Genomic DNA, 72,089 nt, shown 5'->3' with positions numbered 1-72,089 from the left:
CCACTGTTCAACATATTTAAAGTCACTGCTGTCAGGTTAGGTTCCCAGTGACTGGAAAAAGGGAAACGTCACTCTAATTTTTTAAGAAAGGCAGAAAGGAAGACCCGGGAGACTACAGACATCACATCTGTGCCCGGTAATCTTGTAGAGTATACACTCCTGGGAGACATATTACGGTACATATGACCCAAGGCAGCCAGCACAGCTTCACCAAGGGCAGATTGAGCCTGATCAATCTGGTGGTCTTCTGTAATAGAGCAACAGCATTGCTGGACAAAGGGAAGGCAAATTATGTAATCTACCTGGATTTCTGCAAGGTCTTTGACATGGCCCCAGCTTTATCTCTAATTTGGAGAGAGGTGGATTTGAAGGCTGGACTATCCAGTGGGTGAGCTATTGGTTGGACTGTCACAGCCAGCGGGTTGTGGCTAGACAATCAGGTGGAGGCTGGTCATGAGTGGTGTTCCCCAGGAGAGGTTTTTGGGACTGGTACTCTTCAACACTTCTATCTATTACATAGATAGTGGGATAGAGTGTACTCTAATGAAGTTTGCAGATTACACCAATCTGAGTGGTGCAGTTGGTACAACAGAAGAAAGGGATCTCAACCAGATGGACCTGGACAGGCTTGAAAAGTGGATGACATTAACCTAATGAGATTCAACAAGGCTAAGTGCAGGGTGCTGCACTTGTGTTGAGGCAATCCCATGTATGTATAGAGACTGGGAGAAGAACATAATGAGATCAGCGCTGCATAGAACAAGTGGAATTCATTCATCCTGATGATAAGCTAACACTGTGCTTGGAGCCTGAAAGGCCAGCTATAATCTGAAGAAGGGTGGCCAGCAGGGAGAAGAAGGTGCTTGTCCCCCTCTACTCTGCCCTTTTAAGGCCCCATCTGGAGTACTGTTACAGGCCTAGAGCTCCCAGCATGGGAAGTATGCAAAACTGTTAGAGCAGGTCCAGAGAAGAGCCACACATCAGAGGGAGGAAGCACCTCTCCTAGAAGTGAAGGATGAGGGAGCTGGGCTTGTTCAGCTTGGAGAAGATAAGGCAGAGGAGAAGGCTCTGGGGAGACCTCAATGAAGCCTTCCATTACTTGAGTGGAAGTTATAGGAAAGAGGACAACTGACTTTTTATGAGGTCTGAAAGTAGTAGTACAAGGAGGAATGGCTTTAAACTAAGAGATGGGAGATATAGTTTAGATGGTAGGAAGAAATTTACCTAGAGGGTGAAGCACTGGAAGAAGTTGTCCAGAGAAGCTATAGATGTAACATCCTGTGATGTATTGGGTGGCAACCCTGTCCATGGCAGGGGGTTAGAACTGGGATGATCCATAAGGTCCCCTCCAACCTAAGCCATTCTATGATTCTGTGATCATCATTTCAGCTGCCACTTTCTCTTTTTAACCAAGTAAGATTTATCTAGGTGCAGCAAGGGCAAAAGAGTAATGTGAAGTCCCCTGTTTTTTTCTCTAAATTGGTACTTACATTATAAGGCCTGCTATACAGGCAGCCCTTGTCTGTGCATGGCTCTGCTTCGGATGAGAGCTGGATCTGAGTATCTCTGCTCCTCCTTGCTTTTCCACCTCATCTGAATGCTGAGAGTAGAGAATCAAAGCTCTGTGTTTTTCTGAGATCAAATGCACATTTTTGTCTTTTAAAAACCTTTCATGTACACAGGGCTACAGCCGCAAGCATAGTGTATAAAGGTTTTTTTGTTATTTTTTATTTTTATACTACATGGGAAAAGCCCTTTGCAGCCAACAAGCAGTGAAAAAAGCCGCCTCAGGAGTGTGATTCAGCTTAAAAGAACCTGTGGCTAACCAAAGCCTTGCCTGTGCCGTGGTCTCTGCACAGATACATCTGAAGATGATTGCCTGGAGTCAGATCTAGTATGTCCCCAGTTTCACTGCAGAAAGGCTGGCTGCAGGAGCTCCAAGTCTCAGGCTGTGCTCCCTGCCCATACCCATGTCCTGCCCACAGGGCCTCTCCAGCCACAGCAAGCCTGACAGCAACTGATGAACAACAGCTTCTGTGTTATCTTCTTCCTCTGCACATTTGCAAGGGTTTTCAAGATAAAAAAAGTCACATTTAAGTGAAAATCCAAGGCGAAGATATTAGTGCTTTAAGATTTCACTTTCCCAAGTCCATAAGGTGAGAACAAATCTTCCCTACTTGTTTAGTTCAATAAATCACTGAGCACACTGGCTAGTTTCTGAGCAGATTTTCAAGGCCTAGCAAATAGTTTGGGCAGATGCATTTATTTTAGCTACACTAGTAGCTCAGGGCACCAGCAGCATGTCAGCTGCACCCCACAGGGCCCCAGGGCTCCATCTGCCCTGTAGGCCACAGAGGGCTGCGCTCCTGGCAGAGCACTGAGGGCTGCATTCCGTGCCTTCTGCTGCATTGAGGCCAGGCAGGATCCTGGCAGCGTGTGACAATGGCAGCTGTCAGGTGCCCTGTGAAGGGGCTGAACACTTATTCCCATTGTGCTGCTTCAGCCAGCCTCGCCACTCTGGGATAACAACTGAACGTTGGAGAAAACGCTGGAAGTTGGCTCAGCTTGCATGGGAGTAGGAAGGCATTACTTATGCCAGCACTGCTCCAGCATTTTCACAACCCCATCCTCACTGCAAGTGTGAGGGAAGATTGAAAATCTGCAGGGGATGTGACCTGTCTTCTGCTTGTGCCCAGAGGCAAGGCACAAACATGCCACTAAGGTCCCCACAAAGCTTCACATGCTGCCATAAGGCTCACTCCAGTGAGTTCACATCTCTTTATTTGATTTCCAAGGTGGTTTTTCAAAACAATAAGATGAATTTCTGTATTATACAATTATTGCTTATACATAGTCAAATTTAGCCTGTGTTCAACAATGACTTGTGAGAGGTTGAACCAAAGGTTTTCCTAGCTGCTCATGCAAAGTACAAGGCAGACGGCAAGAAAATAAAAGTGCTAAGGAAGAAGTGATTTCTTGGCAGCATAGTGGAGGTAATTTCTTTTTATTGTCTGTTTTATGATTATACAGAAGTTTGCAGACAGGATTTATATGCCACATTTAGCTGACCTGAAATTCAGAAGCAATAAATAATAGCATTTGCTCTATTTTTACAATGATAGGATATAGTGTTAATTAAAAATCTCAGAGTTCACAGTGCAAGACTCTGGTGACATGTTCAGTTGTCATTTTAATACTGAAAAGGCCCCAATTCCCTAAAGGTGATGATCCCTTGTGAAGTAAATGGGCCTGGAGAAATACAAAGGTGAATGCAGGAGTTATTTATGCCATTGGGAGACTAGGCAAATCAAGCTTGCTCTTTTTCTTTCAATTATTTGCCTTCACATCTGTGGGCAGTGGAGGAATCTGCTTATTGAACACTTTTTTGAAATCCATTAGCTCATCCCCCATATTTTAAACTTAAGCATACATAGAGACACAGTGGACTTTGTGAGTCATGATCTCAGCAAATGCAGAAGCTAGCTCAGTGCATTTAGCACTGGTATTGCTACACAGTCAGCGCTTTAGTAGCCTGAAGAAATAGCAGAAATACCCAATGCATCCACTAAGGGGATATTAGAAAGCAGAATGAGGCTTTCTTTGCTGAATGGGAGTGCTCTTTATAAACATCTTCCCATGCTGCTGAGCCTGGAAGTAGTTGGTGAAATGATGGTTGCAGAAATGCTTAAACCCTGCAAACACAGTATGTACCTTGTTTTGGGAGCAAGACAATGCAGAGTTTCACTGTCTATCTGAGAAGGTTATTTATACCTCTAGATAGTGGCAGCTGTTTTTCCTACCAAGAGAGACACAGCTGGCAGGTGTGGCCTTGGCGGTGCTCACTATCTCCCCTCCCAGGAGAGCAGCTGCCCCATCCAGCACATCTCACTCGCCTCTGCTAAAGGGAGGAAAAGGAATGGGGTGATGCCCATTTTCTTGCCTTCCAGTATAAAATGATGAGCAAGTCTTATTAAAAGACTGTCATGATATTGTGAATAAATTACTGGATTTAGGTTCTGCAACCTTCTTCCACAAGATAAGCTGAGGTTTTCATGGTCTCTGTGTTCATGAGAAAGTCAGGTCTGCAGAGTAATCTTAGGTTTATAAAACATGCTACAAACTCTTGCCCTTATATATACTACATCATCCATTCATCCCACATTCCTTACCCTGATATCAGAATGTTTAACTAACTGCCCTTAGGACAGTTTAGATAACAAAATGTTATTGTTCTGAGTGCCTGTACAAGCGATTGCAGATTGTTTGAATAATGACCTAGAGGGATACTCTGTACTTTGTGTATCTACTTGCTGTCTAAAATGTGGGTTTGCTGAGGTCAGAACTCAAGCCTTGCTTTGGTTTGATGCAAGGTTTAAAACTTATCCCAAAACATAGAACCTGCATAGGGTCTGTGGGCAAAACAAACCTGGAAGAATGTGTGTAGGTTGACACCACTGCCAACCACGTCACCTTTTCCTCTTACTGCCTGAAGGATAAAATAATCATGCTCTTCCTGTATTCCCGTTCTATCAGAAAGGATCTCTTTTGAGAATCTGATTTTACGTATGTAAGGTTCAGTGTAGATGAAGGAGAAAACATCTTCCTCTTGCTGCTCTCCTCTCTTTACCTGCTGTGCAAGCAGCAGCTTCTGCCGCACACATCACATTTGGAGGATGAAACTATGGACAGTTGATGCTGCTACCTATTTCTTGTACCAGGATAAGGATGTTAGCTGCACACTATTTTTTCTAAAGCCTGGCCAGCCGTGTGTCTGACGCCATCCTTCAGCAATGTCAATTAGACCATCTAGGAGCCATGGCTGGCTGAGAGCCAGTGTCTCTGTAGTAGCAGGCAAACCCTAGGCTGTTAGGCCCTTTCACAATGTGTACAAAAAAAACGTTCTGCTGCTCTCAGCTGTACAAATGTCCTGTTCTGTTTGGGGCAGGCAGAACTGTCCATTACTACATTATTTCTGTGAAACCATCACAGTTTATTGCATATTCGCTGTCCAGATCAAGCTTTCTCTGTCAAACCAAATTCTAAAACTAATAATTGAAAACATTGTTTGGACAAATCCAAGCCAAAATGATAAAAATTAGCAAAAATTCCAAATTTTCCTTGAAACCGATTTCAAGAACAGCGATGCTCAAGGTATAGGTAGAATTTATTCACTACAGAATGCAGTCCAGGTACCAGGGGAGCGCTCAGGAACATCTACAAGGAGCTGATTTAAAACAAAGAGAAGAAATGACTGTGTCACCCGACACATAATCAATGGGTGTGACTCACAGTCACTGAATACAACCGAAAGGGAAAATATGGAAGAAATTGCACAAACTGAGGAGATAAATCAAACTTTCCTGCTGCTATGTTGTCTTTAAAATTCTTTGAGTTCCTGGACAGAAGTAGGAGAGGTTATGAGGAAGGCTCAGTTCACATTGTATCCTGCTGTTCTCCTATGTGCCCATGTAATCAGCTTCTATAGAAGTAGGACAGGTACGTTGTACATACCCTTGCCATAGCTCATATATCCATGCTTGAAGAGTAGAATGGTTTCCTCTGCAGGACAAGTACAGCAAGCCATCCCCACAGCCCATGTGAAGACCCTGACGCATGAATGGCTTCCAGATTCCTGGGCCAATCCCCCTTTAATGCAGCTTTATTTCATATGGGCTATTTTAAATCAGTGAGAAAGGGTGGGGGGGTTTCAGTCTGACTACAGGCCAGGTACGTGAGCGAGAGAGCTGAAGGCCTCCATTATTTCCACAGAAGGGGTACTGAGGGCAATGACTGGAGTGTGGTGTGGGGAGAGATGGGGAATCAGGCAGGGGTGGGAGAATGTGGGGATGGAGAGTGGCTCTGAAGGGGGAGAGGGTGGCTCTGAAGGGGGAGATAACAGAGCTGTGTTTGTGCCAGGGCTGCCATCGGCTCTTTGCGGAGCAGACTGCGGAGCAGACACTCAGGATGAGAATTAATGGCCTTAAGTTGTGCCAGGGGAGATTCAGGTTGGATATTAGGAAAAATTTCTTCTCAGTAAGAGTGGTCAAGCATTGAAAGAGGGTGGCCAGGGAAGTGATGGAGTCATTGTCCCTGGAGGTGTTCAAGAAACATGTAGATATGGCACCAAAGGACATTGTACCCATGGGGATGGTTTGATGGTTGGTCTAGCTGATCTTAAAAGTATTTTCCAATCTTAATGATTCTATGATTCTATGACTTTTGTCAGCAGAGGCCACTAAACAACTCATAGCATGCAGTAAGTTCCTGCTACTGGCACATAAACTAAATTTAGAGGATACCCAGAAGTGACTATCCACATCTCAATTATGGGATCTGAACACATTGCATAGAAAACATTTGAATCAAATTTAGAGAGTGAGTGCATTAACAGCTTGTTTTGGCTTTTCCTCACTTGCTATGTTGTTCCATCACTTCAAACAGAGCACAGTAGCAGCAGCATCAGAATGGGGTGGGCTGTGGCAGGAGCTTTGGTGCATGCCAGGGACTGCCAGTGGGTAGATGTCACATGAGGTGGTGGCTGGGCTAAACAGTCCCAGGTCTCTCAGCCTTTCCTCTTAATGAAAATGCTCCATTTTTGCAGCCCTCTGCTGAACTCTCTCCAATAGTTTCCTGTCTTTCTAGAACTGAGGAGGATGAAATGCAGGGAAAAAGCACTTCCATCAAAAGGCATTTTTCCACCAGCAAATGCTTCACACTGAGGTCTATAAACAGTTCTATGCTACACGTCACAGGCAGGGCAATCACTTGTCTCCTTCTGCAAAGAAAAGTGAGGCTGACTTAGGCTATGTGGCACCATCACTTCCCACTTTCACTATTTGTATTTGCAGCAGCCAGAGATGGGCAGTGTGGTGGTGGAGAGCTGAACAACTCTGGCTGTGACTTTCCCTGGCAGCCTCTCATTCCACAAATCCCTTGTATCAGACCCAGTCTCCCCAGAGTTAGCCTATACCTGGAGGGGCAGAGTGTCCTGGACCCCATGGTTTACACACCCTTCTTTACAGCCCCTGTACTTGAAATCACCCATCAGCCAAATTAGGGTAGTGTCATATCTGTTCTAATTCCTGAATTTTCTGAACTTTCAGTTTTTACTGCAACTATTATCTCGTTCCCCGCTTGTTCTGTTGTGCCTGGATGCATGCATTTCCCATTAATGTTTACCATCTTTGGCAGAAACAAAGACTGCCCCCCCTCCCCCTCCCCCAGCTTTAATGGCAGATGCTCTTTAGTTAAGCAGGGATTAATAATGCTTCTAAAAGCATATTTAGAATAAATTCCATTGTAATCCATTCTTCCTTCCTGTTGGGCTTCATCCTTCTTCTCTGGGGTCTAAATGCAGAACATTAATGTAAAAAAAATCCCTCCTTGAAGAACACAGTCACACCAGACAAAGAGATTAAAAAAGCTGACTTTTTCTGGTGGAAAACTCATGCTGTTACTGGATTAGGTTTGGGGTTTTTAGCTTTCCTATTACAAAGGTGTATGTCCATATACAGTAGGGACATGCTGCTATCCCTCTGGCAGCAAAAGGCCTCAACTAGGCTCCCTAAGCCAAGGGTGAAAGGATAACACCCATCCCTTACTGACACTGCACCCTGGGATAAAATGGGGCAAGACATGGGCTTCTCAGAGCCCCATGGCCATCATGGTCACGGTACTGCATGCACAGCTCCTGTCTGTTGGTGGGCACTTGCTTGTGATTTATTATCTGCTGCCACCAGCCACTGTTTGACTTCATTTATAGCAGTCATTAATCCATAGAGCACTTCAAAGGAGATTTTATGTCCTCTTATTTCTACAGTATTAGTAGCTCAAGTCAGAGGTTTTCCTCTTAGAAATACACAGCATTAACTCTTCTGACAGAGACTTATTTTGAGTTATTTCAGCTGTGACACTGCAAAGGGCTTCTGTGAGTTCACAGGCTGTGATTAAGCAATCTTTCAAGGGAAAATAATCTAGAATGAGACCTATTGGGGCTGTACTTGTTTCTACTTTCATGTGCAGATGGGGAAAGGATGGAGAAGAAAGGCAGAAGGACTCTACCACCCCTTCTCTTATTCCTCACTGCTTGCTTCTCTGTCCACTACCATAAAATAACATCTTGTTTCTTTTCAATTGGATTGTCAGGCCAGTTCCAGGCACCTAAATTATATCTGTTTGCGTGAAAGACAGAGGAAATCATGATGAGCACCAGTGCCAAGCAAAGCTGCACCTGACCCTGCTGCACAGTGTCCTGAGGGGCACCTTGGCCACAGTATGTGTTACCAATCCATGCAGGCTGCTCATGCACACTTGGGCTCAGCATGCATTTCTTGCTCCAGCAGCCCACATCTCTCAGCAGTGCATCCAGTGTAGCACATGCTCTTTGCATTAGGCAACCCCACAACCCTAGAGCTTTAGAAAGAAGCATGAAGCAGCAATAGCCTCATAGATCAACAGCTGTGCATCACCCACAGGCAGCAGCATCTCCAAGCGCTGATCTATACTGTGAGGGTGAGAACATACTCTCAAACTGTGGTAGCCTGCAGAACCCCTTCCCTTCCCTTCCCTTCCCTTCCCTTCCCTTCCCTTCCCTTCCCTTCCCTTCCCTTCCCTTCCCTTCCCTTCCCTTCCCTTCCCTTCCCTTCCCTTCCCTTCCCTTCCCTTCCCTTCCCTTCCCTTCCCTTCCCTTCCCTTCCCTTCCCTTCCCTTCCCTTCCCTTCCCTTCCCTTCCCTTCCCTTCCCTTCCCTTCCCTTCCCTTCCCTTCCCTTCCCTTCTCTTCCCTTCCCTTCCCTTCCCTTCTCTTCCCTCCCCCTCTCCCCCCCCACCCCTCTGCTGACAGCGCAGAGCTTCCTCGCCCTCTGCTGGGCTATAGGACTTGCTGTGAATCTCGCTCCAGCCCGCTCCACCGTCATCTTCTTTATTCAACCTGAAATTCTGAAATTAAATTTTCATCCATTCGTTTGCGAGCTTTTACTCAAGCATAAAACTAAGATTCATTCAGCAGCTCTGTCCCTGGCTCACATGGGAAAACAATCTGCAGTCTCAGATGACACTGAAGATGGATTTAGTGCTGATCTTACAGAACCACAGACTTTGTGCCAGAGATAATGGGAAAGTTGGTAAAGCTTTTTTTCAGTCTCTAAAAAACTCTGTTAACACACATTTAACATTATGAGCTAACATGACACGTGTGCTCTTACAAGCTCTACCTTAAACATTTTATAATAATGAAACATACGAAGTCGGTATCATCTAAGTTTTCTACTCTTATGTCTTAATCAGGAAATTTTCCTGAAAGGAAGTACTCCCTCTTCTCTATTAGTTTTCCCCTTATCATAGCACCTAGGGGAAAATCCCTAAGAGCAGGCAATATGCCCAACCTAAATAAAAGAAAAAGATTAAGTTGTTCATTGTTCCCAACCTCCTTAATAAAAATGTTTATTTTTTCTGTGGGAATGACTTTATGGAGAAGGCTTGCTTTCCAGTACTTTAGGGAAGCTTGTAAGTAGGAAAAGGACCACCTTTTCACATGGCCTGACAGTGAATGAGGGAAGGGCTTTAAACTAAAAGGCTAATTTAGTTTAGAAGTTAAGTTGAAATTTCTTACACTGTAGCATTGGCACAGGCTGCCCAGAAAAACTGGATGCTCCATCCCTGTTGTTGCAAAGGTTGGAGGGTGCCCTGGGCAATGTGAGCTGGTGGGTGACAGCCCTGCCCATAGCAGTGGGTTGGAAAAGGATGGCTTGTGAGGTTCCTTCAGACCCAAATCATTCTGTGATTCTGTGATTCTATGAACATCTAATTGCAGCCAGGTAGCAGAAAACACAGCAGGGATGCACGAGTGACATGAAGCAGCAAGGCCCACCTGTTTGTGCACAGGAATCTCTCTGAGGTGTTGTTAGGATTACAAAGCAGTGCCACTACAGCGATTTGAATATAAATGTATTCTTGATTGTTTGAGATAGAATTGAGGTGAGACAGCCCTAGTGATTGGGGTACCAGCCCACAAATGCAGGTTACTGTGCTCACCTCTATGCTCTAGGATAGGCAATGGTGAACATCTAAGCACATGTGAATGTAGATGGTAGGCTCTGTAGTAATAATGTGTGTACTTTCTATACTTAATAATTTTTGATACACTCAGCTGGAGCAAGAGTAAAACTATCATTGTGAGTTACACAGGAGAGACCCCAGCCATAGGATATGCCACCATGTGAACCATCATGCTGGACAGAACACCATGCTAGGCAGGGGTGGACTCAGAAGGCCCTTTCAAAGATAAACCATGCAAATGTAAGATTGTTTTCATAACCTTAGAGTAACTGATTGTAAAAAGTTATAGGCAGTGACAGGAATGTGGTGATGAGAGTGACAAAGGTCAACCTGACAGGACTGGAAAATGAGGAGCAAGAGCATCATAGAGTGTGGGCAGGCTCACTGGAAAAACCAAGGCCTGTACAGTTCTGTAATTGCACTGCTAGTTTGTGTTAGGAAAGAGACACAAAAACAACAGACAACAAAAAAGAGGAAAAAAAGAAAAGAAAAAAAAGTCTATTAAATCTAGGTAAATATTGAAAAACTTGAACAGTTTGACTTCCTCTATGTGACTTCATCACCAGCATGATAATTGCATGAGTCTGAATGTGAAAGCAAAACACCATCTACTCCATGAAGTATTCCTGAAGCAGGCATAGCCATGTCTTTTTAAGAGAACAGGTTCTCTTTTAAACATTTTTTGCATTAGTTAATTTCAAATTTACTGTGACATCTGATGTAATTAGTGTATGAGGTGAAGGGTCTGTGAGTCTTGCACCACTGTGCTGTGCTAAAGAAATGGTAAGGACATCCTGGTTTGCATGTATAAAAGCCGAGTAAACAATCTTGGAAACAACACTGGCTTCTTTTCTCTTCAGGGGGTGATGATATATTCTGGGCTGTGATATTTAGTCTGTGATAATTGAAAATATATTCTCATTAGAATACCTTTTCTTTCCATTCATGTTATGACTTTATTCCAGACTCTGAGGCATTGCTCAATTCTAATCTGGATTTCATGGCATTTCTGGACACATTTTTAGGTTAATTCCTGAAGGACAGTTTTAATCAGAACTAATGCAAGAATAGAGTCACAAGATGATTGCTTTGGAAGATGACGGCTAATTACAGAGTATAAGCATAGGGAAAGTGACTTTTTGTGGTCAGTGGAGTTAAATCCAGTTGGCAGCCAGTCACGAGTGGTGTCCCCCAGGGCTCAGTTCTTGGGCCACTTCTATTTAACATCTTTATTAACGATCTTGATGAGGGGATTGAGTGCACCCTCAGCAAGTTTGCAGATGACACCAAGTTGGGAGGGAGTGTTGATCTGCCTGAGGGGAGAAGGGCACTACAGAGGGACCTGGATAGACTGGATTGATGGCCCAAGGTAAATTGTATGAGTTTCAATAGGGCCAAGTGTTGGGTCCTGCATATTGATCACAACAACCCCAGGCAACACTACAGGCTTGGGGAGGAGTGGCTGGAAAGCTGCCTGACAGAAAGGGACCTTGGTGTGCTGATGGACAGCCAGCTGAACAGGAGCCAGCAGTGTGCCCAGGTGGCCAAGAAGGCCAATGGCATGCTGGCCTGTATCAGGAGTGGTGTGGTGAGCAGGACTAGGAAAGTAATCCTAACCCTGTACTTGGCACTGGTGAGGCCCCACCTCAAGTACTGTGTTCAGTTTTGGGCACCTCAATACAGAAAGGGCATTGAGGTGCAGGAGCAGGTCCGAAGAAGGGCAACAAGGCTTGTGAAGGGCCTGAAGAATATGCCCTATGAGAAGGGACTAAGGGAGCTGGGGCTGTTTAGTCTGGAGGAGGCTGAGGGGAGACCTTACTGCTCTCTTCCAATATCTGACAGGTGATTACAATGAGAGTGGGGTTGGTCTCTCACTGGTGACAGAATGAGGGGAAATGGCCTTAAGATGTACCAGGGTAAGTTTAGTTTGGGTGTGAGGAAATACCTTTTTACAGAAAGGGTTGTTAAGCACTGGAATAGGCTCCCCGGGGAGGTGGTTGAGTCACCATCCCTGAATGTGTTTACAAAACCATTTGGATGTGGTGCTCAGGGACATGATTTAGCAGAGGGTTGTTAGAGTTAGGGTAGCATGGTTAGGTCATGGTTATATTCAATGATCTTTAAGGTCTTTTCCAACCTGAGTCATTCTGTGATTCTTTTCTCATTTTAGCTATTCTATTGGCTCATGAACTATAAACCTGTTGAGCTCAGTTATAAATGATTCAGTACCAGATCCCAAACCAGGATAGCCATGGGAGCAGACGTGAAAATTACACTGGTAATGTGTTCATGATCATTCAATGACCTTTTTTTTAAGCTAGCAAATTCTGTGTTCACAAATACACTGTTTGCATCAAGTCACTGAAGTGAAACAGGTAATTGTAGCCTGGGATATATTAACAGCATACCCAAAAGCTCATGTTTTCAAGCAGGTTTACACACCTGCTGTACTCACATCTGAAGTTTGCACCCCTTTAAATAGATGTCTCAGATAAAATCATAACAGAGTATTCTAACAAAAAACTGCTATTGTCCTAACTGAAATGTTAAGTACCAGAATTCCTATGCTGAAAGCCTGAATGGGACCTTCTATTAGAATGTTAATCTATGAAACTTTTATTTTGCCTTTCCTCTATAATTTGCATGATTTGTGCTGAATAGTTGGTTGAAGTAAACAGAGAACTCTTTTTTCTTGTGCAACTGATGTTGCATTCATTGACAATAACTTACACATAATTCTCAAAACTGCAGCATACAATTCTTCAGTTTGTAATTAGTGGTCTTCCTATGGGAGTTTTTGTTTTAAGGTGTGTTTCAGAGCTACTTAATAGAAGTAGATATTTTTAGTAATTATTTTTATGCCTAAACCTTGAGGAGTAGGAAAGTGGAGAAAAATACATGAGAGAAGATGTGATCCTGTGCTTGCTGCCAAGCACAAGAAGTTCATAAGTTCATAAGTTCATAAGGTTGGAAAGGACCTATAAGATCATCTAGTCCAACCATCCTCCTATCACTATCTCTACCCAACTACTAAATTAAGTCCTTTAGCACCTCATCTAAACGCTTCTTGAACAGCGCTAGGGACAGTGCCTCAACCACCTCCCTAGGCAGGCCATTCCAGTGCCTGACCACTCTTTCAGAAAAGAAATGCTTCCTGAGGTCTAATCTAAATCTTCCCTGGCGCAACTTGTGGCCATTCCACAGAAGGAAGTAGTTCAGGATATTCTGCTTGTACACAAAATAAAAATGTTACTGAAGCACTTGCTTTTTTTTTTTTTTTGATCCAGAAAGTCTGGTAATAAAACTACAACAAACACTTTAAGAGCTCTGAGTCTGGAAAAAGTCCCTTAAAAATATGTCATACATACAAAGCAAAGTTTACAAGCCCCTACAGTGGGTGTGTCTGTGTTCCTCAGGGAGCAGGGAAGTTTTCTGCTTTTCTTACACTTTGCCAGTATTAACATCTTCATTGTAAATTTTCACCATGCCACCTTTTCTTTCTGTCCTCCATAGTCAAAGAAAGAAAGAGATGACAGCTGGTGTAAACACAAGGCCACTTTATTTTGTTTCAACAGTACATAGGTTCCCATTTAGCATGATCAAAAACAAGCAGAACAAAGGAAATCACATATACCACTTTTTAAAATACACTGTTCTTTCTTGAAATTACACATGAGCACAACAGGTAGGAGGAATTCAACAACATAACTCTAGACAGGCATTTTTCAGAGAAGAACCAACCAGAACCTACAAACAGGTGACAAGCTGACAAAACCAAGAACTGGAATCAGGAAAACCTTACTCAACTGAGATGTCTTCTGTCCTCTGGGGAAAGAAGGCTCATACTGAAGCAAGATTTACAGTCTTCCAGCTGGTATCTTCAACAGCTAAGGAGAATGTGTAACCACTTTTTAAAACCTCCAACAGCAAAAGCTTTTAATGCACACATAGCCCAGCTCCGAAGCTAGAGATCAGAGATCAGCCAGACACAGAGATGAAAAGCTGAGTTTACAGAAACATTGGTCCCTACTACTGAAGGCTCAGTTTTCTATCTGAAGGCATCTAGGGGCATGTGGCTAAGCAAGACCTTCAGTGGCTCAAGTGCAGACCAAGGTAAAATGTGTTTCTGTTTATGTCAGCTGTTCACAGTTTACATTCTGGTCTTGGCTGTGTTTGTTACCAGCTGACTCAAGTCATTACGCCAAAACACTGAGCCCACAAGCTGCATAAACGTAATAATTTTCTGATGGGAAAAATCTTTTGAATTAAAGAATTAGGAGGGTGGCTGTGAGATTGCCTTTCAAGGCCAACTGTCCTCATCCATCCCAGTCATTACGTCTTTGATAAACTAGAAACCAAACACACAAGTCTAAGCCTTGAGCAGGGAGAAAGGGTGACTCTAGGCATGACTTGCATTCACTTCTGCGTAAAAAAAATCACTACCACTGCAGAAGTCACAGGGGATCTCATTGGTTGAAGCACACTCTGGCTTAGGACATTTTCCAAGAAGAAAAGTTTCTGTTGAAATTTCATGGAAAATGCTTTCCAAAACCACAGCTCAGCCTTTCGAGGAAAACTAATGGTTTTACTGACATTACACAACAGATAGTTGCTGATATCGTTTTGGTCTCCCAATAACTTTTTTGTGTGTGTGTGTTTGTTTGTTTTGTTTCTTTTTAATTACTATTATTTTTTGCTGCTGTTTATTTTGTAAAGAGAGCCTATCAGATGTCATTTGCTGGCTTCTCTGTTGAAATAAGCAGGAGTTGTTTTACACATAGTAATAGGGCTTAAAAATAAACTTTAAGACAAAGTTCCAAGCACATGCGAGCTCACTGTTAGGTAGTGAATTAACACTTCAAACTGACTATGCAATTTAAAATGTGCTGCAACTCTGTTTGTTCTCAACTTCAAAACAATTTGATTACTGAATCAGCTTACTTGCAGTGACCCCAGTCACACTGGAGGCTTGAATTCTTGTGTTGTTGAACTCTGTCATCACTGCACCATGAGGCACGACACAGGGGATGTAGCATGAGCCAGAACTGGTGCTCCCCTGATGTCAGACTACTTTTAGTATCTGACCTGACAAATGCCAGATGTTTCATAAGAAATATGAAGACAAAACATGACATTGTATTAGGTTTCTTCTGGAGCTGTTGCAGGTACCTTTGGTTTAAATCTTGAAGTAGAGATTGAGAGGCTGAAAAGTGTTACAATTAGCCATGGTAGATTGGGCTTTTAATATCTAAGTGTATACATTACTGGTTCCCTTTGTTAATCTGTTCTGTTCCTGGGCCTCGTTGACTTTTTGAAGGAATCAAGTCAATGATTTAACAGAACTGTACCTCAAAAATCTTTTTTCCTATCATTTCCTACCAAAAACTTCATAAACACGTCATTGTGTCTGTATGATTTTCTCTGATCTAGCTCCTTTCTACTTCACATTATTTTGCATTCTGCTGCCTTTTCAAATGATATTTTTTCCCAGTCCTTTCTCAAATTTCCCATGTCCCTTGAGTCTTCCTGAATTCCCTCCACTTGTGCACCACCTCCTTAGAGATGAGTTGCTCAGTGCTAAACACAGGACTGCACATAATTAACTACTTATTTATACCAATCCAATGTTATTTTAAAAGCTGTTCACCTTATTATTTGTTATGGACTGTTTATGGAAATGCTGAATTTTTTTTTTTTTTTGTATGTTTTTCTGAGTGATATTGCTAATTTAATTTAATATTGAAACTGAGATATTTTCTCAAAGAGTTTAGGCATTTTGTTTTTCAAAGCATGCATATTCTTCATAAATGCATAATCAGGGAGAGTTATACTCTTTCCTCAGTAGACTTGCAGATATACAGCAAGACTGACTAACTTTTGATAATCTGCATTGCATAATCAAAATTCAAATAAAAATCTATTTCTCTGTAAATATTATTTGAGTATAACACTACTATTCGTGTCAGATTTTATAAAACTATTGTAGTTATTTCACTTGTGAGTGTATAATCAGGCACAGACTTATAAACAGTGTCATTCTAACACTTCCTTTTGAAGTAAATTCCACTTACAATAATGAAAATGCTCAGTACAAAGAACAAATATACTATTTTTCCCCATAAAGCTTTCTGATCGCATAAAAACACAATAAATATAAATACTAGGTCAAGCCAACATTTTAAAGTGCAGAACTCCACTTGCCACGTATGAATAATTCAAATAACGCTGCATAATGCATAAGCAATACTTACTTGCATTTCATTAATAATCAAAACCTAAAGTGACACAATGAGATCAACATGTAATTCAGATATACTCCATTTATAATAAATAAGTGCTCATCTGAACATAAAACACATTAAGCATATTGTGCCAACGAGCAAGCTTTCCACGCATTACCATCATTTTTCTTTGCCTGCATGGTGTGCTGACACTGAACACAAAGACACATCAAAAATAAAGATGCCATCCACAATCTGTCAAGAGAACTAATGGGGAGTGACATCTGGAAACAGTTGCATGTACCTTTTTCCAGAGGCTCTATCTTATGTCAGTAGCTCAACGTCAGTTTATGCTGACTGAAAATTATCCTGATGTTTTCCTCTACGTAGTCATGTCCCCACAGTGTGTGGTTGCCTTATTTTTATTATTTTTCTTAATTTTTAATTTTATTTTCAATTAATTAATTAATTAATTAATTGTTGAATGAATAAGATGAAAAGATGTTGCTTTGATTTGTCTTCTGTGCCAGTAAGTATGGAGGGGAAATAGTGTAAGTCATATATCCTCCATTAGCACTTTTTTTTGGGGGGGGCAGTAGTGGTGTTTAGATACCAACTGAACATTGCTTCTGCTCACAGGGTGGTTTTGGTATACAACAAGGAAGTTTCTCCTGGAGGAAACTATGCTGGAGGTGCCATCACACACCAAACAGAGCCTCTAACAGAGGCTTTAATAGTCTGAACCAATTACCTGGCTTGCTTCAAACCACTTACACAGTAGAGTTCAAGGACTTAGACTACAAGCAGGCATTGGTGGAGAGGTACAAGTGTCAGTAGTAACTGCTTTCACCTACTGATGTTCTTGTACTGCACCACGCATCTGGGCAATCTGCACATAGCCAAAGAATCCCAAAGACTAATAAATATTTCACAGCAGGATCCTTCCCCAAAATTGCTTCAGAGAAGTCTGATTCCTACATTCTCTATATCTCCTAAAACCAATCTCCTTCTGCGCATAAACCACCTTCCACGGAAAGGTTTGGGTCTACCTCAAAGGAACTTTTTTTTCTGGCATATTATTTTTACATTCAATACCATTCAGATGCTACTTTTGAAAGTAGCTTCCCGTTTGCTTGTTACATGGCTGTATCAGCTCTTCCACTGGCCCTCTCTCACCAAATTCAGGCATGTCACAGACAATGTATGGTGCTGCAGGAAGCCTATGGCACTGTCTCCTGTGGGCAGAGGTTCTCCCTCAGCTGCAATTCTAGAAAACGGATTCACTGTTTCTAAGCCTTGGTAGTGTCTGATGACCAGACACCAGAAAAGCAATAATCAAGAAGCTGAATTCCTGTCGTGCTGGAATTTAGCAAGAGTCAAACTGCCATGACATGCCAATATTCAAATCCAAAAGTTATTCGCAGCAGATATTCCAGAGAGTCCCTTTGTAACTGGGCCACCAGGAGTCAGTGGTGAGACTGTTAAAGCTTTTTTTCTGTACTCCCAAGTTTACAAATAATCTTCCCCTCCCTCTCTCCAAATCTTTCGAAAGAAACACTGAATCTCATTTTTAACTGTACCACAGAATGGCAATAAAGTCAGGCACAGCTTAGACTACCACTAAAATAGAAGTGTTGATATAATTCATAGCTCTGTAAGCAAAGTACTACAGCATAAACTTACATAGTACACAAGGCTGCACAATCTTTCTCTGTCCCAGAATATATCCCTGTAGGAAAGCCAAAGCTGCAAACCATGCAACTCCTTAAGAATAATTGCAGACAGTAACTGCAGGATTAAAACATGTGTCTCACAGATCTTTGGTTTTGGAATGTGAAATTTGGTCAATTAATTAAATTCATGTCAAAATTCATGAGGAAAAATGCTCCCTGAATCAGGAATCTGAGTTAAAGAACTGCAGGCTGTGTTTGCAAAGAAAGTGTGCTACCATGTAGGTTATTGGGATACGTGAAAAACAAAACTTTTATGACACCCTGATGGAATATGAAATCTCAGTCCTGAAATCCTAAAGCCTTAGCAATGATTGAACATAATGGAAACAAAGAGTGTAACTCTGCAAACATATGGCACAGAGTAGTGGCACGTAAAGTTAACTGAGCTAGCTCTAAACAAGCAAGCACTGCAGCTGCTTTAGGGTGGCATACGCAAGCCAAAATACCATGCTGTACAGTAGGACTACTCTGTGATAGTGCAAAAACAAAAATAACAACAACAAAAAAATACCCCAACAAATAAAAAAGCACAAAACAATGAAAAGTATCTGGAATCTTTTAGGTGCTTAATCTAGGTTATGGTTCCAGTGTACTGTTTCATGCAGGCATAACCCAAACAGTGTGTCAGCTCTGACAAAGCTTTAAGTCAGAGCAAGTTGTTATTGATATCAGGCCAAACGTTCCCTTATGGAGACAGAAATTTAGATTTTCATGCAGTTACCTCTCTTGTTTCAGGAGCAGAGGGAAGTCCTGTGCCTTCATATCATCAGACAGTGAGATAAAGGTGTGAAACAAAGCTCAGCAAAATAAAAGGTGTTTGAAGCAGGCCTTTAAAACCATACTCAACATGTATTTATAACAGCTGGTGCAATATTGTCTTCACGGACACTAAAATTAAAGCTTATATCCTTTGCATTGCAAACACAAAATCAAAAATCAAAACAACAAACAACCATAACAAAGAAACGAGAAGTATCCCCATTCTCAAACTAATTTTGCATTAAAAAAAAGGCTGTAATAACATGTAGGAAAATACACTTTTTAAGAAAGGAAGTCACACAGACTACCAAAATACAAAGGGCACATTTTTCACATAGCATTGTACAGGGCTCTTATTAGTGTTCCAGTGTTGAGAGAAAAAGAGCACATTAAATAAAGCTGAGTTGCATCTTCCAGTAAGGAATCGCTCCTCAAGTTAAAGGTGATAACAACCAGAGATGGCCTGTTTCTTGTGGGTTTTGTTTTAAACCTACTCACTTTTGCTACAGAAAAGAGGGGAAGTTGTTATCACCCGTAGTCTAGGAGAAAATGAATTTGGTAAGGTTCTACAAGTGTCTGAACCAGAAGAAGCACTCCCTCTAGTCCAGAAGAACCCAATCATTTTCTGCCACAGAGAAGCCTACTTAGGCATCTCCATGCCTGTGTCTGGGGTTAGCATAAGTTTCATTCAGTGTTTGTTCAGCTGAAGCAGATTCAATTGAGTGGATAGAGAAGTGATGGAAGATTAGACTGACTGCTTCTAGATGCCAGAGCAACATTAAGGAAATGCTGCTTCAGCGTACAGCATCACAGAACCATGCAGTCTTTGCACTCACGGCTGTTGGATCAGTAGTGTATTTTTCACTTGCCTCTTCCACCAGTTTTCTCCTATCAGACTACTAATGACAAATCTGAGCTTGATGATAATCAGAACTCTTAATTATGTATAGAAAGACACTTACTTTGTTTTAAAATAAATCAGTATTTTAAAATTAACCACATACATAAACAAAAATGAAAAATTATCTGAATGCTCTCAAATACCACTAATTTTTCCATACTTGGTGATAATATAAAGGAAATTACATTGTTCTGTGATATTTGTTATTTCCAAAAATGATTTACAGATACTGGCCATTTTTTCAACTAAAATATCATATAAGCAGTGAGAGCTTCCTTGCTCTTCTTAATACTTTCTATGGTAAAACTGAAAGGAACACCAATTATTTATTTAAGTAAGAAACTTAGCAAATTCCTTGTTAATGCACGTGCTATTTTTACAGAGAAATTTACCTCTTAGGACTGTGACAATGTTGGTCACACAATTCCTGAAATGTCTAAACAACATTTCTCACATTTGCAAGTTTTAAAACAGAAATGAGGTGTCATTCCAAATGATTAGGCACTGGTTTTTTTTTACCAATATTTTCCAAATCAGATACAGAGTAATCAGTAGAACATTTTGCAAAAGGGAATTGGATTTATACTGAACTTGAAAAAGGAACCACTTGCTTTCCAGCCACATAGACTTCAGAAATATTCCGATCATCACCTGAAATAACAGGTAGAAGAGAGATCTGCACATAAATCTATATGTTAATTTCATTAATTGAAATTATTAATTATGTTATCCACAAAATTAATTTTGGAATATACAATTTTCTGTTATTTAAATTCATTTCTTAAACTGAGAAAGTGTGTTTCCCTAATAATATTTCATCATAAACACCATAAAAGATCAATGGATGACCACTGCTTCTCTTAAGAAATAAACACAGTGCTGCTGCTGCAGAGGTGTCATGTATTTTGTATATATTTATGTTTGGCTAGTGGATGGGGTCAGCATAAAGGTCACAGATAACAAGTTAAAGAAGTGCCTTTATCTTTACTGAAGTTTAAAGCAATGAGATAATACTACAGCAAGAATAGTACAGAACAAGATGATGCACCTAACCATCACTACATGGGGGTAGCAACAGTGTTTAAGAATGATACACCAATTGCCCTAATTGCCAGATCCACGGTTGCTGGGGAGCCCTGGTTGCAGCAAGGATTTGGAGAGCATTTCCCAGCAACTAGGAGGTACTACACACTGCATCCATGCATATGTGAGGTCTCCAACCTTGCCACAAGAGGGTCCAGCTTTTATATTGTGGAATAAACTTAACGTGACAATTAGGTGGAACGTCTGGTTTCACTCTCCCTTTGCATTACACCTCAAGCCTGGCCAGGGGGCAAGGAAGTTCACATATGAGTAGGCCCTGACACTATGCTTCTAAGCAAGGAAAGTTAATGCATTCTTGTAATACTTTAACTACATCACATCTCTTGTTAATGTTTTGTCTAAGATTCATATTTTGCTAATGATCAGATAGTGATGGCATATAATGCTGGGTTGTGAGATTCATCTACAGATAACCTTTGGTTTGAGGCCTACTGTTCAGGCCTTTGTACCTCAATTTAGCAGACTCAAAACCTGCAAAAATACATCTATACAGAAACAGTACCAACTAAAACAGGTACCAGGCAGCAGTACCAGAAAGGTTCTACAAGAGCATGTAGCCTGCAGTAGTCCTTTGTTCTGAACTGGTGATGGGAAATGCATAACAAAAGTCAGTGCTACTTCACTGTGCTATAGATGAATATAGCTGTGGCTACACATCTGGCAACTAAGCTTGTGTAACTGCTCATGCCAAATTCCACATTTTACAATGTATGCAAGAATAAAAATTACACTATTTAATTTTTACCAAGCCATTATAAATGGATGTGAAGCAACCTCCTCACTGTGTCAGAAGATCTAGGACATGTGCAAAAACACAGGTGCATTTTGAACGTACCTAGATAGAGGAACTTCTGGAGATAGTCCTGTGAGGAACAGAAGAAAAACATTTAGCAAGTTGTATTCACAGTCCCAGATCAAATTTATTTGAAACTTGAAACTACTACAATAGTCTTCCTAAATATGCTAATGAAATTAAACGTAGTCTACATTATTTTTCATAATTACTTTTCATTAAAGAAAATGTATGTGTCAGGAAGAAAGTACGCACAAGTTTGACAATACAAACAAAAATACAATTAAAACAAGACTTTAGATCTCTCAAATTCATTTATTTATTGAAAAGTAAGACAAAATTCTAAGCATTTTTACAGTCCTAGGAACTGCTAACTTAGCTAAAAAGGTTTAGACTGATTAAAAAGCACTAATTCTAGAATTATTTTAATTAGGAAAAAGACTTCAAATTAAAATAATCTAATCCAGATTCTTATAGCTTTCCTTTCTTTGTAGTAAGTAAGGAAAGTAAGGAAAAAATTACCTTGAACAGTTATGGACATATTTTTAAGTAAACAGAGACAGTGATAGACACCTGGTCTCATCAGTAAACTCAAGTTACTACTTCTGTTCATTTTATTTTTTTAATCATATGAAAATTTGAGAAAGCATTCCCACTGTATAACATGAAAGGTGTTCACATGTTGCACAAAAGCTGTGCTTTGAACTCAAATTAGCTATCCTTAGCTCTTCCTTCAGTTTACAGTCCTATTGAAGCCATGGTTATTCAGCTTCTATCTGCGAACAGATTGCCATTCTTGAGTGTAAATTCAAAATGTTAACTAAGCTGCTACTGCAAATAGTGAACTCTAATGATCAGCCGGATCTAATAACATGTGCACTAACATGCTACATGCATTTCCACTCACAGTGACATATATGTGCCTGTCATTTATGACAGCAACCTTCTGAAAACATCCTTGCACCTCTTGGGCTGAGTTAAAGACAGCACAATTCTTGTTACTGGAATGACCAAAAAGAGACTTTCATATTACAGACCTTTGCCACATTATTTCTAGTTATTTTCTGGATCATTAGTAGTGTTCAGATTACCTCAAAAGTATCAGCAGAGAACAAGTCGAAAGGACTGTCTGAAGCCTTAGTGTTGATGAGCAGTGCATCAAATTCTTTGCCAACCTCAAAGTTCCCAATCACATCATCCAGTCCTAGAGCTGACAGGGAAAACAAGCTTATGAACAGATCCTCAGTGCAAGTCTCTTTGTGATATGGAAGCATCTGGCAACTGAGGTGTTTGTGATTAAAAAAAAAAAAAGTAAGTTTAGATGAATGTATGGAAAAACATGGAAGCAAATAAAGTAGGTCAGCATCTGAATTTTTAAGCAACTTTTCATTAAAACCATGTGTATTTTGGTGAACTTGTGAAGGGTATCTGTAAAGGTTAAAAAAACAATTTGAACCTTTTTTTTTTTAATATTTCCTCTGATTTTGTGTCATTGCAGATCCTATGTATAGACCAGTAACTGTTAAAAGTGGAGTAATAATTACCAGTAATGCAGAAATAATGAAATTCTAAAAGAGGCAGTAAGAAGAGAAATAGTAATTTCTCTTACTAAAGGGAAATTGCAAAAGCAGCCTAAGATTTAATTGTTTATGTTTATAAAACAGCTTAAGCATCTTTGACAGGTTGTATAGACATATCACAGTAGCAGATAATAAAAAGTTGTGTTGAGAGGATGACTAGGGGTAACTAATAACAACAACCAAGAACAATATGGTGAGAGAAGTGTTGCAGGCAGAAATGCCAGTCCCATACCCAGCTGTCAGGCTTATGTTATACTCTGTTATCCAGCTTTGTTAATCCAGGCATTATTGCAACCTCTGGATCTCAGGTGCACAAGCACTGAAAATCTACAGTTTCACCTAAAGTGAAAGGAGGTACAGAATACCTAAATGGAGACTTCCTGTAAATAATTTGAGTCTTCTTGTAAGTAATTTAGGATAGCCCGAAGTTGTTAAATTACCTGTATATTCGTTCCAATTTTCAAATATCCAGGAGTTAAACTAAGTTATCAAAAAGGGTAATATTGCACAGATTATATTCTCTTGTTTTCAGATAGCTTGTCTGACAGAGGAAGTCAGCTGTCTGTAATGCATATCAGGATTTTCACAATACATTAAAAATCTTCAAACTCCTCAAAATGGTTTACTGTATTGTATAGTAAATATTGTAAAGTATTCTGTAGTTTCAGCTACAATGATGTATTCTGTTTGTGAGCAGAATGCAATTTTCAGAATAAACACAAGAGGGTGATAGCCATTTAAAGCTTCAGTATCAAGTTATGGCAAGAAAAAAATCTCATTTAAATTTCTCCAAATTTTACTTATCCATATTACTGGAAGGTTGTACAAATAATTTATATTCTACCCTTGAAGTGATAGAACAGTTCAAAACCAATATAAAACATTTTTTCTGTATTACTGTAAACATAAGAACCCAGACAAAAGAAGCAGAAGAGTAGCTGTGAGTGGAAACAACACATGAGTCTTTCACTGGCATAACAAACTTACGAGCACCTATGATGAAGGACTATGGATCTTTCAAAGAATGTACTGCCCTGAAAAACCATTGAGATGCTTTTATTAAACTATCAGTATTTACAGATATGCATTACTGTCACGATTGTAGTATTGTTACGACAGAAGAATACCTCTGCCCAGCAGACACAGTTTTGAACTAGAATTAGGAAATCTGTGCATTTCAACCATCTTTTACAGACATATTATCTAAAAGACAGGTGGCTCTCTACATATATTACAAAGAAATTTCTTCTTACCTTGACTTCCTCCTAGGGTTGCTAGTTGAAAAGCTTCTTTAAGAGTTAGTTCTGCTTCACTCACTTTATTAATTTTAAGGGTGTTAGATGCTATCACTGTCTTCCTGATAGCATCAAGCATAGAAGTTGAATATCCACCAGCAACATCTAGAAGGGATCAGAAACTCAGAAACAAGCTTTGGGAATAATTTTGGTAAATTATTATGAGCTTTACTTAAGTGTTACAAAGTGTAGGAGGTGTTAAATGCAAAAAGTGTAATGCTATACACTGTCCTTAACTGTGTGATTCCTAACACATGTCCTTACATACAAGGTCAGGTAAATAAAGCACAATGCAGAACAGAAACCAAAATCAGAAAAGCTGTTGTCAGTCAGGCACTGTTCGCTCTTGTGAGAGGAACAAAACTCATTTTTTTACCACCTCCAGATAGTGTTAAAAAGTAGGTCCACAAATTGGAGACAGACTTTTAATATAAGCATGAGGGTATGTTTTTAGGGTATGTCTTTGTGTATTACAGTGATTTCTAGAAGTGATCCTTCTTAAAGCAAACTACCAACCTGTGCCAAGGCCAACCTTCACACTGTGCTTCAGAACATTTTGTATGTTTAAGATGCCACTGCGCAACCTGGTTTGGAACAAGAAATATTTTCTGTGTGATATATACAGTAGAAAGCTGACTCCTGTAATTCAGTAAGGGGTAAGCTTTAACGAAGGATTCTCAGAGTGCATGTGACAGATCAAGTTTTCTAAGTGGGGATTTACATTCATAAATCTAGACAACAAATTTTAATAATTAAAAGCAAATTTTCCCAATGGAAAATTTTAGTTTCCTAATAGAATAGTTCTAGAATTATCTGCTAAAAATGAGCTCTTAGCACATCTGTGTAAAAAATATTCCAAGAAGGTGAGAGGTCATTTCACAAGTCCTGGTGAATGAGATAATACTGATCATATTAAAAGCAGAATGACATTTTAACATTTAGTACAGTTCCCCAATTGTATACTGAACAGTATCTCATTTCTGTTAAAATACATGAGACTATGTAGCACCTTCCCATTTTGCAAAAAGAAGTAAATATTTTTGGGAAGAGGGGAGCTGGCCTGAATCTGCCATTAATAGCAAAGAAATAGTTTTAACAAGAAATATGTATGTGATTATACTCAAAGATCACAAGTCAGTCCAGAGTAAACTTCTTGTTGGATTAAGGGTACTATGTGAAAAACAGCTCTATCCAAAACGTACACCATCATCTTTTATTAACTTACGAAAAGTTAGAAGTGGGGCAATGTGCAATTGCAGCTCCACGAAGATTAAAAAGTTCCAGCTCTTCTTCAGAAAGATGACAGGCATGAGCCATCACTGTCTAAAGAGAAAGAGAATCACCAATTTTACTCAAAATAGCATTTACTTCAGCACCTGTGAGTTTTTGCTGCCATGCTTTTAATAGCCAAAAGGCCACCTGTTACCACCAGAAGAAATTAATGCACATTTCAGATGAACTCTTTAGATCAAGGGGAGAGGAGCTTTTAGTAGCATCAGTAGGCTTGACATATTGTTCCCCCAGCTTTTATTCATTTCCTTATACAAAAAGATTGGGTGCTATAGTGTTTTGTGGTAGCTGTGACTGTCACACAGCAGCAGCAGCACAATATAAAAACAAGAACACCCTACTCAGCATAACACCATTGCAACTTTAATCTGGGTATTCATAGCTACCACAGAGATGAAATATTTGGACCAGAACTATAATGATAGAAGTGGAAGACTGTATACATTGAACTTCTAATGTGTGTCCCATTTTCACGAAAGTTTTGAAAAAAGTAGACTGCAGCTGAAATATTCTTTCGATCAAAGTGGCTCATTTGCTATGCATCTGTGTTTGCTTTCTTGCCCCACACTTTTCTGCTTTTAAAAATGAGTACATTTTGTACACGTAGAACAGAGAAATATAAGATCATTTAACAGGACATAAAGCAACTATTAGATCAGCCTACTTTGGATTACCTAATATACCAAATACTCACACAAAGACAAGAATATGATATGGCAAGAGCCACTGGACCTTCCAATCGAATGATACAAATGACAAGTGCACTGGGATATTTTCACTGAGCATCTCTTAATGGCACTGTATCTTTGCCTTCCCTACTCATTAAGCTCAAATGCAACTCAGCAGGCAGGGAGAACAATCACATCATAAATTAAGAACTTACATTTGGTAGCTATACAGGAAGGATGCTATCATTTTGTTTTAATTAAGGTTATTTAGTCTCGAGAAAAGGAAAGTGAGGGAGAGCTCATCATCTTCTGTGACTATCTGAAAAGAGGCCGCAGTGAGGGTGCTGGTCTCTTTTCTCTGGTGAAAAATGATGAGAAGAAACAGCCTCAAGTTGCCCCAAAGGAGGTTTAGATTGAACATTAGGAAGAATTTCTTCACAGAGGGCATGGTCAACCACTAGAACAAGCTGCCCAGGGACGTGGTGAAGGCCCCATCCCAGGAGGTATTTAAGAGATGCATGTATGTGGCAATAACGGTTTAGTAACAGGAGCTGGGAGATCAGGTTGATAGCTAGACTCAATGACCCTGAAGGTCTTTTCTAACCTAAATGATGCTATGATTATATAACGTATTTCAGCCACAGCCATGAAAAAGATAACTAAAAAATAATAATTTGCTATCTTATGACCGGTGGTTGAGGAGAGGAGAATGCTGTTTTGTTATGCTTGTATTTAATAGGATGCTTCATCAAAGAACAAGGAGGGAACTGGTAATCCCAAATTTCAGTAACCATTGCCAGTGCTGTAGGTATAAACACTTGACAGAACTGAGAGTCGCTCTTGTCTAGCACAAGTATTGCTGCCTCTACTGCACTGATGTGAAGAAGAACTATGAACAGTGCAGTGCAACAGAACAAAATTAATACTGGTTTCATATTTAAGAGGCTTGTGTTGATTTCTCTGGTAAAAAAGATGGTGAATACCTAATTTACTTGTGGAAATTTTCAAACACAAAAAAGGTAAGTTCAATAATTAATCCCTGTCACGTTTCCAGCTTTCCTTTGTGCCTTTGAAAATTTAAGATATGAGGGAAAGGGAGTACTGCCAAAGAATTACCAGTCCTACATTACCAGTAATGCCTAGTCTCCTTCCAATCCTACTGCTCCCAGAACTCTTAAGATCCCTGAAAACAAGCTCAAGGAGCATGAAATATCTCACTGTTTTTCTCCTTTAATTTGAGGGACTATTTTCACTAATTTAAGGTAAAGTTTCTAAAGTTCTAAAGTTTCAGTACCTTCAGTAGCATTGAGCACAAGTCTTATGAGGAGCGGCTGAGGGAGCTGGGATTGTTTAGTCTGGAGAAGAGGAGGCTCAGAGGAGACCTTATTGCACTCTACCACTTCCTGAAGGGGGGTTGTGGTGAGGAGGGGGTGGGCCTCTTCTCCCTGATAAATAATGACAGGATGAGAGGGAATGGCCAGAAGTTGCGCTGGGGAAGATTTAGATTAGACCTGAGGAAGCATTTCTTTTCTGAAAGAGTGGTCAGGCACTGGAATGGCCTGCCTAGGGAGGTGGTTGAGGCACCATCCCTAGCGCTGTTCAAGAAGCGTTTAGATGAGGTGCTAAGGGATTTGATTTAGTAGTTGGGTAGGGATAGTGATAGGAGGATGGTTGGACTAGATGATCTTGTAGGTCCTTTCCAACCTTATGAACCTATGAACCTATTTGTGCAAGACAGAACACAGAAACAATTTACTTTCTCCCAGATGCCATTTACCTTGACAAAACAATACAAACTTTACAGGAAACTACAATTAACCTGCATATATATTCTACATGGATAAATCTAATCTATGTTGTTGAAACTTATATGCAGCTACCTTGCTGGTTAGCAGCTTGTTCTTATCATACAAATCAGTGTAATTCTGATAGGCAGGAAACATGTTCTCCACGATTTTGAGTTCTTCTTCAGTCTCACTTATGTGACTCTGCAATAAGAAAATAAATAACAGTGAGTTTTTTAACAGCATTAGACCTGACATTTCAAGCTTGTGAACAATGTGCTGCTGCTAAGCACAAAATGATAGAAAATGGTCTTTGAAAAGCCTATTGTTGCTATAGCCCTTAAGTTTCTCTTTTCATTGGAGAGATCCTTATGATCCGTAAGGGTAGTTCCATTTGCTCCTTTAAAACCCATTAAAGAACATATGCCTGGATACTCCATCCGAGTAGTGTGGTGACATAGAAAAGCATGAGATGTTTGGCAGATGTTAAAGTAGTAAAATGATAGTTATGACCACAAAGTAAAAGAATAACAGTGTACCACAGATTTGATCTTGGGATCAGGATAACTCAAGAAAACCCAGGACATATATAACAACTTAAAATGAGATTAAAAAAGATGAGTAATTGAGACAGAAAGATGAACACTCTCTTCTATATGTCTGCCCTGTACAGAAACAGCAGACGGCAGAGAAGCAGACACTTCAACCTTGTGCAAGAGGCAGTGACCTTTATCAACACAGGGGTTGTTCTAACTCATAACACTTAGTGCCATTCAGTTTCTTTCAGTTAATACAGTGTGGAGATGGATGAATTCTGCATCCTCCAAGCTATAAGCATTCTAACCTGCAGTGGAGGTCACAGTGCACTTGCACAGTACCACTACTATTTTAATTCAAAAAGAATTTAAAAGATGGACTTTGAGTTAAGGATGCAATCTAATTGCTTCATGGAAACTTCTAAAACAGCCTGGTCATCATGGATTCTACCCACAACATTCATACTGTAAGCAGGGTTCACAGTTTACCTGCACATGGAGATCATGAGCCTGTGCTAAATCACCGAGTGCACTCAGCAAATCTTCTGTGCAGGAAGGGCCAAAACGGGGGGTTACTATGGGCAATACCCTCTGATACTGAAAGTATTAAAAAGACACACTTGTGATCCTACATACATACCAGCAACCATAATTAAGACAATCTCTATTGCTCATTCCTTACTGCATCCTTGCCAATATGAATACAGCTACAATCATTTTCTTATTTTTATCAGAAACTTCACCACAGGAAGAGAGCAGTTTTAATGAACTGAAGTTCTTCTCATCAGAACTCTTTTCTCAAGTGATTTTATCAGACTTCAGCAGAATCACTTGATGATTCTTCATATTTGCTAACAGTCCACAGTCCAGCAATCATTATGAGAAATGAGTCAGATGAATAACCAGACTTGTTTTTGAGTCCTTCATCTGTGAGCATCAAAGAGGTAGTAAAGCAAAACTGCAGAGTTATGTAAAGCCAACGCCTTTTTTTGTTTGTCCCTCTCCACTCACCTTGGAGCAGACCAAACTGTTCCTACCATCCCTATACAGAACAGATAGGATGATCAATGGCACCACTAGATATACTGTGCAGTTGGAAACAGTGGGTGCCAGTGCTACTTTGCTCTCCTGGATTAAAATTTTCATGAAGAGTTAGACAATGGCTTTACAATTTTGCCTTCAGAAACTGGCAGTACCTTCCCTTCTTGTGCACAGGGAAGCAGCAGATTAAAGCATGTGATAACTTGGCTTGCAGTTTCTTATACCATCTCTGAGATACCAGAAGCTCAAGTCATCTGCACATCAGTCTACTTATTAATACACATGATCTAGGCATTAAACCTGAGGTATCTATCCTCAAACAATTAAGAGATATAAATGACAACAAATTATACCAACAAAAATTAAAGGCTGATAAGAAAACTCATACTCCTGCTTGTAACATTGAAGTATCAGCCTGTGTCTACCTTTAGAAACACACTGGAAGACATGTGGTGACATAAAATACTAATTCAATAATGGATTAATAATAGTGCTGAAAAGACATTGCTTTCTGTTACTGAAAACTTCTATTATTCATCTATTTATGTGCCAGAGACTGATGGACTGACAGAAAACTGTTCTCTGCCAGATGCTAAACACTTTAAAGAGAATAAAGAGCAATCACAGAACATTACTTTTTTGTGTTCTGACCACACAAATAGCAAGCACAAGTTCAGATAAGTCAATTTCATAGCATCGCAACTAGCAGAACACTTTGCTGAACAATGACATACAGAAAGGTTTGTATATTTATTGATTTGTCAAGAAGTCAGTGGAATTTGCCAATGGACTAAGTATTTCCTGCATTCATACAACATTTTCTGAATACATAAATGAATAGCAAGGAGAAATCCACTTACTTGCCTTTCCAGTAGCTCTCTAACAAACCTGAAAAAGGATTGGAAAAAAAAATACTGTTATAAATGTCACCTGTAATCCGTATTATAATTTATGAAAAACATGAGATAATATGAGAAAATATTAATTTAAATGTTCTTTTGAACATTTCAGATGTAGATTAACTCTTCGGCCAGTATCTCAGATGAAATAAAAAGGTGCACTGCAACCAAGTCAGAACAGTTACAAAACATAATTCTAGTTGGGAATTTGACCCCGAATATGCAAAATCTTCTTCATTCACAATAATATTAGACAAGTAGTAATTACTTTGAGTTCTCACTGGAAACCAGATACATTACAATAAATTCATTAAAACATAACTGTATGCTGCTACTGCAAATTCAAAGAAAAAGGAATCTTAAATCACAGAATTAAATACAATTTTATTTTAAATCCCATTTTTAAAAGATGCTGATATATTTCATACATAGCTTACAGTAATTATAAATATCCTCATTCACTTACAGGACCCTTGATTTTCTGTAAATGCTTGTACCTCATAGAAAATACACTGGAGATTTACTAACTTCATTACATAAAAGAAGCTACTTCAGGGAAATCTACAGAAATCTCCAAACTGCCAATATGAACCGTTAAGGCTGTTCATGGAGCAACATGGGGCAAATAAAATTTTCTCTGGCTTTGAAGAGAAAAAAAATCCCTAAACTGGACAGGAAATCTGTGAACTTTTACATCACAGATTTCAGTCCAAAATCCCCATAGTTGTAGTCACAACGAACATTGGCTCACATTTATCTTCGGATGGAAAAGGAAATGATGCTGGAGGCTAGATTCACAACACCAATACTTATACCATATCACCAGCTGGAAGTGAGACACCTATGCTCAACTTCTGCAATGAGCAAAAGAACTTTCACACCAATGCCAAACTTTGTAATGAGAATTAAGTATTTGTCTATCTTTCTTATTGTTAACTAAATATTTGCAGATCAGAAACTGCAACACAAGCATCATCCAAAACCTCTCAATGGTTATTTTCATTCTTTTTTACATTCATTAAACACCAGCAGCATTATTTTGAAACTGCAAAACCTAGCTATAAGCAATCTGTGCTTTATTGGTATATATACTTCTCTATAAAGAGATAAGCTCAGGTTTAAACATCTATTGTCTGTAGAATGGGTTTGGACAAGGATCTTCTTCTTCCAAATGACAACTAATGGCATATACAGTACTCTAGCTCTCATTTCATGAAGTTTTTACTCAATACTCTCTAAAGCAGAAGGATAGATTGAAATGAAACACTTGTACATTACCTCCATGCATACAACACAAATATTTCCCAAAGGTTAACTGCAAAGAAATTAGTGTAAAATGTTTTCTGACAGTGTGACATATCACATTTCTCTGTTTTTGTTTTAAACAAAACAACTCTCCCTCTTAAGGGAACAGCTTGTTCGTCCTTCTAAACTTGTACAAGTGAAGTTCAAGTCTGATGTGGTGAGTACAGACATATGCCAACAAGCACAGATTTCTTCTCCATAGAGCTGAGGAGCACCTGTAGCACACTCTAACCCACTGCTGAATAATATGAGTTATTAACACATGAGAATGGAGTGGAGACATGAGACAGGTACTTGAAGGAAAGCTATTTAGTTCATTCTGGATCTTTAAAAGTGGCACAATTAGAAGTTCTGCTACTCTCAGGTCCTTTCATCAGTCCTCACTCTATTACAAAAAAAAACAAAAAAACAAAAAAACAACCAACCAAACAGGAATTTGGGTAAATAAAAGTAAATATTAGTGCAGTGCAAATTACTAATATTACAAATTTTAAAATGTCTTTGAATATAAATACCATTAGAAGTCTATTACTGCTTCTAACTATTAATAGCACTGTTCTAGCAAAACTTGCAAAAACGAGCTAGCAAATCTAATGAAGCACTGTAAGAGATTTAAAATACAGTTTGGCATTTTCTCTCACAATACGGTATTTGAACCATCTACAAAAATCCATAACTAGTGGCATGAACAAAGTCATATTGTAGCGTTGTAAATCTAGGTCCAGCAAAAGCATTTAAGCATCTTGAGAAGGTGGACAAAGAACACAGGGGAAGTCTGAGTCAGAATGCTCCCATGCTTCAGACCTGGATTCCCCTCTGAGCTACAGTAAATCCACCATGCACACTGACTCGATTTTCCAGCATTCACTCAGTTGTAAGTTAGAGTGGTTTCAATGGTGTTGTACAATGCTGTACAAAAAGAAGAACACAAAATATCTAAAATTTGGTATACGAAAGCTGATTCCTACCACTTTCAGAATCAAACTTTATTCTCAATGGGGGAAGCAGATATATCGATGTTAACAGGGGCAAAGGAACCAATTCCCTAACCCACCATTCCTGTCAGGTCACATATCTTCTACCCACTGAGCTGTGAAGAGGAAGCAAAAGCCAGGACACAATACAGGTGCATCCCCTCCAAACCACGCCACTGCAGCTTCTCCCTTTGGAAGACCCACAAAGAAACTGCATGTGCAGTGCAGCAGCTGGGGAAGCATGAATCACCAGAACTGTAGATAATAATACTGCAGGAAGAAAAAATCAGTTCCTAGTAACAGTTCCTACATCTGTAAATATCTGATCAGCTCCATGCTCACTTCTCAGATGCATTATAAAGTCTTATTTCTAAAGGCTGTGCCATCCATTTAGTCATCTTACCTTTCCATCTCTTGGACAGAATCAGCTGTAGTCTCTTTGTATTGTGGTACAGTGTCATTTATATCCATACAGACTTTGCCAACAAATGCTCTTTGCCCAAATTTGTCTGTTGAGATACATAAGAAAATAAAACTCAAAACAGCTGGTTCTCAACAGAAACTGCTATCGAAGTCTGAATTGAAATCAAAATAGTAAATCCCACCCCTGAGAAGTTCATTTAGAATGGAAAGAATCTATGGTATTTTGTTATCTTCAAGGTGGAGCTATACTTGAACACTTGATAAGTAGGAGTTCTCCCTTTCTACATCAATATCCATCTTTGAGTTACAGTTGAGAACAACAAACAGAATTCCTCACAGCAGTGAGTGAAGATGACTGCTGCAGAGCAGAGGATAAGAAACTTGTGCATCAAAGTACAGTAGCTCCAGCAGATGAGCACTTTGAGCTGAAAAAAGCCACGAAGATCTCAACAAACCTTCCCTCCATAAGAAAAAGAAATGAAGGTTCTAACATGCCACCCATTTGTGGCTGGAGGTCCTCACTTCTATATAGGGATTTATCAATACCAGGATTGACAATTCAGGAGTAACACAACCAAAATGCATAAGCTTTTAAACATATTTCCAAATTGGATTTCTTTTGCCTGTCTTTGATGTCTGGGAGGTAGAGTATGTTGGCTTCGAAGCTCTAGGTTTCCTACAAAATCAAAAAGACTGGGAAATATTTGGTGAGATTCTGATTAAATCATTCTCCTTTGGGAGCCGTCCTTTGAGCCTGAAAGAAACATGAAATTTAGAAACAGCAGCCACCTGTGACCATGAACAGAAAGGAGGGACGAGATGAAGCATGTGTGGGGACTTTTGCTGCTGACTTCCAACTGAAACTTCAGAGTATCGTGAAATTAAAGCATTGCCTGCACCTGTTGTCATTCAGCCCTTTAATCCTCAAACAGCAAAAAAGCTGGAAATAGCAGAGGACTGCAGCTGAAGAAAAGCTTCAGCATATATCATTCAAGCTCAGTCAGCTGCTGATTTAGGAATGAAAAACAGAATGAAAGCAGAGAGTGAGGGAGCAAACAAGAGAGAAATGACTAAGTGGAAGGTAACTGGGCTGGATTTAGAGACAGCATGACAGAAAAAAAAAATGAATAAAAATCAATTTAGTTGAAGGACAAATCTAGGTACTTTAGAACTGCCAATTTCTGTTTCCTTCAGTAAGAGTCAGCACAACATCCTTCCAAACTCACTCCTGTAGTCTTACCTACAATGTCAGCCAGAAGAAGAGAAGTATCTGTGTAAATTGTTGCAAAGTAGCAAGCTGTAGTGGTACCATTCTTCAGAGTTCGTCTCTATAAAAAGAAACCAGTTTCAACAATTTGGAAAAAAAATAGTCTAGCTGTCAAAATGCAGAACTAGCAGTCTGATTTCAAACTGCAAGAACATTCAGTTATCGTGAAATTCCACAGGAATTGCAGGCAAGTGGGAAGGTAAAACATACATTTTTAATTTTGTAATTGCTTTTTTAGAGTCTGACTGTGAAGAAATACAAAAATTCCTCTTCCAAAGTGGTGTAGGTCTTTAACAATTGCTAAACCCCTAGAAACCAGTCTGTATTTTTTTCATTCAACCTGAAAATTGAATTCTGACTTATGTCTAGCTCAAACTGTACTGAATAACACAAAGAGACAGTCATCTATGTCATTTCCTCACCTGGAAAGATTCTCCATTTCTTCAAGTGAAGCAAAATTTTTCTAACATTAGCAAAGCAAGGTTTGGGGGAGATGTTAGTAGTTTCCATTTTGGCACCTTACATGGCTTGAAAAAATAGCCAGTCACACAAATCCCTCATTATCTCTGAACTCAAAGTAACAAACTCCAGGGTAAAAGTAAGCTGAGAACTTCTCAGTGAGGAATTTAATTATTTATGTAATTACACAATTTGAAAGTAGAGGGTAGCTGATTCCTCTTCATATTACTTTTGGAGGACATAACAGCAGATGAAGACTTATTTAAAGTTACGTTAAGTCATGAGGTCATTTATAATTTCATTTGATTTGGGGACTAATGCATATTGTATTGACTTCCTACCCACAGTATAGGCTTAAATTAGATTCTGGCTAGAATGTAATTTGAGAATTCTTTCTTTAACAAGATAGAAGGTGGAACACCCAATGCAATGTATATTTTGAGAATGGCTAGAGATTAGTTAATAAACATGAAGTCAAATGATGCCTTTTCCATATTCCACACAAATAAAAGCATGTAATTGAAAATGTTTTCAAGAGTGACTAAAACAAGTCGCAAAAATAATGTTATTGCTGAGATAAATTACCTTTGTCTTTCTCAGCTTTTAGAATACAAAGTTCTGTGCCTGTGGATTCCTAAAATCATTGTCAAGTGAAGACTAAAACCTTTTTTTTTGTTGTTTCACCCTGAAAATATCAGCAGGAAGAACTGACTTTTCCAAAATTTGAAGCATCAGAGGATGTTCCAGCTACAATCCAGCAAACTTCATTTTGTTCATGTGCTTTACAGAGTACAGTGATTACTGTAAACAGAATATTCTTTTTTAATTTTCACTGTGTTTTATTTACAGCTCCAAAAGTACAAAGACACATACCTGATTCCTGAAGGTACAGGATTATTTCTGACAATTGAATATTATTATAATCCTCAAAGCATGATTACAGTCCTTTAGAGAAATGTAACAATCTTTACATTATACAAGGAAAAATATTTTTCAAACCTGTTCATTAGTTTATTCATTCTTAACTCCTGTTAACTTATGGTCTCAACTCATTATGAACTTCCACAAAACTATGAATTGTACAAAAAAATTACATTTTTAAATTTAGTACTCAGGCAGTACAACTTCTAGTACATCTTATCTAGGCCAGTTATTTTGTATTTACTTATATCTTATTCTTTATTTGCTGCCCTTACAAGCTAAACAGACCAACTATTTTTAGTCTCTTTTCCTATTTTCCCCTATCTTTGACCTTCATGCTTTTCCATCTCTACTGCATTCTGCACTCCTTCTGCCGCTCCGAGCTCTGCATGAAAAACTCAAAGTAATGCTGATTTGTAAAAGAACCTTACTCATTCCACTGTCTTTTCCAGGACCGCAGCTAAAGTTTCATAGAGCATTCTACTAACCTATGGCAATTATGTCAAAGTTACTTGCAAAGTAGTATATTATTTCTGACTTCCAACTTGATTAACTGCAGAGAATCACTGAGAAGGAGGCTCTCAGAATACCTTTACACCTTCAGTCTTTTTATACTCTCCAGTTTGGGACAGGAAACTACTGGTTCCATAACTGAGATAATTTCAGCAACAGAGGTACACCAAGGACAATTTTTAAAATGTTAACTATATACATATGTAGCTGGATACATTTCTGACACACTTGACCATGAAGCACTGCAGACCTGCACATATTCTGCAGCGTTTGGGCACAAAAACACTTACCTGACATTGCCCTGTGTACTTGATACAAATGAGGAGGGCCTAACCATTGTGTTGAAGCTCTTCCAGCTAACTTTGAGCTCTCACTGGCAGTTCTTTTCCAGGTGGTATTATCAAAGATGATGCATAGTGAGCAATTATCTACACTAACATCACTCCATCTGAACTGATGGAGTCCATAACAGCATGCTGATGTACACAGCTGAAAGGTGTCTCGATGTTTTATGTAGCTGAAGGCATCTGTGCTTGTCACTAGATTTTATGACCAAGCATCACTTAGATGCTTTCATTGGGGGAAGATGACCTAAAGACATTTTTTAGAGATTCGTGTATTGCAGATTCACTATGTTATTATCTTGAAAAGACATTTTCACAGAATTAGACAAATGCAAGGCAGCTTATACCGGTCAAGTCATTTACTCTTGTGAGGACATTTCAACCTGCATATTAAAGTACACTTTTCCATTATATCACTGAATCAGTACTCTGCAATATGACAGCTCAGTGAGTGGAATTTGACCTTAAAGCTTTTATATTGCTCAGAACCAGTATAACTCACAGTCCCTTCCGTTATGGCATAATACCATCAGCAGACCTCATCTGCACTGAAAGGGAATTAAGCTGTAGAACTTTCTTCCTCTGTTGCTCCAAAACACCCCAGTTTTGCTGTCAGTGAACAGTGTCTCCTCCTTCACCAAGACTTTTAAGAAGATATGTTCATAATAAGAGGGTATGTACATAGAAAGAAATAATCTCTGAACGTTTTCCTTTTTTCTTTTTATTTTTTTTACTATGTCCGACTATTTTTGAATTGAGGTTGTCAGCACCTACTGGCAATACACTGAGAGTACTCTTCATTATTGGACACTGTACTCAGATATGAGAAAAGATTTGTTAATCCATCGTGTGATTAAACGAACAGTCTTATCCACAACAGCAGAACAAAATCAGCTAGCAGTTAGAACAAGCGGGCGTGTTGTCAGTTTTATCTGATTTTAATGACATTAAAAAATGCTCTTCTATCTCTGCTGACCTTCTGAAAACTTACATATATTTTAAAATATGAATGTGGTCAATGTGTACAACAATTTGCAGTACTTACAACAACTCTGGTGTACACTTCTTCTGCAAAATCACTGTCTTTGTATTTTGCTTCTGTTGGGAACGTGTAAGTAGTTAACCACTGCAAAAGAGGTAGATCTACTCTTGTACCAGCAAATAAGTACTGAGGGGCATGAATGTGGGTATCAACCAGTCCTGGCATGAAGAATTCACTGGGGATAGGAAAGAAAAATACAATAGTAAAACATGTCCACAGTTTTTTTTAAGGTAAGTAGTTCTGATTTAAGCAGCACGTTTAAGCTGAAGCCACAAGAGCAAGATGCAAGTAGAAATTAAGTTTACTCTGTATGAAGTAGCTGACATTTATACAGAATAACAGACAACTATCTGTCAGGAAAACAATCTGGGGTTAGATACTAACGTAAGAGCATGACTAATTCATTTGTGTCTAAGATTTGCCAAGACTGAATACTAGGAAGTAAAGGCTAACTGGCTTCACAATAGATAATACGACTCCAGAGAAGATTCCACTTGAAGATGATTCACTCTTGCTTCCTAATACAGATATATTAAAAAAGCCTCATTTACTAAAACGTAACTACATGCATCTCAATTTTCTTCCACTACGTGTTTCTGTATCTACGCATCTATATATGTACTCAGTCAAGGAGTTTCAGTGTTTAATGGAAGAATAGACAGCGTATCTACAAATACAGATCTGAAAAAAAATCTCTCTTCAGTATCTTGACAGGAATGGTATCTTCACAATGAAAATGTAATAGAGTTTGTTGCCATGCAGTACTCACACACTAACAGGGATGATTATTTTGTTTTGTGCTGGATCTTCTAGAAGATAAAATTTCTCTCAGCCTTCCCTCCTTCTCCCTGGCTACTGAATGAACAGTGATTTCATCTCTTTAAAATTTCTCCTGTTTCTGTTTCCCTGTATGCTCGAAATGTTGAAAGATCTTTCTCAGTCTGATCCACATTCCCAGCACCTTCCATTTTCCCCAGGCTATTTCAAGTGAAGAAAACATCTGATGACTCACATATTCTGTATGATCAGTGTTCCAACAAGGCATACAGATTTTTCAATAATTGAATCGTAAAGCTACACTGCAGTTCTAATCCCTAAGCCATGTCATGTTTACAGTTATGCTACTGTAAAAGCATGGTGGTTACAATCCAAAACTTGCTAGGAAGGTAAAGAATTTCACTGGATGAACAACAAAAAACTCATGCTGCAATACAGTAAGAAATATGAGGACCTCTTTTTAGAAGGTTCAATCCTTTAATTTTACTAGTTTTTATAAGGAGGTGTGTCAAAGCTCAAGGAATTTAGTTTTGTATCTGCAATGTCAAGACTATCTACATTTATTAAGTTTAGAGTTTCAAGCTAGCTACGCACAGCTCCCTGCTCAGAAAATGGTTGTAAAAAAACAAAGGTGACCATCTGAACAATTGGAAGATCAAGGAAGATCATTATCTGATATTCCTGTACGAGCCAAAGAGGTCATGCATAAAAACTAAATATGGCATTTTGGTCTGTGCAGTACAAGTCTGCCAGCAGAATTCAGACACGGCAGCAGTCTCAAACTGGGGAATGCAAGAAGTACACAAGCAGAGGCTCGTGCTGCAGGCTTCATGCAGGATGCAGGCAGCCCTTCAACTACAAACTCCAACAGAACTGAGTGTGAGTTTTGCCCATGAGACAGGATTTAACATGTTCCCTGACTAAAGTTACCCACATGAACCTACACTACTTTGCTCAGAGATGGAAATGCATTTGGTGCAGTTGATCTGAACAAAACACATACTGATGAGTCAGTTCTCTTATGTCAGAGGTTTTGAATCCCCACTTCTTGGCCAGTTGCTCCTGCTGATCAGCTTGCTCCAGAAACACAATCTGAAAGGAAGGAAAAGACAGTCATATAAGTAGAAATCCCACATTATCTTTAGATGATGGCAAAGTCATATCTTAGAACAAATGTTACATGCTTACTATGAAGTGTTAAGTTTTCACGGAAATACTTGGTCTGACTACCAGCTATGATTTTCAACTACCTACTCATAGCCTAGTGAACAACCCTCTCCAGTTGTTTGTTAGAGAAGAATGAATTCATTCAGAAGTAATACATGAGCAGAGCTGCACCTGTACCTGTAATCTGTATTACCCCTATAACCTACCACGATGCCAGCAGTATGGTCAATACTTATCCAAGTAGGTGATATTCTTACTGGAAGGTAATTACAGTGAAAGGGTCAAAATTTATTTGACTGACTTGCACTGAGCTGAGTATTTCCTAACTTTCTGCTCATATCTTCAATGTTGTTTATTTTAAATGCAAGGGAAAGTGAAAGATAATAAACAAAAAAATGCAGATAATCTTTTTTATTTTACAGGACAGATTAAAAACGTACCTAAGGTCTTCCAAAAAAATCCCAAAAAACCAACACAACCTTACAGTCTTAAGTAACTCATCCCCATTTTGCTCCCAGAGGACATCAGATCCACTGCTAAAGCATTTATGTTGCCAACTAAGAGACTTAGCACACTTTAGTTCTATTTTCAGAACTCATGGTATTTTAATCTAAAACATGACTCTTGCAATCTGAATTCTCAGCTTTTCAGTCCTCCCATCTGACAACGCCAGGCTCAACAACTTTGCAAGAAACAAGGATCAGGAGCTCAGGCACTGGGATAGATGCAACAAACTCCAGGAAGGATTCTGGTTTCCATGGCACTGGAAGAGCAGAGGACCCCACTGCCACTCACAACCAAAGACAGTATATTCTGGGTTTTCAGAGTCTATAAATTCTTGCCAAACCACAATTTCTGCCCAGAAATAACATATGCTCTTCTGCATCCCATGGAGTAACTACCAGCTTTTCCCTCTAAGCTTAAGACTGGTCTTTTACTGAACACAAAGGTTTGGGTTTTTTACCTTGTCTAAAGAGCAGGTTTTAACACTTTTAGTCAGAAAAGAAGCTATTAGTATCAAACTGTATCAATAAACATCACACCAAAAATAATTGCAAGGTTACAGACCATTACAGGTTCACACGAAGCAGTATCTCCTTCCTTCTCCAGAATGATGTTCAGACCTTTCAGCCAGTTCAATTGCCCTATCTGCTGAGGGCTTAGAGTACAGACCTACCTACATTTCTGATGAGCAATAAAGAAAATGTCACTCAGATGCTAAAGTAAAAATGGATTCAGAATGACTAATGATAGAGCTGCTAAACCAAAAAAAAAAAAAAAAAGGCAAATGCTGGAAACAGGTGTTGCCATGGAAAAGTGACTATTACATACTCTTAAAGTGCAGATAAATAAAACACACAAATCATGGAAGAAATTAAAAAATATTTCGCAAGGGATGGGACTAGTGCTGTGGATGAATAAACAGGACGTCTGCATTCAAACAAACTTCCCAGTAGAACTGCTTGGTTTTGCAAGAGACATTCTCCACTGCTTTATGAGGCCTTTGTTTTGCCCAGCTTTTTAACAGTGAGTTCCTTAAAGCCTTTGATGTCCCAGACTTGCACATTCTCCTGAGTATTTGCTTGCACATTCAATATAGCTGCCACAGTTCACTGGGAACCAAACCTTTTAACTAGTACTACATCCTGTCATCATGAAGACAAGAAGAAATTCTGTGCCAATGTCACTACAGAATCAGAGAAGTACACTGATAGGACTGTGAATTTCACCTTGTGAAGAAGGAAGACAAAGGACAATAACCATCAATTTGGAAAAGTATTATCACAGAAATCAGATCAACAGATGCTAACACCTGCTAACAGCTTCACAACTTAAGTTGTGATGTGCCATCAGCATGATAGGTCTAAACGATCAGAAGATGATGATCTGAGCAGTCCTTATCTTGGCAACCAGTTCAGCCTGTTTTCTTAATTTCAGGAGATGTCCAAAGCCCCACACAACATCAGCACATAGATGGCCCACTTAATTATGCATTAACCCTGATACAGTAAACCCTGAGTGCCTCCAAGCATCAGAGTGTAAATTTGCTACCAAAACAGTGGAAAGTGCCTACTCATATTGCCCTATGAAACATGCTTTTTCTGGATCCAGTAGTATCTGTATTACTTTGTTTCAGGTATGACACCAAGTTGAACATGAATAACAGTCAACAGGTCCCTTCTTCTCTCCCTCCCACATCCTTCACATCTCTCTCTGTGCCCATAATGGTCATCTGCTGGCACTAACACACAGCTGCTTCCTGCCTCCAACCATTTTGTCCTATTCTTGGCCTCGATGAGCTGCTGACAGCACTGTTTAGTGAAGCTACCATATTCGGCACTTTGATGATCAGAGATGTGATGCCTATTGATTATCTAGTTCTCAAAACTGAAATACAAGGCTAGATGAGAGACAGCAGCACTTATCAGACTCTGCTACTCAAAAACTCAACAGCCCAAACTGCTGAGGAAGAAAGCAATGACTCTCAAGTGGCTGCTGTTGACTTGATACCTTCCTCCCCTGACAGCTAACACACACTTGCTTACACACACCCCAGCTGGTGTAAGCCACATTGTCAATACTTGACAATATCGACACTTATTCCTCAGCATTTATTACTTCTAGACATTCAAGGGGAGCTTTTATCTTGATATCTGTTCTACTATCTTAATATTTTACACAGCTATATTATTCACACCACCATTTCAATGATAACTCACAGTCCGCATCTGGCTTTATTTTCTTTACCTTGAGGAATGCTACTCTTTCTATTGGCAGCTCCTCAAGAGCACCGTGCTGCTCTGCAAACCACTCAACTAAACATAAGCTTGTTTTCTTAACTTAGAATAACTTGGGTCTGCAATCCTGATGGCAGTGCTTTCTTCGCTAAAGCTCCCTTTTCATCTGCAGGCAAAGCAAAGAGAGCTGACACTCCATCTGTGGCTCCACAGCCACGTGTCCCTGCATGCAACAGGAAACCAAGCAGCACTGTGTGCACTGGCTGTGTGCTCCTGCTGCTGTGAGGACAGGACCTGGCTGTCCACAAAAGCTGATCAGTCCACCACTTCAGCAATGTTAGGCAAAAGTTAAGCTAATGTAAACCTAGTTAACCTTAATACTTCGGAAGCAATAGCAAAATAGGATTGGTGTGTTTCTGGACAAAAGAGGTAGAAATTTTCCAAGTACCATGTACTTCTCATAAAGCACATCTTCACTGATTACAGTGGAAGTTCTGCGTGTGGCACAGTTATGAAAACAGGCTAAAGGTTAACAAACCTCACTGTGTCAGATCCTGGAAACTTAAATCAAGAATTCTCGAGAAGACTACGAAAGTCTTTAATCACTCCATTCTGGTGAAAGTCTTCCTTTTTGACAGTAGTGTTTTACCAGATTTTTTTTTTACACAACCGTAAGAGAATGTGTCAACTTATCTGTGGCAAACACAGCCTTGTTCACCAAGAGAAGGGGAGAAAATCACAGCAGCACATAATTGTAGGTGCTGGAAGAGAACATCCAGTGTAACCCTCTTGCCAAAGCAGGTTCCTTACAGCAGGCTGCACAGGTAGGTGTCCAGGCAGGTCTTGTATATCTCCTGAGGAGGAGACTGACTCTCCTTAGGCAGAAATCAATAGACACAATCTGGCACGCTGGTAGAGTGTGTGTTTTTCAAGAAAATCCCTTAAAAACATTCATTTGCTAAGTGACCTTTTGCCAAGAATTAACGCTTAGACAGCAAGATGAGAGAGAAGTTTCTGCTTCCTGCACCCAAGTTACACAAACCAAACCCTTTATTCATTCAGCTGTATCACTTTTAGTTGACATCACCCAACACTTAGTTTTCTAAGGTTTTAGTCACCTCCTATACAGTTTATCAGGGACTCCGCTATGCCCCAGGCCAGAGTCGGAATAGCTGGTGGGACTGTCTTGAAAGAGGCCTTCAAGGACTTGTGTGGGTGATGAAGGAAAACTGAAGGAGCTAACAGTGTACTTTCCGTGTAATTCAAACGCTACGGAAGCCTAATGCAACTGTATCTGATGCACATCAGAAGGCAAGAAAATGACGTTTTTCTTTATACATATGGCTGCTACATGTACTACTAAATCTAGACGAAATCCCTGCTCTGCCTAGGCAACGGTGACTATGCCGAGGGCAATCCAGCTTCCTGCCGGGACCAGCCCTGCTCTGTCAGTGTTATCACACCGTTCTAGACGCGGTTTGTGCCATTAACATGCCCAGCGGTACCGTTCCTCTAACTTTTCATGGGGACATCTCATGTTCTTTTTCTTGTAACAAGAAGAAAAAATAAATAAAAAATCACTGTACAAGTGGGGGGGGGTCGGAGGGGGAAGGGACGGGACGCGGCAATTATTTACAACCATCCCCACTGCTTTGGCGCAGCGAATAAGAAACTCACCTGTACGACTGAAGGAAAACAGAGACCACCTGAGCACGGCCCCGCTACAGCCGCTCTGAGTACACTCGGCGCCCCGCAGAAGGTTTGGGCTCCCCGTGGACGCGCTGCTCCCTCCCGGTCCCCCTCAGTCACCCCACAGACACCGACCCCTTCCACCCTCCCTCCTCGAGCGGACCGGTTCTCGTTTGCCGCCCGCCCCCGGACGGCGGCGGTGCCCGCGTCGCCCCGCGCCGCTCACCGTGCCGCCGTCGTCCACCCCCAGCAAGCGGCCGTGCAGGATCTCCATGGGCACGTCGAGGCGGGAGTGCACGAAGGTGCCCCTGAAGACGTGGGCGAGCGGCGAGCGCTGCGGGGAGTCCATAGTGGGGACGGCTTCCTCGGTGCGGCTGTCGCTGCGCCCAACTGCTCCCCGCTGTCTGGCCGCTGCCGAGTGCGGCTTCCTGGAGCTGTCACCATCTCCCCACCCCCTGGTGACTTGCCCCGCGGGGAGGGGTTTCGGCGGCCCCCGCCCCGCGTGACAGCGGAGTTCGGGGGGAGGGGGGTGAGGGAGAAAAAGTGGAGGTCGCGTCGCGAAGTTTGGTCGGCAGGACTTCCCCGTGCTGCTGGCACCTGTTGCGCTGAGCCCGGGGCGCTGACAAATCTGTTGGATGTTTTCGGAGGACTTGACCTGAGTTCAAGTGTGGCACTCATTAGATGTGTGTCTTACGTATCGCTAAACGGCGCTTACCGCTTTGTTCTGTACCCAGATCCGTCGCAGACTGTCCTCAGCTCCTGGGCAGCTTGTTGGTAGGTACAGCAGCAAGACATGGATGCTAGCCCAGACGTCTGAACTGAAGGAAGCAGCCAACATTCAATGGAGCTGGTCTTCAGGGTGAGTGAAAAAGGCCACAGAGAAGCAGAAGGCAGAGATAAATGAACGTTGTTAAGCCAGATCAGTGCAGTTGAAAAGCAACTGAGTTGAAAAACAACACATACGTCAAGAGGGGAGGTTTAAACTGGGTATGAAGAAAAAGGTTTTCACAGTAAAGATGGTGAAGCATTGGAGCAGGTTGCTCAGAGACATGGAGGTTGACCTGTCCCTGGAGATCTTCATGGTCAGGCTGGATTGGGCTCTGAGCAACCTGATGGAGCTGTAGGTGTCCCTTTTTGTTGGACTAGGTGGACTTAAAGGATCCCTTCCAACTCAATTCTATGATTCTACGATGCCATATGCTAAGAGCATCACTAGTGAGAATACTAGGATAGGGCTTCACGGGGACAGGGTGTTGCATGCAGGGTTAAGGCCATGAGTGTCCTCTGAACTCCCGTCAGAAACCAACTTCCTGCATCAGGCATCCAGGTGATGAATGAACTTGGCACCCGGGCGCTGGCACTATTCATCTCAAAGCTGCAATGCTAAGTTTGCCATTAAAGACCTTTACCCTTTCCCTCTGTGCTGACAATGTACAAACTCGCAACAGAGGTTATTTTTTTCTGCAAGCTCTCCAGATCAATGGTGGAAGGAGACAAAGGCACAGTGGGAAAGCACAGGATTAATGTAATTTTGATCTGCCGTGAGCACATGATCAGCATTTATCTTGCCTTTTTTTTTTTTTTTTTTTTTTTGAGCAGGAATCTTTTAGGCTACTGCTAAGCAAGTTTAAATCCATATGAGCATACTGCAGCCAGATGAAGATCATACCCTGAGATTGCTGTCAGCAAGCCATAAGGAGTATCCTAAATAAGATGGACTTACATTCTGATATTGCTAACTTCTCATGAGAAGTCTTGCATTTAAAAAAGATGCCAATGAGAAAAAATGGATTTTTAAGACATGTGGTAGTTTTTCACTGTAATTCTAAGCTCTTTGACCTGTTAAGCTTGCAAGACAAAACAAACCAGTTAATTTAGTTTACAAAGGAAATTGGCATGATAATCTTTCATGCAATTCTGTTTACTTTCAAGACTATTAATACTTCATGCTTTCTTCAACGGTAGAGTGATAAATGGAAAAGAAAAAAGCAAAAAACGAAAAACACAAGTAATCTTTTAAATTAGCACTTGCAAAAGGCCTCTTTCAAAGATGTTTCTCAGGGTGATACTCCTGGGTTCATTAAGGCGGTCTCTGAACCTATCTGAATTCCAAGTTGATGTCCCAAGTGGAAAAAATTGCCTTTTGTTTTATGAAGGACAAGGAGTGAGCAGTAGACTGTTATTGCCACTGAATGCCAGAAGGTAAAGGGAGAAGAGCAGAGAAGTGGGGTGTACAGAGACCGAGACCTGCAGAGGTAAGCTCATTGCTCCTCCCGTGAACAGAATGAAAACTTTTCCCCAGCAATGGACACTGTTTGACACAACCTGACTCTTCTTGTGGCAGGAGCTTGCCCTGTTTTCCAAGGCCAAGCTGCAACTCTGCTTATTCTGCTCTTGGTACTCATGGGCTTTACTGGACTTGCATTTGCCTATATTGCCTGTGTTTCTTGGCTCCACGTCTTGAGCTTTCAGGATGGCAGACGTAGGCACACTGCTGTCCAAAGCAATACTCAGCAGAACTCATTGAACACACTAATTCGGTGCTCCTGGGTAAGCCCTCACTGAAGGGAATGTGTGCTGCTTCTGAGCATTTGAGACTGCTGGGTTACCTCCAGTTGCGCTACACAAAGAGTACACAGAGCAGCTTCAGTGAGATTGAATGCATTCTACAGTTATGCAGGAGAAGGAATCAGAAAATAATGTATCCCACGCATATATTTAAGGAGAAAAAACAATATCAAAGCTGTTAAGGACCAATTTATCAACATAAGTGAATTCTAAACCCTATGAATGTAATTAAGTTTTCTGTTAAAAGAAGTGTCTTTTATTCAAAAGTCTTTTGTTTTTTTTTCAGCTGCAGTGTGAGAAACCCTAGGAGACCCTTTCAAGGGCAGGTGGGAAAGTGAAGACTTGGCCAGCCATGGAACACTGAGTGTTCAATTATCTTCAAAGATAATGTTAGCAGGTAACACTGAAGTGTGTTTTGTTTCAGTGGGATACACTAGGCTAGGCACTACCTGCTGGGACAGAAGACGAATGCTATGGTGTGATTGTTACTTACTAATCAATATATAAAATATTTATTTATTTATTTATTTAGTGAAATGGTTAAGGGTCTAGAATGAGAACACTTAACTTACTAAAAAATATGAAATACCTTACTTAAGGAGCAGTTTAAAATAAAGCTTAGCTTTAGAAGCAGTTTGAAATCATCATGCCTTAACATCTTCATGTTACAGTACGTAATCACTGTACTTTGATCTAGTGCTGTTAAAATTTTCTGTTGCACCATCAAGAAACATTTCATATGCTCTTTGTCTTTTGAGTCGACGTATTTTAGCCAACTTCTGAAATTCGTCTGAGTCCTGAAGCTGGGAAACTTCAAGATATTCAGTCAGTGTTCATGTAGGAGCACAAAGGTAGATTTCACTTGGATTAAAATCCTTATCCCCATTACCATTACTTTCTGAACTACTGTCTCACATGGTGCAATGTGCAAAGCAAGAATTTGGTGCTTTGTTTCAAAGTTTTGGAACACATAAGGTGATCCTAAATATCTGAGAAATGTAAGAAAAAGAACTTGTTTTTCCCTCTACTTTCAGAAAATAGTTAACTGGGTACATGTCACCAAACAAAAGCTTCTGTCTTCAGGACTCTGCTGCGATAAGTGCTTGCAAAGCATGAGCATTAAGGGCACAATAATTATTGTTCTGATACAGAAGTGCTTGTTCTTATTTCATTTGATTGTCAAAATGTACCCCATGTATAATTTGTGACATAGCAACTAAATCAATGGCAAAACAAAGTATAATTTATCTGCTATTTAATGATTTTTGTCCAAAAATTAAAGCTCTGGGTGTGCAGCAAATACTTAGAGCTGTTCAGAAAAAGAAAGAAGTGAAGCATGACAAATATCCAGTCTGAGGTCTGTGCAAAATTAAGACTGGGAGCTGAGGTTAACCTAGTGTAGGCTAATTCAAACCCTTTGTGTACCCTGAAACATTTATAAAATCAATATCTGTTAACAGTATCTTACTTTTCCAAACCTACCTAATACAGAAAATTACCCCACTCAAGAAGAGTAAGAACAGGTGATCTTACGGATAAGGTCCACACTGACCACCCCAGATAGAGCTCTCTGTAAGTCCTGAGCAGAAGTGTCAGCCCTGGGTCCTCAAGTCTGCACAGGCTTGGAAAGGCCATGCTCAGACTCAGCTCAGTCCTTCTGATGTCTCACATCTTCAAGAGTACAGTGCAGAGTATAGTACTGTCATAAAGCATCCCATGACTAGAATTTAAAGATCTTACTTGCCTTGACTTGTCTTTTGATATGCAAGAGCTGCTCTAGCAGTAATGTCTCTAATTTTCCTGCGTTGGGTTATGACATGAGAGGCAGATGGTGATGGTATGGCTGTGCTGATTTTTATGAACTCAGCCTGCCTGCTCTTGTTCATTGCTGGCTTTGAAATGCATAGCTAGTGATGGTGACTACATTGAAAAATAGTGTTTTGTGGCTGAGAATATGATCTATCAAATAGTGTTACTGTGCTCTTTGTGTCTGTCCATGAAAATAAATAGGAGGCATTACTTTCAGATTGATCTATGTCTATTTACTTGAAGTTCAAATTGACTGTATTTGTCTTAACACTGATAAAGATTTTCTGATTTGTTACCAAGGCTTGTTGCTAAGACGAATTGTAGTAATTAAATCAAAGGTGTTCATCAGAAAGCAAGGAATACTACATGACTATCAGTAAAATTTATGAATGTCAGTAGAGCTCAACCGTGTACTAGAACTACAAGCATCAATGAGTGAAACATGCCAAAAGATTTTGTCAGCAAATGTGTTTTCAGTTTGCACGAGATGGACAGCATGCATCAATAGCCATGCTAGACTTTCCTTCTATTGTGTTAAGAAGGAACAGAACAGAGCTTGGATATCTTCTGGACACTTGTTGGCAACAAATTGGACCAAGATTAAGTGTAGTTGACTGAGCCCTTTCACCTGGAAAATTCTGCCTGTGGAATTCCGTTGCCTGGTAAATGCAACAAAGGTAATAGAGAGAACAGAATCAGATGACTTACAGACATCATCATAAACTACTGTATTTGACTGTTTTACTTGCTAGCCTTATTTTCATGCTTAAAACCAATAAAAACAAATAATATAGTTCAAGGTTAAATCAGTGATGTGACTTTTACCTAACTTCACATTGCTAACAGAAGATAAAACCCTTAAGACATAGACAAAAATAAATTGTCACAAGGAATTGAAATGAGCAGTTCTTACTGGCATTCTCTTTATGCTGCCCACACAAGAACATCTCTCCTGCTGGAGGAAAAGAGCAAATGACTTCTTCCATCTCTAACCTTGCCTGCCAGTAGTGACTGATAATCCAATTCCAGTTAATGTTGGAAATCATTTTCTGCTGAATTGTTTTGTGAGCTGTGAAAAACGATGAGTAATAGCTTAGAAATGTAAATAATAATATGTGCATACTCCTGTAAAATTGCAGAATTATTGCAATATATTCACCAGAAGTTGCATTCTTTCTGTAGGAAAGATCTCTTCACGTGTACTAGTTAAATAGTAAAGTCATTCCAAAAGATTTTGTGATCAGGTTGGAGGAAGTCTACTAGAAATACAAAAATAATGCCACTATGTTGTTATTTCATCACTTTGTCCCCCACAAAAAAAAATTAAAACAAATATAGGTACACTGAGAGAATGTAAAAATAAAAGTTAAAAATTCAGTCATTGAATTCCAGTGGTGATAGTGTAATGGAGGTGCATAGTTTCATAGACTACCAGCTTTGGAAATGAAAAGGATTTCACTTCTGTGCTGAGTTGTCTGAAAATGTATATATATATATATATATTTTTTTTTGTTCATCCAAAGAAGGGGATTTCAAAGCATCATGTTCTTATTTGAGGTATATGACATTTCCAATTTCCTGACAGTTCCTCTTGGAGATGCAGAGGGAGAGGAAAGGGAGGGAAGAAGGAAGGGAGGAGAAAGGAAGGAACTCACTGATCCTAACAATTACATGGATGAGTATGTCCATGCTGTTTACCCTCATTCAGTCTGAGAAATCAGTAAGATTCCTTTTGCCTCCCAAAACACAATTATACAGTGAGTGAGAAAAGGTGGAATTCTCATCACTGAAATGTAGGCAAAATTTATTACTGTCTGCCAAGTGTTTCACAATCTCATATCTTTCCTTGTAGGCTTTTACAGGATGCTATGTACTAGGTAGCCTTATAACCCTGAGTAGTAGTTAGGAACTTCCAATGGGATCATGATGTGTTAGAAAGCATGGTTTACAAAGGCTGCAAAAAAAATAATAATAATAAAGGCCATTAATCTTCTCTGTATCCATTTTCCTAGTCCTTTTTTTCCTGTGTGTGTGCGCGTGTGCATTTTGCCTGTTTTTTTCTGGGTTTTCACTGGTGTGAAAGATTACTATTTTACCATGCTTACTGACTCAGTGGTATAAAGCGAAACTGCTACAAGTGTATGCCATAGTGGGACTTAAGTCAGTCTGTTTGTGTTACTTATTTACTGCAGTGAAGATGCAAATTTCCTAGACATTTTTTTTCTTTTTTTTTTTTTTAAGTGCAAATTTGTCTTGTGTCTATACTTACCAGTCATATAGGATCCGTTCTGGGTACCACTTGTGCGTTAGTTTGGTTTCCCTCTTGGTGTCAGGGAATTCATGACAACATTCTATGAGGAAAGGCACACAGAGATCCTCACTTGCAATGTGTCTACAAGGTCCTCCAGACACTTTCCCTTTAAATGTGCCCAGCAGGATTCTGTTAGTAATGACAAGGCAATATGCATTGCAGAAATCGGATTTCACTTCTCTAGCATAGACATATTCAAATGGGAATCAACTGCAAGATGTCAGCACATTACATGTACCTAGGGACAGCAACTAGCATGATCTGTGTTGCTGGTGATCAGACTGTGGTCTTGAAATCCTAGGACTGCAACGAAGAGCATCAAATCAAATTTCTTTGCCCTTTCAGGCACACTTGTAAGGTGAGATCTTGAAGACTGAGAATCTGCCTACTTCTGGAGATACTTCTTTTTTTTTTTCCTATTCAGTAGTGCTGTTTGAAATTTTACAGTGTCATTTCTCATGAAACTCAAGTTGTTGTCTGAGAAGCACAGTCATATGCCCCATGTCCTTGTTGACACCTTCAGAAAGGAGTTCTGGCAGAATTCACGAAAGTATCAGAAGGTTTCTCCTGAGACCAATGCCAAGGCAAAACTGTCCGGCTGGAAACATGAAAGCTGTGGAGGAGCCATCCTGGCTGCAACATTATGAACTTGTATGCAGACAGCATACTGCTACAAAGCAGAATGACACGATATGGAAACCTGTCATGGCAGCCATGTCTCTGTGATAAGAATCGTTAGATCAGTACTCCTTTTTAGCAAAGTACTGTTCTGCTAATTTTTTCTTTATTTTTTTCATCATGTTTTATAGACCAGCATAGCAAAAAGCATCTTTGCAAAACTGTCTTCCCATGGCTCCTGTTTACCATGCAATCTTTCCATTGCATAGGGATTTATTTTCAAATTTGCTTGCTGATCTGCTACATTGAAGGATTTCTATGATTTATACAGTATTTTCATTAGAACTCCTTAATAATAAGTAAAATTGCCATTTTTCCTTAAAAGAATGGTTTTCAGCTTTTCATGTAGGCATTACCAAGAGATCCCCTTTTTATTTCACATTTTAAGTTGAAACACACAACACTTTAGTTTCTTACAGTATTTGCATTATAATGCACTTTCACACTGTTTTCTGCACCTATTCACGCAGCTAAATGTATAGCACTAAAGAAGGTATAATTGTAATACTGTCTGACCATCTATGTTTAAAGGCTGATCTTAAAACAATACCTCCTATTTTATTATGTTGGCCCACAATGTCAGAAGTGGATGCTGGTGGTATGGCAGTAGGGGTTGAACCTTCCTATCCATATTCCATTGTATTTTGTTGCCATGTGACTGACGGCAGAAGAAGAGCAGTTTGACAGAATGGCATCTGACATGGAAGTTCATACGAAGGAAAGAGGTGTCAGTGAATTCCTTTATGCAGAAAAAAATGGCACTCTGACATCATCAACACTTGCTGAACTTTTATGGACACAAAACAGTGGACGTGAGCACAGTGATGCAGTGGGTGGTGTGTTTCAGCAGTGACAACAGTGACTGTGTCATCTCTGCTGGTGCGGATTTTTACAAGCAAAACATGTGAGCTCTTGTCCATCACTGGCAAAAATGCATAGCTAATAGTGGTGACAATATTGAAAAATAGTGTTTTGTATCTCAGAATTCAATCTATCAAGAAATGTTATTGTGTTCTTGGTAGCTGTTGTCATTTCCATGGAAGTAAATAGGAGGCCTTACTTTCAGAGCAGCCTACATAATATGCACAATCATGTTACTCATGTTTTAATATTTCTCTTGAAGTTTTTTGATATAGAATTTTCCAGTATTGGAGAATTCATTATGACCCTTCATAAGACATGCCAAATTATTATTACTGCTAATCACCTTCCTTATAAAAACAAAAACAAACGACCAAAAAAACATGTTGAATTTTTATACCTTGGATTCCCAGACAAGCGGTATTTTATACTGATTAGAAGAACCCTCTATGAATGCTGGTGTGCTTTTAGATTGTGATTGAACAGATCCATTCACTTCCCCTTGAAAAGCTAAATAGATAGTGCTTCTTGTATTTTTACTTTATAACTTGTTTTCCCATCCTTCAGTGTTCTAATGGCTCTTTTCTGGATCACCTCTGATTTCAATGTCTTTCATGGACACTGAGAACTGGACACAGTATGCCAGAAGCAATCATGCTAATGCTAAATGCAGAGGTTATGTAATGTTCCTATTTATACATCTGAAACTAGCATATTTGTGATTTTTCTCCTGCAACTGCACTAGGAAGTCAGATTCACTCAAATATTGATCACAGTCAAGCCTATGGTATAATTCGCAGCTAAAGAAATACACTCTATGTTCCTTATTCCTTAGCAAACACTGTATGATTGTTTATGTTGAAGTATGGCCTATTTCTTTGAGACAAGGTAGTTAAGCTGTTCAGATCAGAGAACTGTACTCTCTGTCACTTACTACACTCCAACCTTCCTGTCTCTTATGAACTGTATCAGTGATGATTTTGCACTTTCTTCCAAATGGCTTGTAACAATAGGGTAAGGCAAACCACAACCATCTGAAGAACTGTGAGAGACGCAACATAATGCACTTTTAGTAATGCATTTTTAGTATGTTTAGATATTTGTGTCGTTTGTAATGAGTTGCTGGTCAATGGCAGACTGTGTGTGGTATTCCATGTTGTGTTTTATCTGATAAAATGCATTTGCTAAACATTCAATGTGAAGATTTTTTTTCTGAATTTTCAGGGTTTTTTTTTTTTTTTGAAAACAATTTTTTATTTTTGCATTTTATAATTCCACTGCAGCAGAAAATTCTTATTCAAAAACTCAGAAAAACAATAAAAAACACTGGGGTTATTGGTTGAGTATGATGCTGTTGCTGTTGTTTTTGTTTCATCACTTTTTGATACTTGTACAGAAGAGCAGTGGGATCTCTACTACAGAGCATTTGTGTGCATCAGCTGGCACATACTATTAAATGTCAGCTCAGAAACACTTTCAGAATCCACCAAAATATCTATGGAGTAACTTGCCAGGCTGTTACAGATGAAGCACATTAAACGACAGCTCACTGTGAATCTGAGTGACAGGGTCTGTTTCAGACCCGCGGAAGTAAGGCTCCTCACACACTCATTCCTTCACTTACTAGCATTGTGTTCCCAAAGTCCAACCAGCCCCAGCTGGAAGGACACCATCAACACAGGATGGTTGGGCAGGGACCGTTGCCAGCTCCTGCTGCACTGCTGCTGGAAGCTGCCCACCTCAAGTGCTGCTGGCTAATGGTAAGGGGCATCCCTGGTGCTTGCCTCTGCCAGGATCTTCCCCAACTTCCCGGATATTTTCTTCAGTCAGGATCCTCAGCTGCACCTTTCCAGGGCTGAATGGTCTGTGTGCAGGAGAAAGGACATATGATCAGCCTGTTAATATTCTGCTGTCTCACGCCCCTTTACCAGTGGGAGGATTCAGGAGGTCCCTCTTTTGTTTTAGACGAGGTGCTGCCAGCATGTGCTACTGTCTCCCCTAGCATCTGCAATTACCAAGCAGCAGGCTTTTGATTGTAAGTACAGAAATTCAGCTTTGAAAACCTCACATGCACATATCCACCTGATTATATGCTGCCTGTCAGCGTTCATGGCTAAGATAATTTTTTCACACATGGCAAAAGCAAGATTGTTTTTTTTTTTTTGTGATTCAGAATGATTTTCGTGACTCATAGGCCCTTTTGAGATGTAAGTGTGGCTCCTGAAATAGTAAGCTGTGACAGAAAGGCAAAGCAGACAAAGTGGATGGTTTCCTTTGAGAATCTTGATTCCTGGTAAGTCACACTCGTTCACTCACAGCAAGTGCTAAAGTGCTATATTTTTGTAGGTTTTGGATTAGATGCAACAGAGAAAAAAGTCTGAGCCTTCAAATGGGTTCCTTTTCTCAGTCCTCAGTCAACACTGGAGAAAAACAGCACAGGCACCTATGTGAATTATCTGTGAATGCTTCATTTCTTAGGGAAGGAATTTAATGAGTTGCCTTGTCAGAGCAAGATAAATGGATCATTGGAGTAACAGGCAGGCACCAACAAAAAAAAACCTGTACCTCCTCTGGCTGTGTTGTTTGAAAGACATCTTTTTGATGCTACAGCCACATCACTTTTAATGTGTCTCCATCCTACACCTCCAAGGCAGAATACCTTCTGAGTTGAGGGAGAAGAAAAGAAGCTCCCCTGCATTTCCAGGAGGAGTTTTTCATCTTTCACAGTATCAGTACTAACTTCTAGTTTTCTTCTCAACACGGATGTTAGAGAAAATGCTCAGTTTTACCATTTGCTTTTTAACTGTTCTATTTTCAAGAGATTTCAGTAAAGTTTTTTTGCTAAAAAGCTGGAAAGTGAGAGAAGTAGCTTGTAGTTGTTCTAACAGCAACTATGTCCCACCAAAGGACCTCACTGCTTGGTCAGCATCACATACATTCCTCAGCCTTCATTGGAGTCTATGGACAGAGGGATTCCAGGATAAAGTAGGAAAGATTTTGAGGCTGTAATATGTCTGGACTCCAGCACTGCAGGAATGGTTTATCCCCTTCACCATGTGGAAGTGGGTTGCCAATATGCAATGGAAAGCAAGTATCTCAAGTAGCTACTGTTTAAATGATTGGTTATCTGGAATCTGGGCTGCTCCAGATATATGTGCTTTCCAACATTAGACTGGTTCAAACAGAGGAGTTGCCCCATTCTGGTAAAGCATGCAAAAAGAGCAGGTAAAATTTCTAAGCAAAGTTTCTGAACTTCATGAACTTCACAAGCTTCTCCTACTAGCTGTGTGGGGTGAGAAGTGGTCCTCTCCAAACTCTAGCCTAAAAGCATGCCCAGTTGCTGAAAAATAGAAATCCTGTGTACATCTGGGAATCCAGATGGATGCAGATGGCTGAATTAATTAATTATTAGTGACTTTGAAAAAAATGCGGTTATTAAGTCTTCTGACTTTCCCTTATCTGTGTAACTGCAAAAGAATGTTTAACAAAAATAGTGCTTTTTAATGAAAGCACATTGACCGCAATGACCACAGGGTCAGCATGAGTCACTGCTGTCCTGTTTTCAACTGGTAGAGTTAGTTTTCTTCCTAGTAGTTGCTGTGTTGCTGTGTAATGGATTTAAGATGAGAATAATGCTGATAACACACCTGTGTTTTAGGTGTAGCGGGGCAGTGCTGCACAGAGCCTAGGACTCACTGCCCTGCCGACAGTAGAGGAAAAGGTCAACTGAGAAATATTTTAATCACAAAATGAAACAGGGAGTGGTTACAGGCATCTGTGCTTTGGGCTGGATGATGGACGAAGAGAGACACCAGATTCTGAGTGTATTAGTTATTTTCTTATTGATGGAGACCAATTTATTTTTCCAGGGAGAAGACTCATAAAGAATATTTAAATTGTCAAATAAGTTTGTATGGTGAAAGACATAACCAGAAAAGCCAACTGATATTTTATATTCTAGGCAACTTAACTGATAGAGTTTTGAGATTGAGCAGATACAGATAGTGGTTAAACGTTAAGCAGCTGACCAGCTGAAGATTGTTTAATGCATAAGAGCATTCTCAGTTCCCATGCCTTAAACAGGAATAACAGCACTCATGAATATACACTAAGTAACTCCTAATCCCTGATTACTTTTGTTCACTTCCCACATGCCACCACCTGCTCTGTTCAGAAATCATTTTGCTTTAAATCATGCTCAGATGCACCACCTTAAATAATCTTGAGGTTTTTATAAGAGTGATAATGGGTTATTCACTTCTACAGTTTAAGTCTGCCTGCTAACAAAATATCCAATTTCACAAATGGCATAGCTGAGGTTGCACGTAGAGCTTAATTAGTGCTTTCAGAGCTGTTCTTTTTCCTGTTTTCTGACTTAGACTCCAGAAATTACATATTTCTCTAAGCAGCAATTCCTGCAGAAAAAAAAAATAAAAAAAAAAGTTTTATTAACATTTGATTATCAGATTGCTAGTAAATGTGTAGAAGTTACATGGAGAAGGTTTCTATTAGGAGGATGTATAACAGCTATACTAGCACTATGACTTGTACCCCTAGAGCATTTTGAGTGATTTATGAGGTTGCTTCTTAAGAATTTGAAAGTTTTCAGTTTGCTTCAACAGGATGGTTCAAGGACTGTGTAGGAAGACAAAATTGAGGTCACCCTGCCCCATATAATGGAGTGGTCTCCACAATTAGTTGTTCTTTCAGCTAGTTCTTTCAGTTAATAAGTTGTTCTTTCATAATCACTATGTTCCCTTAGACTCAGAAGCTACAGCAATTTCTGTCATGACCAGATCTGGCTTCAAATCACATGTTTGTTCCCTGAGCTGTTTCAAGCCCCTAATTACAACAATCTATGGTTATAAGAACTTAAGATTAAGATACAGATTTTTTTCACTAACTTGAGGAGGAGAAGGAAGAAGAGAGAAAGCTATTCATGTTTTTCATATGAGAAATAAATTCTATATTTCCTATTAGAAGTTCCATAAATGAATGCAACTCTTGTAATAGAACTCTTTCAACAAGTGTGCACCTTCAGCAACCATAGAAAAAATTTGATTAAGACTGCATTTATAGGATTTTTGGATGGTATGATGAACAGTACAATGAAGAAGGACCAAATAAACAAGCTGGCTTGTTTATTTTATTTATTTATTTTTTTTCTGAAAAAGAATCAACCCTGCGTCCTTGAAGAAATGGAAGGAAAGTTTACTTTATTAAAATTCTTTCTCCCTCAAAACTCTAGATATAACTGCTTCTTCTCTCTTCCCCAGTTAACGTCTGTATATGAAGAGGTATATTTGAGTAAGTATTTGAAATACATTGTTTGATAGGTTAGGGAATGCTTTCTGCAGTAAAATCACCCTCTAATTACTGATTGTATAATATATGTCTCCAAATCATTCTTCCATTTCACAGTAACATCATTAAAATGTTGTTTTGTTGTTGTTTATTTAGCTAACAATTTGAGAAACATCAGTAGATTTTAATTCAGTTATTGGTAATAGGGAAGGTAAGTCCTCTTTTGTCTTAAATCAGGGCACAAAATAGCTTTCAGAAGACCCTCAGCATTTCGTATGTACTAGATACTGGTATTTACAGGCCACCTCACTTCATACACTGGTGTTTAATGGAGCTGAGCTGACTGCCACTAGTTGAAACCAAGGCCTTGTATATCCAGTCAGTCCTCCTGAAGATAAACTAAAGGCTGAATGTTGCATGTATATTCAAGAATCTAAAACAGCATTATATATATATACATATATTTGGATTCTTGCCTTCCTTATCAAATCAATATATTTTATTGAATTGTGACCTTGCTCTACTTAATCAATAAAAAGAAAATGGAAAAGCACTTTGCCATATACTGTCTGTAATTAGATGGAAAGTAGAGTCGTTAATGGGGATGGCACATACTGACTATTGCATTGAATGATCATTCATTGTATACAGGGAAACTCAGTAAGGAGTAGCAAAAGAGACATTCTGCACAACATAAACCCTAAGTATTCATCCATTATGCAGATATTTCAGTAATCCATATAGAACTGCCTCCATACAAAAGAATAAGTAATTTCTAAAAAATCTTTTTTGTTGAATAAAAAATAGTCAGTTGGTATTCCATCTAGACTTGTGAGTTAAAATAATTTTTTTTGCTTCTAATTTCCAGCCATTCGATCTCTATAAAAAGTAAATATTTTACAACAGAAATAAAAGTTATATATCTCAGAATGTGCTCACTTCAGTAAAATACCTTATTTATTTCTACACAAGTTTTTTACATGACTGCTTTTGACCAGTCCAATTACTGGTCGCCTTTGAAAGTTAGAGTTGACTATACTGTGTGTTTACATGGTTAGCTTAATCATATTTTAGCAACTATTCAATTCACTCAGTATGTGAAAATTATTACCCTTTTACAGAACCACAGAACAGCTAAGATTGGAAGGGATCTTTGGATGTCATCTGATCCAATCTCCCTGCAAACAGGGCCATTGAGAACACTGTGTCCAGGCCCGTGTCCAGGTGTCTTTTGAAAATCTCTAAGGAAGAAGACCTCACAGCCTCTCTCAGCAGCCTGTTTCAGTGCTCCATGACTCACGCAATACGTAAGTGTTTCCTTCCAATGAAGCTTCCTGCTTTCCTGTTTGCGTCCACTTTCTCTTGTCCAGGCATTGTGCCCTATTAGACAGAGCTTGGCTCCATCTTTTCTATACCCTCACTTCAAGTATTTATAGACTTTTATAAGATTCTGCTTGAGCCTTTTCTTTTTCAGGCTGAACAGTCCCAGGTCTCTCAGTCTTTCCTCACAGGAGAGGTGCTGCAGTCCATCAGCTATCTCTGTGGGCCTTCCGTGGACTCTCGAGCAACTACTCATTCCTCTTGTACACAAGACTCACACACTTGTGACTCCAGTACACAACCTTGTACACAAGCTGTGGCCCCACCAGTGCTGAATAAAAAGAGAAAAATAACCTTGGAGGAGAAAGCAGCACAATTAATGTCAATATTAAGGAATGGAGGAAGAAGTTAGCTCATAAATTTAGGAATATTGTTATACTACACAGTCAATGGCAAATCCCAGTTAAAAGCTTAAAGACAGATAATTCTCTTTGTCTATTAAAACCTGGGTCAATTTTGTACTTATTTTTTTTCTAGAAACACTAAGCTTCTTCCTAATATATCTAAAACTGTTATAATTCCAGATTTTATTCTATAATAATTTAAAGATGTATTATTTTTAAGGTAACGAAGCAGGAAGAATTTCCAGTTCTAAAGACTCTATGATTCTACTGATATCAACTACCTGATGCCACCTCATGAACTCCATGCAAGATCGATTTCCATCTTCAAGCTAGGTAGGATTCTTTAAGAGAAAGGATTTTTCTTCTAATTTCTAGCCTAAATGTATTCAAAGACATCCTGTAGATGAAATGATCAAGATCTCTTAGTTTAAAGATGAATTATAATTCTTCATGTACACGTACGTTTCTTTTCATGCACCAGTATGAAAACACACTGATTTCTATTAATTATTAATTATAACATAAATATTTGACTTTTTTTTTTATTTGTTTCAATTCATGCAACACTAAAACTGTAGCTAGGTGTCTCAGCTATTATTACTGTGTTTCTGTTTGTGTTTTACAGGTTTTCAAATTTAACTTTTACATCAAAACTCACCCATTTGTATTTGCTTCAATTGCTACAATGAGAACTGTACTAGAGATCTGAATGTTCCCAAAACACTGTATCAGAATATAGGGCCTCTGTAACTCAGTACTAGGCTCCTAATAGTATGCATACTTCCAGAAAGAAAAGTGATGCAGGGTGGGATGGAAATTTTTGTGTTCAGTCTCCATGATTAGAGATGCTATATGCTATCAGCATTAAAGAGGCTACTGTAAAGGGCAGAGCAGACAAGCTTTCATCTCCCCTGCTTAAGAGACAGTAGATTTGTGAATTGTGAATGAATAGTTGCAGTTTGGTACTGGGTACATGTACATCTGTCTTAGACTTTTTGGTAGGCCGTATATATAGTCTTAAAATTTTATGTGGAAAATTAATTCCATTTGCTTAGAAGAAGGTGAAGAAAAATGTTCCACTATTTTTATTTTCTATTTCTTATTATTGAAGCACTCAGAGCCTAGATGAAAATGGATAAGGCCCGAAAGCATGAAAAAGCATACTTCCTGACCATGTCTTCAGAGACAGCACTAAACCTGTTTTATGCTGCTGCTCTCAGAGGTGCAGTGCTGTGGCTACATACATGCATCAGGCTTTCCATCTGTTTTATCCTCCTGCCTTGTGCAGAGGCCAATGGCACAGAAACAGGTCCTTTTTTATTTGTTTAACTGCCAGAATGACAAACAGTTGCGACTGCTAACGTAATAAACATAGGAGCTGAATGGACATAGAGCCATTTTGTTTGGTCAGCAGTGTGGGCTACCATGACAACAGCAAAAATGAATAAAAATTGAGGTTAACCAGTCAGATTTAAACAAATTGTTCTCATAAAAATATATTTATATAACCATCTAAGGAAAACTTACCAATGTTCACAAAATATTTCAATGTCTGAATGTACACAAATTCACCTTCTTGAGTTCAGGCATTTCAAACATAGGCCTGAAGAGTTGTACAGAGGTCTGACTGGGCACTTCATAATGTTCACTTCATAATGTTCAGGTTCATAGCAGCAAGGCTGTTTTGGTGAAATACTGCAGTGCTTATCAGTTCAAGGCAAACTTTTTCATGGCTTGTCCTTCTTATGTAATCATATTAATAGGTTGCTTGAATGAGAAGAACTAGGAAAGAGGCTGAGAAAGTAGATGATGAACAGAATTTAATTGAAATCATATTTCTAAATGGCTGTGCTCATGTTAATCTGTACAGAAAGTTTTATGCTTTGCTTCTATTGGGGAAACTTCCATCATGCCCCAGCTACCAGAATTTCAACAGTAGCTGTAGTCTCATACTTTCTGGAGAACAGTTACGCATAGTATGAGCCATCTGCAGTGTCAGCCTAATGTCAAAATCTGCCCCTGCTGTCACTTGAGTGATAGCCTAGTTTTGTAAACACCCAGCATACAACCAAGCCTTTCCTGAAATGAACAGTTAAGTCTGCAGTACTGCCCTTATTATTCTGCTGGCTCCCTCAGGTGCAGACTGAAGCCTTTTAGCACTGCTGTCTGCTTTGGATGACACGTGTCTGTGCTCATTTTGATCTGGTGTTGTGTCAAATGGCAAAAAAGTTTGGTAGAAAATAAATACCCTTGTGTTCCAGCTTGTCCTCAGGTATCAGAGAAGGTGGGAGGGACTGGCTGGATTTCTGAGTGACACCCAATTTGTTGATGTAAGTCTGGTTGCATTCCATGTGTTGAACTGTCCCAATTACAGACCTGCAAATAGCAATGCAACCTAGTAGCACTGAACTAAACTAACACACATTCCCCTTGAGGACTTTGGTCATGTTCAATGAGAAGTTTCACAGCTAGATTAATGAATGGTGTTTATTGAAGCAACAAATAGCTGATTATTTTAGATTGCTGGTGATATAAATATATATACACTGCATGTGCAAGTACAAAGAATATGAATATACAGCCAAACACAAATATGTTAAATTATGAAATAACTCCACAGAGATTTCTGTCTTCCCCAGGGAAGCACTCATTATAACCACATATGAGAATTTACCCAGTAGGTGTCCCTATGGAGCAGAGAAGGGAGGCTCAACCCATCAACTGATTCCAGTGATGTTGTCCCTCATCTGCAGTGGTATCTGCTCTAAAATGCTTTCTTTTTAAGCCATTATTATACAGTTTTCTTACTCAAGTGACTCAAGTCATACATCCTTTTCTGTTGTCCTTGATGTAAAAACTTCTTGTATTGCTTTTAAAGACATAAGTTAAAAAAATCAGAGCACTTGCTCAGTATGGGGTGGTTGCACTTTGGAGGTGGGTGGCCTTTGGAATTGAGGTGTGTTCTGGTATCTTTATGAGGTTACATTGAGCAAAATTCACCTAGGGATATGTTTCTGATTAAAAAAAAATTGTTGGCTTAGGATAAAACTATGCAGTTTATCAGTTTTGTGGTACCATGTCGTTCCCATCTCTTCAACGTTACCACAGAGCCTGGCTGCAGACAATCCTCTTGAAATGAGCACCAAGCTCCTCTTGTGTTGCCAGCTCCAAGGCTGCAGGTTGTGTTGCCTAGGGAACCATCATAAAACAGATTTGCTGTATACTGCCCCGGAATTTTTTCCAACCCTGTACCTTCTTTAAGAGAGGGACATCCTAACAGTTCCACTCCAGTAGTTATTCCACATCTAGGAGTTAACAAGATACTTGTGAGATCCTACTTGAACATCTACATCCAAGTTTCTTCTGAAGTATTTTTTAGCTACTTTATTGGTCATTTGAAACTGAACAAGCTGAAAGCATTGTGTGAAAGAAGGCATATGAAAGAGCTATGAAAAAACAGGCAGGTCTTCCTTGTTGGATAGGGCAATTTTGTCTCCAGCCTGAGTCTCTCGCATCTCAGCTCCTGTCACTGCCTCTTACCCTCCCACCCCACACCACATGCAGAGCCCACTGTCTGCCCTCCATCCCCTCCTGATGGTGCTGAGGCTGCTGCTGGGTGCCCGCATGGCCATACTGCAGCCATTATCTGGCTGAACAGGCCCCACTCCACATTTCACACAGTATGGCCCCCATTAACTCCTGCTGATTGCTCCCTGTCACTGTCTCCTCCCTTATGTACCCATACATGGGCTCCTTGATGTTACCTATCTTACTCAAGGGAGGCTGGCTGGCCTGCAGTTCCCCAGGTTGGCTTTTCCCTATTTCTGAAGGCAGGTGGGGCATTTGCCATTATCCAGCTGTTGAGGACCTCCCCTGAGCCTCACAGTCTTTCAGAACTCGTGGAGAAAGCAATACAAGGGCACCCGTCCATGCTGCAGCCTAACAGAAAAAGAGAGAAAAAAGAGAAAGAGAAAAAGAGAGTCTATGTCCTCTGGAAGATGGGACAGGCTACTTGGGGTGACTACAGAGAACTGGCCAAGATTTGCAGGTAGAAAATTAGAAATGCTAAAGCCCAGCTTGAACTTAGACTGGCTACTGCTGTAAAGGAGAACAGGAAACCCTTTTACAAATATGTTAACAGCAAGAGAAAAACTAAGGAAAATTTCTCTCCTTTACTTGACGAGGCAGGGAATATAACCACAGATGATAAGGAAAAGGCTGAGGTTCTCAATGCCTTCTTCACATCTGCCTTTAATGGACAGAACAGTTGTCCACAGGGTACTTGCCCTGACCTGGAAGTCCGGGACGGGGCGCATAATACACCCCCTGTGATCCAAGCAGAGACGGTCAGAGATCTTCTCCTCCATCTGAACTGCCACAAGTCCATGGGGCCAGATGGGATCCACCCAAGGGTGCTGAGGGAGCTAGCAGAGGTGATTGCTGAGCCACTTTCTGACATCTATCAGAATTCCTGGTTATCTGGAGAGGTCCCACAAGATTGGAGGCTTGCCGATGTGACTCCCATCTACAAGAAAGGCCGTAAGGAAGACCCGGGGAACTACAGGCCTGTCAGCCTGACCTCAGTATCAGGGAAAGTTATGGAGCAGATGATCTTGAGGGAGATCACACGACACGTGCATGGCAACAAGGGGATCAGACCCAGCCAGCACGGGTTCACCAGGAGCAGGTCGTGCTTGTCCAACCTCATCTCCTTCTATGACTGGGTGACCAGACAGGTAGATGAGGGAAAGGCTGTTGATGTAGTCTACCTGGACTTCAGCAAGGCCTTTGACACGGTCTCCCACAGTATTCTCCTGAGGAAACTGGCAGCCCGTGGTGTGGACAGGTTCACTCTTCTCTGGGTGGAGAACTGGCTGGAGGGCCGTGCCCAGAGGGTAGTGGTGAATGGAGTTAAGTCCAGCTGGCGTCCTGTTACGAGTGGTGTCCCCCAAGGGTCAGTTTTGGGGCCCATCTTGTTTAATATCTTTATTGATGACCTAGACGAGGGAATTGAGTGTACCCTCTGTAAGTTTGCAGATGACACCAAGTTGGGAGGATGTGTCAAACTGCCTGAGGGTAGGGAGGCCCTTCAGAGGGATTTGGATAGGCTGAACTGATGGGCTGAGCAAAATGGGATGAGGTTCAATAAGACCAAGTGCCGGGTCCTGCACTTTGGCCACAATAACCCCAGGCAATGCTATAGGCTTGGGGCAGAATGGCTTGAAGAATGTAGAGAGGAAAAGGACCTGGGGGTGTTGGTTGATGCTCGGCTTAACATGAGCCGGCAGTGTGCCCAGGTGGCCAAGAAGGCCAACAGCATCCTGGCCTGTATTAGAAATAGTGTAGCCAGCAGGAGCAGGGAGGTGATCATCCCCCTGTACTCAGCTCTGGTACGGCCGCACCTCGAGTACTGTGTTCAGTTTTGGGCCCCTCACTACAAGAAGGACATTGAGGCCCTGGAGCGTGTTCAGAGAAGGGCAACAAAACTGGTGAGGGGTCTGGAGCACAAGTCTTATGAGGAGCGGCTGAGGGAGCTGGGATTGTTTAGTCTGGAGAAGAGGAGGCTCAGAGGAGACCTTATTGCACTCTACCACTTCCTGAAGGGGGGTTGTGGTGAGGAGGGGGTGGGCCTCTTCTCCCTGATAAATAATGACAGGACGAGAGGGAATGGCCACAAGTTGTGCCGGGGAAGATTTAGATTAGACCTGAGGAAACATTTTTTTTCTGAAAGAGTGGTCAGGCACTGGAATGGCCTGCCTAGGGAGGTGGTTGAGGCACCATCGCTAGCGCTGTTCAAGAAGCGTTTAGATGAGGTGCTAAGGGATTTGATTTAGTAGTTGGGTAGGGATGGTGATAGGAGGATGGTTGGACTAGATGATCTTGTAGGTCCATTCCAGGGAAACAGCCTCAAGTTGCCCCAAAGGAGGTTTAGATTGAACATTAGGAAGAATTTCTTCACAGAGGGCACGGTCAACCACTAGAACAAGCTGCCCAGGGACGTGGTGAAGTCCTCATCCCAGGAGGTATTTAAGAGATGCATGTATGTGGCAATAACGGTTTAATAACGGGAGCTGGGAGATCAGGTTGATAGCTAGACTCAATGACCCTGAAGGTCTTTTCTAACCTAAATGATGCTATGATTATATAACGTATTTCAGCCACAGCCATGAAAAAGATAACTAAAAAATAATAATTTGCTATCTTATGACCGGTGGTTGAGGAGAGGAGAATGCTGTTTTGTTATGCTTGTATTTAATAGGATGCTTCATCAAAGAACAAGGAGGGAACTGGTAATCCCAAATTTCAGGAACCATTGCCAGTGCTGTAGATATAAACACTTGACAGAACTGAGAGTCGCTCTTGTCTAGCACAAGTATTGCTGCCTCTACTGCACTGATGTGAAAAAGAACTATGAACAGTGCAGTGCAACAGAACAAAATTAATACTGGTTTCATATTTAAGAGGCTTGTGTTGATTTCTCTGGTAAAAAAGATGGTGAATACCTAATTTACTTGTGGAAATTTTCAAACACAAAAAAGGTAAGTTCAATAATTAATCCCTGTCACGTTTCCAGCTTTCCTTTGTGCCTTTGAAAATTTAAGATATGAGGGAAAGGGAGTACTGCCAAAGAATTACCAGTCCTACATTACCAGTAATGCCTAGTCTCCTTCCAATCCTACTGCTCCCAGAACTCTTAAGATCCCTGAAAACAAGCTCAAGGAGCATGAAATATCTCACTGTTTTTCTCCTTTAATTTGAGGGACTATTTTCACTAATTTAAGGTAAAGTTTCTAAAGTTCTAAAGTTCTAAAGTTTCAGTACCTTCAGTAGCACTGAGCACAAGTCTTATGAGGAGCGGCTGAGGGAGCTGGGATTGTTTAGTCTGGAGAAGAGGAGGCTCAGAGGAGACCTTATTGCACTCTACCACTTCCTGAAGGGGGGTTGTGGTGAGGAGGGGGTGGGCCTCTTCTCCCTGATAAATAATGACAGGACGAGAGGAAATGGCCAAAAGTTGTGCTGAGGAAGATTTAGATTAGACCTGAGGAAACATTTTTTCTCTGAAAGAGTGGTCAGGCACTGGAATGGCCTGCCTAGGGAGGTGGTTGAGGCACCATCCCTAGCGCTGTTCAAGAAGCGTTTAGATGAGGTGCTAAGGGATTTGATTTAGTAATTGGGTAGGGATGGTGATAGGAGGATGGTTGGACTAGATGATCTTGTAGGTCCTTTCCAACCTTATGAACCTATGAACCTATGAACAGATCCTAGAGATGTGTGACTCCAGTGCTCCTAAGCAATTCCTGGCTCAACCACCCTCCCTGGTTGCTATCCTATGTGCTTCTTGAGCCCTGACAAGAAGCACAGTGTTGGAGCAGATGGCCTCCAGAGGCCTCTTCCAACCTCAGTCGGTGATTGTGATTTTGTGTGACGGGATCTTTCCAGGTGGCATGGACCTGATGTTAGAAAGTGGTGTGCAGTAAAACAGAAGATCCTTTTTTCTAGTTATGATAACATGAGACATGTATTTCATGACACACAGTAGCTCCAGAAGATGAATGCTATTGATAAAAACTATAAGATGATAAGGAATTAGTTGCAGGAGAAGGAACTAAGGACTGAATTAATCGATTATCTTTCAGGCTAGAGAGATATCAGCACTGGAACTGAACTATTTCTTACCTTTTTATTGCTTAGCATTTCAATTTAGCACTTTTTCTCAGAAATTGTGCCTGATGATACTTGCTGACAATTAGGAGAAATTATGATTCATAATAACAAAAGTTTATCAATCAGGACAGAGTGGACTGCATTATTTAGATAAATTCAGTATAGATTAGGACTGTATGAGAAGGGGAAGATGATAGAAAATAGAATGTTTGTGAACCATTAAAGTGCAACAGCCACAAAAAAGACACAAATAAGCATTGAATATGGCAAGAAATGTGTTTTCCAAGAGAAACAGGCATCTTAGTGATACCATCTGGAAAGACCTTGACTCTATATACTGGTTATCAATTTCAGGAAGGAATTTCGTTAACAGCAAACAAAATTTAAATTGGATATGTGGAAAAAATTCTCAAGAAAAATAGTCAAACACTGTAACAGGTTGCCCAGAAACTATAGTCTCCACTCTGGCGGCAGGGAAACAAGAACTGGGCATGGCTCTGGAGGTCGTGCAGGCCTCCTCAGTGGACTTTGTGTTGTGCATGGAGTTTTATCCAATGGCACCCTGTAGTTGGTCCAACACAGATTATGCAGTGCTTCTGGAAATAGAGACGATCCATTACAAGATTATGACTGACTTGGCAAACCAAAAAGGATAGAACTTGAAAGCTGTGATTTTGTCCCATTTTTGTCTATACCTGGCTGTTGACTATGTAGCATTATGCATTGCTTCAGCTGCTGCCTGGCAAGGAGTTGTCTTAGTGGGCAGCATGAACACAGTGCTCAGGGGAGAACAAATGGAGGCAGCTGACATGGTCACAGCAGTTGCCACAGCGTGCAGCCTTGCATTACAGACCTCATGCTTTGTACAGACCTTGGAGGCCTCAGGGCTGACACTTTTCAGGCTTGCAGCGTCTGGACTTTTTGTGACAGGTCACTTTGTTTTACTTGATCATGAAAGCAATTTATTTAAGTGTTTATGATGAATTTGTTTTACTTCTGTATGGTAAAATCACAGTTTCATGCAGATAGTAGAAACAAGCATTTACCCCACGCAGAATTAGATATTCTCACCTCTAACACAAAGACACAGCGTAAGGAAATGCAGGCCTGTTTTTATAGCAAAAGCCTTGAGAAATAAGACACAAGATGTGCTACGAAGTTGTACAGACGTGAGCTTGGCACTGGGAACCCTGCAGCTGTGAACAACTCAGTTAAAGTAATGCAGACCCAGAGCTGGCCTGAAATGTCTTTAGGGATAATAAAGAGAGCAAAAACAAAAGTAACATAAGTAAATATCACCATACATAGTAAACATACAAATTACCTCAAGTGGAGTTTGGGGAGATAAATTAGAAGCCAACAGCATCTACCAAAATAATTTCCTCACAGAGGACTCAGGAGGCTAACACCAACTGGTATTGCTCTTTCTAGGGGCTCAAAGCTATTGACTTCAAAATGCAGAGGAGCATTGTAGAGATGAGCAAAACACTCAGGAAAAAAAAAAAAAAAAAAAGAGTAGTGATTACAAACTGTGTATAACAGTTTCAATGGTGTTATTACCAATAATCTTCTATGCAGTATTTTCCAACTGCAATATTATTCTTTCATTTTCTGTAATAATTAAATCTACATGACTAATGTTTTTGAATTCGGCCATTAAGATTTCCACCATCCTAGTTATAACTTTTTTTGCTTGTATATGTTTCCTCTTTGGTCATAAACAAAACTTTGAGTAAGAGGTCACATTGGCTGCAAGAACACAGTGAATGGACACAGAGGGCCGTCATGTTTGTCACAGAAGGGGTCTAGAGGGGAAGAGGGTCTTTGTTTATAGCTGTGCTGTGACAGTGCTGATAATAGTACATGGAGAGGTCCCCAGCATGAGCTGCAGTGTCAGGTCATCAAACATCAGAAGCCTCCAGCCTCCATTAGGTAACTTCTGATATTTTTTTTTCAGTTTTTGGAAGCACAGTCAGAGAAATGGAGTCTCAATAAATCAGAAGATTATACAAGACTGAATTTTAAGTATAACTGTATTCAGAAAAAGTAATTATCAGACTAGTTGGACTGATTGCTAGCACTTCTGATAGCAGTGTTTTCAGAAACCAGCTGCAAGATTAAATTATAATAATGTAACCATGGTAGTCATGATAGCATTCACACTCTGTTAATTCTCTGGCAGATTTGAATATCAGAGCATAGCGCTGGAAAGTAAATGTGTAAATGCTGATAAAACAAGCTGTAAAAGACATTATTTGTGGGAGGAAGGTTTGTTCCTCAGATATTCCCAGAGATAATATTTACCTCTGGTTCCTGACAACATAAGCAATGGGCTGATACAGTGGTTAAACACCTGTGGTATGATGTGAATTTTGGTGGTATAGCAATTGTTGCTGTTATGTGGAAGTGGATGGACATGATGGGATTGGGCAAACAGCAAAACTTCTACCATGCTTTCATTCATGTTCAACTAATAAGCAATCTGTTAACTGTTACTATTCAAGCACTAATCGTGGTTTAATTCTTATTCCTTAATGCTTAATTCCACATGCTTCTTTTCTGGCACTGATATTCACAGTCTTTAGGTCTCCAAGATCATGATCACCAGGCTAAAGACATCCTTAATGAAAGAAAACGAATTTGGTTAGTTTGGTCCAAAAAAACACTGTCCTCTTTTTTTGTAGATGAGGAACAGTCCATTGTGTCCCTTCCAGAAACATCACATTGGTTTTCCAGAAGGGTGTTATATATTAGACAGCAGTTGCTGTATTCCTTCAAACAGCCATATCCTGAACATCTTTGCCTTGGGTAGTCTCATAGCATGTCTTGCTGCAAGGCAAACAAAAGTCTTGCAAAAAAACTAAGTCACTAACAGGTCTTGATGCTGTAAGAGAGTATTTCTTCATTAAGAAAGTGTGTTGAGCCATGCAGATGTTTCTGCTGAAGTCTTAAGACTTACTTAAAAGAATTTCAGCCTCAGTCCAGATCCAACCTGAGAAAAAGTAAAGTTTTGTCTAATTTGAAGCTTATTTTATGGCCAAGAGATTCAGTAAAAAAGGAGAGAATAAAAGCCCTCCTTCCCATCAAGACACATTCTCCAGAAATCTCCCACGGTCTAAATTCAGAAGAGCTTGATGAAACTAAGGAGAACAGGAGCATGCAGAGCTTGCTTAGAATCTAATACACATTTTCTGTACTTATATCTTTTTTGTCTCTGACTCATCCTGCTAAGTGTTTTCTCGTCAACCAGACAGTTATGTTTGGTGGGGAATAGGATACTCTCATTAATTCAAAGACTGATGTTGTTCTTGTTTTTTAAGATCTCATAGAAGGTCAGAAATTATAGTTAAAATAATATTCCACTTCTTAGAAAAAGTTATTATTATACTTCCTAAAAATTATTTCAGCTTTGTTCAAACAGAGGGAGGAGACTTGAGTCAAACACATTTGTTTTCTACGCAGAATGACTAGACCAGCTACAGCATAGGGGATTTCAATTGTTAAGTGTTTTAACATCTTTTGAAATTAAGGAAATCGGTTTAGATATCTTTTGACAGATGGCATAAAACAGAGAAGCTAAATGGCATGTATGTTTTCTAGTCAAATTTCTGAAATGTGAAGAATAAAACATCACTGTAATATCCAAAGCAGTCCTTGCATTACGAACCAAACAAGAAACTGTTTTTCCAGGCAGATGGCTTCTTTCACCTTCTTTCGGAGAGATTATCTTCAGTTTGGGGCTGGTAAGCTTTGCCATACTTCGAAAAGAATGAGAGCTCAATTCATAGCTATTATTTTAAACACCACTCATGTATATTGAGTTTTACTGCAGACTGGTTTGGGGCATAGGCAAGGGGAAGGGATCACCTTGCCAGCTCTGCTCCTGCTGCCTATCCAACCACCTGCTCTGTTGTGCCCACTCCAGCCAGCCAGCACTGTTTGCTGCACAAACCGCTTCTCATAGCCTAGCAGAATCCTTTGTTCATTGCTCATCTTGTACCAAAATCCAGTAATAGGTGCTCTCCCTAACTCTGGTGTTAATGCAGGTGCAGCCCTAAGGAGAGGAACTATTTCACCATTTAAATGCAATCTGGATTAAAACAAGAGGAAATCTTGATTTCCTCTTTTTCTAGTTCAGTGTATATTTCAATGCAAGATCCCTCATTGTCTGAAGCTTTGCTTTATTCAATGAACTTTAGTCCAGGGTGAATTTCTGTGCTTTTCAAAGAGGGCTGTACTGAAATGGATCAAATGAATTGTATTGTGCATATATATATACAACAAAATCACCACAAGACCTTCATTCTAACCTCCTTCTAAAGGGTTGCTTTTCTTTTCCTTCATCTTTCAGAACTTTCTATAGCTAAGGTAGTTAAAGATCGGGAGTATTCTTTGAAAAATTACTTTGGAAAATGGTATCACAGCTAGTTAAATCATATCTTCTTTCTGCCAAGGCAATTGCAGATAAGTGAGACTTTCAGATTAACTAATGGCAACTGAAGAAACAAGTGCATGTATGATGTTGAGATAAAAGCAATTTTATACAGAAACCCTTTTTACACTTTTCGAAGAGTTATACAAGTCATAGTAGCAAGAAAAAGAAGGAAGGCATTTTCCCATAATCTTATCTCAGCCATCATATTGATCCAAGACCAGCTAACCAGGAATAGTGTTTGCTGCTCCAATTTTGTCAGACAGCCACATAGTCAGAAACGTTTGGGTGCACTTTTTGTACATGTTTTTATTAACTGTTACAAAGATTATCTATATCTACTATCTATCTACAGTAGATTAGATTTCCAATTGTTTTCTTATTAAGTGAGAGAAAACCAGCTCCTTCAGCTGCAAGCTGCTGCCAGCCGGCGGGTTTCAGGACTTCACCTTCCTCCTGC

At 39.9% G+C, this 72,089-nt stretch overlaps 1 protein-coding gene across 1 annotated transcript; it reads right to left on the bottom strand.

Annotated features, from left to right (window-relative positions):
• Positions 1 to 17,480: 17,480 nt before the first annotated feature.
• On the bottom strand, positions 17,481 to 44,640 carry GDA (guanine deaminase). The gene is made up of 14 exons (XM_065745532.1): positions 44,504 to 44,640; positions 39,687 to 39,775; positions 37,910 to 38,081; positions 34,601 to 34,688; positions 33,341 to 33,446; positions 30,620 to 30,647; positions 29,208 to 29,315; positions 28,279 to 28,386; positions 25,666 to 25,763; positions 24,957 to 25,024; positions 24,399 to 24,545; positions 22,657 to 22,775; positions 21,608 to 21,635; positions 17,481 to 20,319 (listed from the first exon to the last, which is right to left on the bottom strand). Exons 1-14 carry the CDS (start codon positions 44,624 to 44,626, stop codon positions 20,249 to 20,251), a joined length of 1,353 nt encoding a protein of 450 aa, XP_065601604.1. The 5' UTR covers positions 44,627 to 44,640; the 3' UTR covers positions 17,481 to 20,248.
• Positions 44,641 to 72,089: the final 27,449 nt, after the last annotated feature.

This window comes from Cyrtonyx montezumae, unplaced genomic scaffold (genome assembly GCF_038088225.1).
Source record: "Cyrtonyx montezumae isolate F1298 unplaced genomic scaffold, pur_monq_1.0 scaffold_36, whole genome shotgun sequence".
NCBI classification, from domain to species: domain Eukaryota; kingdom Metazoa; phylum Chordata; class Aves; order Galliformes; family Odontophoridae; genus Cyrtonyx; species Cyrtonyx montezumae.
Note: the sequence above shows the minus strand (reverse complement) of the source record. Positions and strands in the feature narration are given on the sequence as shown.

Bases quoted from the DNA above. Each gene is read 5' to 3' on its own strand.
- GDA (XM_065745532.1), bottom strand. From the start codon at position 44,626: ATGGACTCCCCGCAGCGCTCGCCGCTCGCCCACGTCTTCAGGGGCACC. The intron at 39,776-44,503 runs GTGAGCGGCGCG...CCTTCCTTTCAG, and splicing joins GGGTGGACGACGGCGGCACG to ATTGTGTTTCTGGAGCAAGC. The intron at 29,316-30,619 runs GTAAGTGGATTT...TAATACTTTCAG, and splicing joins GAGAGCTACTGGAAAGGCAA to TATCAGAGGGTATTGCCCAT.